The sequence below is a fragment of the Centruroides vittatus genome, unplaced genomic scaffold (genome assembly GCF_030686945.1).
Source record: "Centruroides vittatus isolate TY-2023 unplaced genomic scaffold, ASM3068694v2 contig_1175, whole genome shotgun sequence".
Taxonomy (NCBI): domain Eukaryota; kingdom Metazoa; phylum Arthropoda; class Arachnida; order Scorpiones; family Buthidae; genus Centruroides; species Centruroides vittatus.
The window spans coordinates 318,438-390,526 of NW_027120753.1; the positions used below are offsets into that span (position 1 = coordinate 318,438).

Below are 72,089 nucleotides of genomic sequence, written 5' to 3' on the forward strand. Positions count from 1 at the left end.
TTTGTTAGAAGAGTTTGTGATGGTCAACTACAAGCCACTTGCGGAAAATTCATGCGGGAATCTGAAGAAAAAATGTATATAAATATACTAAATTCCTAGGGAAATATAGAGAAAAATCGTGAAGGATTTTACACATAGATAGGTTTTTTTTATATATAAAAAAATATATATATTTTTTCCCAAAAATATTCCCGCACCTCTTCATCGTATTCAAAGATTATGGGTGTATCGAACATGTTCGAGTCTCTTTTAGTGCTTCTAGGTCAAGTGGTGTATTGATACATCCGGAAAATGTCGTATTTACTAAAAGAATAGAAAATTTTTCGACATTTAACGACATTATTTAATAATTTACAGACTTTGTACTGTTTTATTTAACATCAACTTAATGGTAATTAAGTAAATTTGCCCGTTTAATACACCAGAACAATGGCACGCATCTATACCAATATCACTTAAAATAACCGTAATATTTAATTGTAATTTATACATAATGTCGTTTAATGCAGTCGTTATCTTAGTATAAACATAAACAAATTAAAATTTCAGTCAATTTATTATAAAATACCGGGCAAAGTTGTAAGTTAATCAAGCGAACGTATTGATATTCTAAATAACCCGGAGATATTCGTTGAAGAGTTCATTAATTAAGAATTGGTAAAATATGTAAAAGTCGTGACCAGAAGATATATTTAATCACCTCGAAATAGAGAATTTTTGATTGGCAAAAGGAAGTTGCAACGATAAAAATTTTGTTAGGTAATTAAGTTTAATTATAGAAGGGGGGAAGGAAAGCTTTTCAATTCGTTTTTAACGTTCATAAAGGAAGAGAATTGAAGAGTATTCAATTTGTTATCGGGAGTTTAAGGTGATTCTCTCATTAAAAATACGTCAAGTGTGCCTTTTTCTGTAGGTGAAAATCACAAAAAAGGAGCAGTTCTATGGAGTTATCAATATCTATAATCGATAAGGAGTGCTCCTGTTCTTCAAGAAGCAATACTTCTTCATCAAAATCGTGTCTGACGAAAACATTAAACTCCTAGCAATTTTCACCCCCTCGCTAATTAATCATTGAGTAAAAAGAAGAGTTCGTACTAAATTAAATCCATTTTAATATTATTATTATTATGGTTTTTCTAAAGGTTAATTATTGAAGTGGACAACGTTATACATCTTCATTTTACTCGTTCAATTAGAAAAGAACAAATTACACTTTAGGAACTCATTAATAAACATTCGAATCTCTTAAAATTTTCAAATTAATGAGTAATTCGTTATACTAATTTTATCATAAGACAATTGTAAAGTGAGGTTTATGATAAGGGACGGCGGGAGAAGGCAATTTTAGTTTGAAGTTCGTTTTGAAATTGCTTCCTCCTGCTCTTCCTTAAATTGAGGTTTATATCAAGAAGAGCAGGAGAAACAATTTTAAAGTGAGGTTGAATTCAAGGAAGAGCAGGAGAAACAATTTTAAAGTGAGGTTGAATTCAAGGAAGAGCAGGAGAAACAATTTTAAAGTGAGGTTGAATTCAAGGAAGAGCAGGAGAAACAATTTTAAAGTGAGGTTGAATTCAAGGAAGAGCAGGAGAAACAATTTTAAAGTGAGGTTGAATTCAAGGAAGAGCAGGAGAAACAATTTTAAAGTGAGGAAAAACATTAAGGAAGAGCAGAAGGAGGAAGAAATTTTTTTCTTGTTTACTCTAGTACCAAACTGTTAAGATTAAGGCAGGAAAGCTTCTACAAAGAAGGGGGCTAAAGTTTTCTTTTCTAGAAGATGTGGGAATTCCTTATCTCGAACATTTTTATTTCTTTCTATCCGTGGATTAAGCCTAGTCTCCATCTATCCCCGTTAACAAAAACTATGCTAATGTTTCTATTGAACGAACGAGATGCATCTTTTCCGAGGGATTTTTCCATGTAAATGCTGAGCTTGTTGACCTGCGGGAGAGACGATGGTGAGAATGTCCAGGTGTATTCATGAAAAAACATCATACACGGCTCGGTTTTCGTGTAAACACGGTCCTTTTCTATTGGCCAATAATTTATCCAGTCGACGCCTCAAGCCAACTATGATGATGATGATGATTCTTGTCCTGTTTGTCTTCAATATTATATAATAATATTCAATTTTTCGCGTTTTTATTTAATTATTTAACCTTCTACACTAATTTTCAGTGTTTAAAAATTAATAAGTTTGCGTTAATAAGCCAAAATTTAATTAAATTTTAAGCGATTTTTATGCTAAATTTATATATATATATAAATTTTATATTTTTCTGCTGAATAATCGCTTTGGATCGGTGACTTGACGGATTTTTGTGGTTAGAAGGGCGATGGATGTCATCTAGAAGACAGCTTTCCCGAGGATCAAAGTCGGTAAACAGAAGTTTGCCAACACTTCAAGCATAAACAACGTTATTGACCATTAAAGAAAGGGGAAAAAAGGAATGTGGGAACAAGAAAGATGCCTTGTTAATGTATAAGATGCAAAATTTAATTTATCCGATAGCTTTTTTTAATATTTTAGGGAGGCCCAAAAGTCGAATTCTCGTACAAATCAGGCATCCTTTTGGCTAACTGTTCTACCCACTTTCGCAAACTGCCGGGTCGATTATAAACGGTTACCGAACTATGGGCTACCCCGTGGAGTCCGTGAATTAAAGAAGGAGGAGGGGGAAAAACGTGTTAGAGGTGTTATTAAATAGAAATTGGCAAGGAAAGAAAATTGGAGAAAGAAATCCTTTTGGAAATAGCCCCGATGACAATCAAGAATCAAGAGAAATACTTATTGAATTGTATTGTCTCTATAGTAATTCGCCATTTTCGTGGGCTTCTAGCGCAGCTACGGGGCTGAAAATAAAAACCACTGTATTGTCCTTCAACCCACGTGATTCGAATACAACTTGTATTGTTTTATATATATATAGAAAGTTTTTCCTGGCGCTAATTCGCGAAACATTCCTCTTTCCCATCTTCTTTCTAACCTAACAAAGTATGGCTGTGGGCCATTTCTAATGCATCTCTTCGGGGAATTGTTACTGTTTAAGAATTTTCTTATAAAACTTTTGACGTCTGTCTAAAGTAATTTCCGTTTCGGAAATATAAACCGGCAACAAATTTATATTCTTCTTCTTCTTCTTCCTCCTCCTCCCCCTCCTCTTCTTCTTCCTTTATTTTTTTCCGAAAATAAATCCTTAAAAAATTAAAGAACTTCTTTCCGATTATATCCATTACTCGTTCGACTGTGAAATCCGGCAGTAAATCCGGTGCGGCGCTAAACCGAGGTGCTTATAACAATAAGGATTATGCGCGTATTAACGAGGTCCACACGAAATTTCAGCTTGGGAGTATGGAAGTCGTGTAAAACACTAAATCGTACAGTTTTTTGCTATTATTCGTAGATATTTTGGCACTTTATAAGTACGAGAGGACGCTATATCGAGGTTCGAAGGTACAGTACAGTACAGTACAGTACATTCTGCTTCATGTAATGTTTTTTTGAATAAAATGTTAATAATTGTTCGAGTACTCGTGTATTCAAAGTATTTGTAATATTCGTCGCCTCTCTACTACGATGTCGTTATTTAGGAGGGCGTTATATCGAATTTAATTTACGAATATAAGAATGTACGGGTAATTAGATACTGTATTGAAGCATTGATCAGAGATCTGTGAAGCTAGCACTATTTAAGGGTTGCGCTATATCGAGACTTGGCTTTGTATTTTACTTATTATAGAATAATCGTTCGGGTATTCACGACATTTAAGAATATCAGGTTAATCGAGTACTGTATTTAAGTATTGGTTGGAAATTTACGAATGTAGCGCTATGTCGGGGTCGCGCTATATCGAGGTTCGACATTATATTTATTTAAAAAGTTATTCTACAGAAAAGTATAAAGTGCTCGCTTGTAAAAAGACGTTAAGAACCGCATAACGCGGCCATTTTATATGATTATTATTGGAGCGAATGCCCTATATTTAAAAAAAAAGAAATTGCTATTTTTTCGATGTGTTTAATGGGTTTCTATCCCCGTCTTGACCCAAAAATTTTCCATGTTTACGCTTTAGAAATTCATGAATATATTTACATGAAAATTGCTCTCGAATGACTACGTCCTTTATATATATATATTCATCGAACTTAGCGTTATTATTTTAGAAATTAAACAAGGAAAACAGAGAGATTTATTCGTTAATTAAAATAAAATATATGTGTATTTTTTTCCCCTTATAATTATCGTTCTTTCTCACCAGCTCTTTGATAGAAAAGTTGTTTTAAAATTCAGTTAAACGGAATGAGTTTTATATCGATTTAAATTAAGGTTTATTCAAATAATACATATGCTCCCCCCCTCATTTATGCATTTTTTTAAAATGTAATTTTTGCTGGGAATTTGCATATCCGTATGCGCCTAGCGAAGAAATTCTAGAAGTTGGAGAGGGAGAAAGGGAGAGGAAGAGGGGGAGAAAGTCTCACATCGATTTAGTAGTTGCAGAAAAACGAAATGGTTTTGTTGTAAGAAGGAATGCAACTCTCGTGTTTTGACATCGACCTGACTTAGTTGCTTCGATGACCTTAGCTGATTCCTCAGTTTGGTTAAAGATTGTCGACAATATCTCTTAGGAGGAATTCTTATCTTTAACGTTAACCCCCTAAAGATGCTTTACAAATTATTATCTTTTACTGAATTTAAAGAATTCTTAATTTTTAGAATTCGATTTATATTCAAAACAGAACTGTTAAAACATGTAAATTCTAATTAATTTACAGAAAAATAATTATCTTTAGAGATTGATAAGCTTTAAGAACTTCTAAAGGTGGTTGTAAAATTATCATCATTATTATATTTCCTAAAATTATCTCTCCAAAAAATGCATTTAAACATGTTGAGAGGTCTGAAAATTACTCTTAAATTTAATTCTTAATTAATTTATAGGAAAATAATTCAATGAGTTATCTTTCATACTAAAAGTGAGGAAAAAATTAATATTTTCCTCTTAAAAAATATGTCTAATCATCTTTAGAGAACCCAAACTTTGACTTATACTTACAAAAATATCCATATATACAAATTTTAAACTAAATTTTTAATTAGTTTATATAAAATATTTCAAAATTCTCTTCTATTCCAACTTCTAAAGGCAATTTTTCCTAAAATAATCGCTTTTAAAAATGCATTTAAGCATCCTGAGAAATTCCAAAATTTAAATTACCTTTATTTATTTCAAAAAATTGCTTCTGTATACAAAACTCTAAGCCGGATTCTTAATTAATTTATAGTAAAAAATATTTAAAATTTATCGTTCTTAAATTTGTATATAAATTTTATAAATATTTTTAAAATAAATTTTTAAAAATTTATCATCTCTTTTCTAACCTGTAGAAATAGCTCTTAAATGCAATTATAATTAATCCTACAAATTATAATAATGTAAATAAATAATAAAAAAAGTTACTACTTATTTAAAATAAATATATTTTTTAATATAAAAATAAAAATAAACATATTAAATAATAATTTTTATTATAAAACTTTACTGCTTCAGATAGTAAGTTCAATAATGTATATATATATATATATATAAAAATAAACAGTATAACAGTATATAATGTGTATATATATTTGAATCATATATATATAAATTTGATGTATAATTTTAAATATAAAATAGAAGAATTAAATTTTAAATTTTAGAGGAGAATTTTAAAGCTGGAGGAGTATTGAAAGATGCAAGTCTTTCAGAATACACATCTTTTTAAAATAAGTTTAGAAAATAAAAGCTTAAATTTGTACAGGGATTTTTGAAATTTGAAATTTTATAATCCTTTTAAGCTCTTGATAAAGTTTAAAAGTAAATTTAAATGTAATAAACCATCAAAAAATTCCGTGGATAATTTCTATAAACTCGAGTAATGCGGTGAAGTGTCATTTACAGGGGGTAAAACTATTTTAAATGTTTGTATAAAAATACGCATTTATCTTTTAAATAATCTTTAAATTTTCGAAAGTAAATTCAAAAATATATAATTTTTCTTGATGACTATAAAGGAATTGTTAGCTTTAAATTGTTTTAAAATATATTTTTTATTCAAATTATTCGTGGACTGGTGAGTATAGTTTGATTTCTTTTTTTTTTTTTTTTGTTCTTGTGGCTAAGAAATATAATTTTATTTTAAAAAATATTATGAATGTTTTCATAAAATGTTCTAAAATATTATTTTTAAATAATTATTAATAAAATTATTTAAATAAAATTCCTAAAAATAGAGTCGAAACAGTGCAGAAAATGTTTTAAAAATTGACTTTATAACACAATTTTCGAGACGTTTAAGGGGGAAAAAAGCGTTATAAATTAGATTAAACACGAAATTTCCCTTTAGAAAAATGAAAATAAAATACTTTTTCTCAAAAATTTTTAAAATTTTTTCGTGTTTTTTTGTATAAACCACCATTTAAATCGATACGACAATAAAAATAAGGGAAAAAAATTACAGTGTAAAGATTCAAATTACATAGATATAATAAGATATTTGATATTATTTTGTGTATAAAAATTAGCATATAAATGCATATGAAAGTAGAATGTAAGCAACATTATGCATTCGGTTTAAGAATGTGGATATTGCACTTTACTTCCAAACTGTCAGGCATGTTAGAGTTAAGAATAAAGCCAAACTCCCAGAACAAAAGGTGAAAAAATGTTAGAAATTCTAATTAAATTTGATGAAATAACGTGTTTAAATTTATGCAAAGAACAATAATAACAGCTGAAAATAATTTTTCAAAATTAATTCACCACCATCACCACCACCACCATCATCATCATCACTTTATTCTCCAAGTTATCAATCTCCTATTTGATTGTAGTAAAATTTCGTTTTTTAAAGGAAAAAAAGCCGTCATTTTTGGATAATTTTTATTTAATATCAAAGATTTTTAAGTGTATAATTTAAAAAATATAAAATATTAACTTTTCTAATTAGCAAATTTAATTAAAAAATTGTTATTAAATGAGAGGTATCATCTATAAAGTCGATCAAGGTTTGAAGTTGGGATTATGAGATGCAGTTCATTATAGATCGATCCGGTGATTGATGATCGACAACGATCATCAATCCTCATTTCGAAGGTAAAATTCGTCAAATAATAGATTATGAAGGGTCATTGTGGCAGCATCCATTTTTATTTATTCCTTATTTTTGATGATAACCAAAAAACCATTAAGTACTTTGAAGAAGAATTTTACGATTTTATTCTATTTTTTTCAGTTAAAAAATAATAATATATATATTTTTTAAATCTATATTTTAAAAAATTATCAGTATAACTACTTCTTTTTTTATTAAAGAAAGAGAAATTTCTTATCTTCCTGATAAGGAATTTCCTGTTTTTGTAGCAAATATTCACTTTCTACGTAAAAGGAAACTCAGAAATTATTAAGGAAAATTTATTTAAGCTAAATTTATTCATATCCTTTCTAGAATGTATAGTTTCCTGCATATTTGGAGAAAGATTTTACTTTAAAAAAAAAAAGAAAGAAGAATTAATCACAGAAGAATAAATAACGTTAAATTGAATTCGGCTTTTCGAGTAAATCAATAAATTCCAACTAAAGCGTACCATTTTAGTTTATTTTTAATATATACATTTACATTTTAAGACAATTTATTTATTAATTATTTAATTTTTAGCTTTATTCTTTAAATCCTGATGGAATGAGCAATATTAGAAAACAAAGGGGAAGAGATGAGTTAGACTAGGAGAGATGAAGAGAAGCTGGAAGAGTCTGGAGAACCCTTTATCCAGCAGTGCACTGAAGGTTGAAAAGAAGAAGACTTCTAAAAGGGTCCTTCATCCAGAAATGGTGTGAAGATGAAGAAAATCAGTTTTGGAAGAGTCCTTCATTCAGCATTGCACTGAAGATTCAGAAGATCTGTGGAAGATTCTGGTGAAACCCTTCATCCGACAGCAAACTTGAAGGTCGAAGAGAAGAATTCTTAAATCCACGAAGGATTCTTTAAATCCATATTTACAGAATGAATGTATTTGAATAATATAAAGGATAGAGAATTATGATATAACTCAGTTGGAGAAGAAATCTTCGATGAAAAATCTCTCTGATGATAAATTCTCTCAAGAAAAACATAATATATATATATTTATATGCGAGAGAATCTCATTAATTCGAAAGCATAAATTCATAGCGATGAAGTTATTCCAAAAATGTATTCTAAGAATTAATCACAAGCGAAAAAAATAAGACAAATAAACTTCTCCGACTCGTTTCTTAAATCTCAAGTAAAGATTTTCCACTTGGTCCATTAATAAACTCGGCAAACGATATAATTACATAATCTATTTAATCTTCATTCTGTTTAAAAAATGATGTTAAAAATTCAAATAAGAAGGAAGAAAATCGTCTTTTGCTTTATGCATTTAACATTTTAAGTCCGTTGATGGAAAGTTGCAAAGGCAAGAACATTGACTATAATTTATTAGGCAGCAATAAGTGTCAGGTCTTCTTTGATGGGAATTTATGAGAAAAGATGCCTAATCTGAAACACTAGCAACACAGACGATTGTTGCAAAGCTGACAAGTCAGACGGGATTTACAGCGATAAGTCAATAAGATCGACTCGGCTTTTTACAATACCCGAGAGAAAGTAGAGATTTGTATTTTTAGAATCAATCTTCTCTTTTATTTAATGACAGAGAAAATTCGTGGTCCATCTACTATTCATCTTTCTTCTCAAAACATTCCTTGATCTTCCAATTGATTCTTCTTATTCCAAAATCGTTGAGAAATTCACCAATCGAATACACGCATAAACCTTAAGTATACGAGAAGAGGCGGAAAAGGGGAGAAGATAATCCTAAATTTATCTCTAAGTAACTTTGTTCCTTTACATTTTCTCATTTTACGAGTTTTACTTCTGTTTAAATGTATGCTCTCTTAATGATATTTAAGGATATTTAAGGTTGTAGGAAGAGGAAGAGGAAGAGGAAGAGGAAGGGGAAAATCCTAAATTTATGTTAATAAATTTTTCTTTGTTGTTTTTTGTTATACAAATGCTATTTATGCTTAAAGACAGTCTAAACATCTTATTCTCTCTTAAGGATACTCAAGGATACAAGAGATTTTATCTATAAGTAAATTTATTTCTTCCTATTGTATAAATGTTAATTATGTTTAAAGAAATCGACGTTTTATTTTCTCTCAAGGATACTTAAGAATACAAGAAGGGAGGGAGGAGAAGAAGGTCCTAAATTTGGCAGTAAATAAATTTGCTTACTCGTTGTACAAATGTTAATTATGTTTAAAGGTAATTTAAACATTTTATTCTCTCTTAAGGATACTTAATAAAATTTATATTTAGGGATGCGAAGAGGAGGACATAATCCTAAATTTTATTTATAAATAAATATTTTTCTTTCGCATTAAACAAATGATAATTGTGTTTAAAGGCAATCGAAGTACTTTATTCTCTCTGCATCTCTAGTGAATATTCATCTATATTTCAAAAGGGAAAGTTTCATTTGGCAAAAGAGAAAATTCCTTCAAATTCTGTAAATAGAAAGGTTTATATAATGATTATTCTCATCCTCGTTAAAATTCCAAGTAGGCATTTAAAGTTTTAATTGGTTCAATCTTCTTTATTTATACATGTTTCGTCAATACTTTTGCATACTGATCATTGATTTACATTCGTTAATTAAATAAGCCGCTCTTTTACGTCATTTCTACTTAAATAATTACTATATATTACTATTTAATATATTCAACTTGACCTTTTCATATCGAAAATTTTAATTATTTCACATAATGATAGCAATAATAATTACTAGGATGAAGTTGGTTCAAGGATGAAGAACGGATTGAAGATGCAGTATCGGGTTAAGACTAAAGCGTAAATGAAGAAGGAAGAGGTAAATTTAAGGATGAAGATAGGTTAAGGATGAAGATAGGTTAAGACTGAAGAATAGGTTAAAGATGAAGAATGGGTTAAGGATGAAGAATAGGTTAAGGATGAAGAATGGGTTAAGGATGAAGAATAGGTTAAGGATGAATAATGGGTTAAGGATGAAGAATGGGTTAAGGATGAAGAATGGGTTAAGGATGAAGAATGGGTTAAGGACGAAGAATAAGTTAAGGATAAAGAATAGGTTAAGAATGCAGAATTAAGTTAGGAATGAAGCTTGAGTTAAGAAAGAAGAATTAAGTTTAAGGATGAAGAGTCGATTAATGATGGAGAATTAGGATGAGGATAAAAATTTATTTAATATGTACTCTTCATTCTTATTTTGCCCAAATTTTACGTATTTTAAACACGTTTTTTACTTATTACACACAACAATTTATGTACTTTCTGTGTGTTTTATTCAACATAGCTTATTTTATATAGAAACGTAATGATTTTATAAATTCCAAGATGTGAATTTTCACTAAAGCATTCCTCTCTTAAAATGCTAAACAAGAGTTTAGTTTATAAATATTTTTTACGAGTGTTTGTCTGCCCGTAATCTTTAAACTTAAACAAGTAGTCAAATTAAAGTAGAAAAATATTTCTGAATATTTTTCTGAATTATTTTGAGGAAAGATTTTAATTAATTTATAACATAATTTGACTTAATGGTAGGCAACGTCATCATCTCATGAATGCTTTAATAATTAGAATTAATTTAACTCATTAATAATTTATAAATATCTGGAGGAAAAGATCAACTTGGAGCTGTATTTGAACTCTGAAATCCTATAAATTTCTTATTAGTCTGTCTGTCTGTTCAACAATTTAATATATTTATCGCACTTAGAAAATGCATTTAGAGATAATTACGTATTATTATACAAAATTATTCTTTTATTTTTAGGAGAATATGTAACTTAAAACATGAATAATTAAGTAGTAATAACTTTAGTCGCATCGCTTCGCGTTTATCGCACGTCGTAGCGCTTAGAAGATGAGATAAACCATATTCTGATACCTACTTTAACAAGAATTTAAATTATTAAATCGCTTCATACTTTTATGCGAATTAAAGTAACACATTTTAAGCTAATCTAGCAAAAAATTGCTGTAATTATATTAATTTTTATGGATTTAAACTAACTGATCCGAAGAGCATCAGGATGAAGGGAAGATCACGCGCAACATCCGAGCTCGAAATTTTCAATTGCGTGACTAAATTATAGTTATATTCATATATAGTGTAGCCCAAAGGTCAGTTAAACATTGTAAGCACTAAAATTCTAGTTCGTTAGTTACACACTGCAAAAATCGTCGAATTAACAGCTCTTAGATACGCTCACGACTTTCTCGCAAGAGACGTTCTTTTGGGCCACCCAGTATATGCATACATGTATCCGGATTAATTTTATTTAGTAATAGTAATTAAATGAGATGTATTAAAATTTAAATGTTGGTTATAATCAATTTATTACACTCCCCGAACGTTGATAGAGAAAAATTTAATGACAAAGCTGTAAAGTAAAGCTGCCATTTGCATGATTATCTTTTGATAAAAAAGAAAAAAATAGTGGAAAATTATTTAAATAAGCTAGTAATTATATGCAATATTAATTTTCGTGTTAATAACAGATTAAACACCGCAGAAAAAATTTTTATTACATCCTAAGAAGTCCTAAAACCCTTGGTAATTATGCACGTGTTTAGTCGTTATTTTAGTTGAACTACTTAGAAAATATTCTCATTAAATAGAAAATAATAAGTAGATTGTTAAATTCTCGAATATCTTTATTTAAAATTTCTGAAATTAATATTATGAAAACTTCTAATGGAAAGCTTTTAATTTTGAATTAAGGACGGAAACTAATGAAAAGTCACACCTCGTTACCTCTAAGTACACAAATTGGGCATGTTTTATTTTGACATCTTCATGTTGTAGTGTTGATTATAGCTAGTTAATTTGGTAGCCAAGCTGTGTTTCCGCTTAATTATCCCTTATCTCTTCTCCTATATTCGGAGGATAAATTAATTAGGCCCACTATAAACCAAAACTAAACCATTGTCAAGCGGGGGGTAGGAATTTCTTTCACTAAATCTTTGCATTAGCACAAAAGTTTTCTGTTTGGCAAAGTCTTACCAGCTAATCCTCTAATCAATAATTGAAATTCTTGTCATTAATGGTTGTAAAAGTCGTTACAAATCCCCTCAAAAAAGACTTTTCTGCAGCTTCTACAGATTAACATCCTCTCACACACCTGTGCAGCATCCATAATCTAGAGCACTTGTACGCATAAATATAATTTTTTTAGACGAATTTTGTGTTAATTAGTTAATTTTTACGCGAATTATATATATATATATATATATATATATATATTTTCTTTTTGTTTCGACATAAAAAATCATATTCGAGAGATAATTATAGGTGACGATATCGATTTTCGGCGCCAAGGACTTACAAAGAATCACGAAATCCCCTCGGCTCTATATTAAAAGCAACAGAAATGATGAAAATCCGGAGACTAAAGTTTCAATTGGTTGACTTAGCGTGTAATTTAAGAAACTAAACTCGACCTTTAATCGAATTTCACACCTTATTGTTTTCATCCCACAAAACTCTTCTTTATTTATAGCCCAGGAAGTGACATTGATTACGTTGGAGTAAATGCCAAGTTTAAATTCGACCCTTTTATATATATCTAGACTGTAGAAGTTAAAAAAAAAATAAAGGTAGGAAGGAATGGTCTTTCACCTTTGTTGTCTGGGGATTTTCTTGTCTTTTCTAACACAGTGTACAGGATAATTCAATTTTAGTGATCATTAGCACTAAGTAGGCGTACTCATTGTGACGTCCGATGCTATTTTCTTTCACAATCCCTTCTGTTGAGATTAATGGAGTTTCGTCGCTCCAACTGAATCGGTTAGTCGATGTTGCCGATTGTAAAAAGCAAATCCCTGTTCTATATAATTTATAGTACTCCTAGCACAAAATATTCCGAGACATACCGACGATTTGTCAAGTTAATAAATAGTTTTGAATATAATAAGGGCCACTACAAATGTGAATGGCTTCCGTGTTGCCGTGGTCTCACCACTTGGGAAATTAATACTAGTTCCGTTAATATTACCTCTTCAATCTCTCGCCACCGATTCGATAAAGCTAAGTTGGCTTCAGTTATGATTTGGCCACAGAATGTGCCTACAGAAGGGATTTGGGTCTTGCAATTTATTCAAGCTCGACCCGTTTCCAACGTTTGTAATTCGTAATACGCGAGATACGATCGTGATTCACGCTACTCCCGAGCATTATCGCGTAAGGATTGTCGCGGAAACGAAGAGAAATCGTTCTGGAAAGGTGATAGAATCTTTAATTCCACTCAGAGAACAATGCAGCATGTGGATAAACAACAGGAATTACAGTATGCGCGCATACAACATCTCTTTACAAGTATATAAAAACACATCGAATGATATACAGTTGTTACAGTCTCTTGTTTATCTTTATTTATTTATTTTCTTTGTTTTTCAATCTTCATGATTATGTATGTATTGCTAAAACACGTGGATTGATTGGTTGTCGTATACGTCGCTTACGTAACGAACCTGTATACGGTGACGATGATTATGACGATGTGAGGCATCACACTATTGGCCGATGATGCGCAAATTAGGTGTTCGTGGGGCACGTCACGTATCGAGACACGTTTGAGTTTTTTTGGCGTGGCACATCTGGTCTCTCTTGGCATGTTTACCACGTTGCTCCCTCGATCCAGCATCCATTCTTTCAATAAAACTAAACGGCAATCGCAATGGAATGGGTTGTCTATCAAAGAGAAAACAGGGGAGGGAGAAAAGTACACACGTGACATTAAATCTGTGTATTCTACAACAGAATTAAAGTAGTATAAAGAGAAAAAAAAGACGGTAGGAGAAGTATATCGATATCAATATTTGAAAGTACGTAACGAAGAGATCAATTCAACTTCCGTTTCGTCCTTCAAACTACTTCCGGCGCGGGTAATATAACGACAAATCGCATGCCACAACCACATAATATCTTATAAATCACGAATAAAAACCAGAATTAATAGGGAAAATAAATAAATAAATAAGGAACGTTAAAGAGTAGTTTTGGAAGGTTTTCAAAGAACATAAGTAATTTAAAAGGGAAAAAAAGAAGGGTGACGACTTACCATGAATATCTAAAACTTGTAGGGTGTCCAAAACAGGTCCCAAGGTCTCGAAAGATAGAAAAGTGAGGCGGTTGGAATGAAGGTATAGCCACTCCAGGGAGTCGAGAATGTCGAATGCCGTACGATCGATATACCTCACACTATGGGGAACAGGTCGGTCAACGGTAAGGAAAGGAGGGAAATCAAGATCAACCCCTGGAAGGTGAAAATCCTCTTGGTTTGGATGTCATTAACAACATCTACTTTCACCCTTAACAAATTAGGGGTCAATTAACTGTTCGACATTAAAATAAACGGGCTAATATTGTTACTACTCATTAAACTTTCCCTCTTTAAACACACATACAACAATAGCTCTTATTTATTTCTTTTTTTAAAAAATATAGAAAACCAGCTAAACATATATTTAAATAGTGATTTTTTTTTTTAATTTTAAAATTTGAAGTCACCTGTTATTTTGTAGGTAAACGAATTTCAACGAAGATCCGTAAGGTGTAAACGCATCCTCTCCTATGTATGATATGTTGTTACTACGTAGATCGAGTTGTCTCAGTTTAGTCAGGTTCTGTAATGCCGGAAGAGGAATGGCGTTGAGACGGTTCCTTCCTAGTTTCAGCCATTCTAAAGAATCTAAAAAAGTAGAAAAAAAACGTTCTTTTTTTATTAAGAAAGATAAAAACGTCACAGATTTTGTTGCCATTTTAAAGATGGAGTCGTTTCAGAAATGTCCACTTTAGTCACTTAAATCCATTGGTAAATGCTCTCTAGTTAACTTTCTCTTTCTATGGCTATTATATATATATATATATATATTTCTTTTTTATGGCTTTTTCTTGGTCTAGAAAGAGAGAAAAGACGTTATTTCTATAGGAGAAACTCGTTCCTGTGACGTGTTCACCTTTAGTAAACTTAATTAGTGTCACGTAGGATGGAGGAACACGAGGAGTAATTGCAGGAATCTCGTATATCAATGGTTGAAAAGGGAAGATTTCGTTGCAAATTGTTAGAAACCAATACTCGAAACTTTGTATTATTTTACCACATTGTTAAATTTTAATGATATTTGGATGCAAAGCAAACACTCCAGTGATTATTGTGCAGGAAATACTTTAGTCATAGTAAATGTGGCGGTAATTTTCATTATCGTAACGTTAAATTACTCGAGAAATCTGATCCGGAAGGAAAGGAAATACCCAAAATTTTCCTCATTTCGAGATTTAAATTGTTCAAAACTCGTTATAAATTATATGTTCTAACGCTATATGGAGGTAAGGTAAGTATATATATATATATATATACAAGCAAATTTCCTCCAATGTTTTGAATTCTCATTCATCAAAATATCTCTTATCTGTCAGGTATTTTTGCAGGAATTTTCTTATTGAAAAATAATTAAATCGTTAAAGCAAACCGGATAAGTTACATTATAATAATAACATTGAACACCCCCCTCTCTCGCGCTCTCTCTTTACTTTTTGTGACGCACCCAGATGATTTATGAGAAGAATAAATCATATAACCTACGAAAAAACTAAGAAAAATATTTTAAAAAATTCGATATTTTCTGATTTAATTTGATTTTCATAAGAATTTTTAGGATGCAAAAAGAAAAAAGAAAAAAGAAAAATCTGCATCCAGAGATGGAGATGGGTGACTTTTTCCCCTTATACAGAGGCAAATACAATATTCAAAAGCAGAGAAAAGTTTGATTATGCAAAGTAGTCATTTTACTCCGAAAAAATAGCAAATATTAAAAGGTTTTACATAAAATTCCAATGCAAAATTGGCAAAAATAAACGAAGAAAATTTACTAGACGTCATTTAAATTATCAAATGATCAATTGGAAGAGATAAAGATTGTATGGTCATTTTAAAAGAATAATTCATTACATTAATAAAGTTTTGTATAATTAATTTAATTGTAAAGCACGGGATTTTAATAAAATAATGCCATTTTAGTTAATCATCTCTCGTCAATTTACATCACTCACCGTTCGATTTAATCCTATCACAATTTTCCAAATTTCGAGACTTCTCTGACTTAATCTCGTAGGTAAATTTACACGTTAAAAGCTATAAATTTCCAAGAAAAAACTATAAATCAAGGATTATAAAAATTTTTTTAATTAAGTAATTTATAGTTTACAATAGGATTTTTCCACGATTTCAGCGTGATTTTCGATAAAAATCTTAAAGCTCTTGTAACTCGATAGAATCGACTTAATTCATTGAAAAATATGCGGAACAAGACGATTTTAATGTGTAAAGAATTCTTTAGATTGTTACCGTAAATGATGAAGAGCAATTTTAATCTGATTATTCTTTCAATTCGTCATCAAAGATGAAAGAGCTTTTGTTAGATCCCGATAACTACTTCGTTATCTTAAACAGTAAAGAATATTAAAACTTTCTATACTTTATCTAGAAAAATCTCTTGAGTATCGAATACCGATTGCACTTTCCTAACTTTTTTCCCTGATTTTTTAACCCGATCGAAATGAATTTTACAAGTAAACATCAATATTTGATTAGAAACAACGATATGAAAGGATGGAGAAGTTATCCACTAAACTCGTGTTTTCTTGGTGAGATGCCAAAATTAATTTGTCTTAAGATTAAAGAAAGGTAAAGAAAATCGAGAAAAAAATAAAATAAAATTTAAATATTCTCGATAGGATAGTTTCTGCCTGTGTAAAATGGTTCCATTTTATGATTTTCGAATCATCAATTGAAGTAAATACAATTCAGATCATTCCAAAAGTTGAAATCAAATAAGATTTACTCTCTTCCTATTCAATAAAACTATGATTTGATATGCAGCCGCAGGAAAATCGTTTCCGAAGTTGAATCTAAACCCCGAAGCCATATTTTAACTTCAATTTTTAAAGATAAAAAGAACGTTCCATAAGAGAATTATCCAGTTGGAAAGATGCGGATGCTTCATCTACAACATCCCAAATCATTCGCACGGATAATCTTTTGTGGGTTTACATATATGACACCAAACAATTTCTCTTTAACCTTAAAAATAAACTAAGAATTCACAAAAAAAATAATTTTTAAAAATATATATTTATATATTTCAGAACTTTTCAAATTATTAAGGAAGAAATTTGATAAAAAATCCACTTTTTGAATATATTAAAAATAGTAAATTAAGTTTTTCTTTTTTAAAAAAAAAATAAATAATAAAAGAAAATTAAATGTAGAAAATTATAAAATTTAATTTTGTTTTTTGTCTATCCTTTATAAAGAAATCCTTAATTCAAATTAAGGAAATCTTGCCATTAAAGTGATTGTACTGAATTAATTTATAGGAGGAGATAAAAGTCGAGAAGATTAAAACAAAACTCCTCTTCCTCTTCTTCTTTTTTTAAAATAAAAAAAAGAGGAAATTAAACAGATAATTAGTTGCCTGGCAAGAGAATATTATGCAAGAGAAATTCTACAAATTCTTCTTCTTTCTAAATGAAAAATTATAAGTAAAAATGATAAAATAATCCACGAAAATGATCGTTAAAAATCGGTTATTTTAACTTTAAAGCAATTACTATGCATTAATTTCTATTCTTAGTCGGTTTTTAAATAGTTACAGATAATATTTTTACATTTATTTATATATAATTAAAGAAAGTAAACACATTAAAAGAGATTTTAAAATTTTACTGCTCGCAAATTCTTTAATTGGATATTAAAGGAGTTGAAGCAAAATGATGCGGATCGAAATCCTTGAATTTCTTTATATTTTTTCATTCAGGTTGTAAACTATGAAGACATTAACTGATTAAATACTAAATTTTCGCATTAAATTATAGAAAATAGGAAAGGCAATAAGTATAACGTTGCTTATATTTTAATATCTTCTATGTAATTCTCATACGTTCTGTCGAGATTTAGTGATTTATAAGAAAGAAGAGGTTGTAGTTTGGACGTTTCTAACGTCTTTCATTTAAATATTAATAATAGTTGCTAGCTTCTAGCAATTTTTTCTTCTTTTTTATTGTATTTTATTCTTATTTCTTTTGCTTCGAAGTCTTATTCTGATATACCCTGAGGAAGAGAAGGGGATGAAGACGTTCTTGATGTAAAATCTCCAGTAATCCTTTTATTACACTTCTGAAACGTTATTCATAAAAGTAGAAAAGACGCCTCTCTCTCCCTCTTTCTTCCTTCTTTATCAATAATAATTAAAAAATCTTCACACCAATATTTTTAGCTATAAATTTTCTACTTTATAATAGTCAACAGTTTCTTCTACATTTTTTAAATTTACAGTCTACATAAATATATAAACATACTTTGACATATTAATTCTTTAACGTCTTACATATATGTCGTCCATTCTTCTTCTTCTTCTTTTCCTTCTTGCTTAGAAGATCGATAGATAAAAGAAATAATTAAGTGAATTTAATACACCGTTAGGTAAATTATTTATAGAGAAGAATACAATTAAAGCTGGAATTTTTTTTCACTCGTAACTGAAGTTTTTAGATTTAAGTTCGAGAAAAATTGAAATTTTTAAAGCGAATGAATTCCTTTCGGAGTGAGAATTAATATGTGAAGTACATTAAAAAAAAGGAATTGGTATGTAGAAAAATTCCATAGCTCGACAGCTAATTGAAACGATTACAAAGAAAACGCTAATTCGCTCAAGGATTTCGGAATTCCATTTCGACGAAGAAGGGAAAAAAAAGAAAAAAAAACCGTCCGTTACGAAGTATAAAGAATTGGTAAAAGTAGAAGGAGAGTGGGGGGAAAAGGCAATGTCTTCTTTAGAGAACACGCTCCTTGTTCCCACAACATAGCATTAAACGTTCTTTATAGTTAAATGAAGCAAAAAACTGTCCGTTAAAAGTGATGATGTTGACACACACTAAGTTGGCTTTGAAACAAGTTTTCTTTGTCTCCTTAGTGTCATAACTGTCAGAAAGAAAATGAATCTTGGTCTATGTTATTTATATCCAAAAGGAAAACTTAAAAAAAAAGAAGAAAAAAGAGGAGAAAGAAGAAAAAATACCTTTGCTCGTTTTAAATTGTTTCTATCTTTTCTCTAAAGAATTCTATTAAAGCAAAACAAATGTATTCATTTTTGATAAAAGAAAAAACATATACATTGGTATGCAAATTAATTGGCACGATTGTTGTTTTATAAAGAAAGGGTAACAAAGCGTTTGTTTGAAAGCTTACGTCAGTCTTCGTCGCCCCTTTAACGCCGACTTCCTCTCAGTACAGATTATTATTTATCTTAGTTTCTTTTAAATTAAATTACTTAAATTTTTCTGTTTTTAAATCAATTGTGACATTATACAAGATGATACAGAAGCCAATTAACCGAGTTAAAAAACGTTTATATCTCGGGCCACATTGTATCCATTCTAGTAAATTCTTACAGAAAATTTGTTAATAGATAGACAATTAAAAAATATATATCCTAGCGTATACAAGCTAAATTTCCAATCAAAGAAGAAAACAGATTCAGACAGACTAAATTTGAATTTTTCTGTAACGTTAACTGTTCTTGGGATAAATTAAGAATCTGATAAAAGAGAAGGTAAATCTATTCCTTATCGTATTTATCTGCACGTGAACAGACTAAATGTCGGTTCGCATCCAGATCTAAAGGATGCGGAGGATGATGCAGATGGATATTTCTTCCATTATTTTTCGGATCCTAAATAGGATCAAAATATTTTTCCTTGTCAAAGTTTTTTCTTTGGTTTATCTCCGTGGACCAAATACATAATTTATGCACTAAAGTTTACTCTTCATTTAATACTTATTATAACGATGATGGAGTTGTGTTGGAAAATCCAATATTTCTGTAATAAATAAATAGGGAATGATACTTTTAGAACAGTGTAGTTATGAATTTAATAATTATAATCATTATCGTGTAATGATAATTATTAAAATATAGAAGAAAGTTCTGATGACGATGATTAAAAATAGCTTTAGTGTAATTTTCAATACTTTAAATTTAAAAAAAAAACTTGAGGAGAGAGCAAGAAAGTCTTTAAGAAAGTCGAGAGAATTGGAGAAAAGAACAAAAATCTAAAAAATTAACTAATCTGCTAGGAAAATTATGCATATTTTTAGACGAAATTCAAGGATAGATCACACATATTAATTAATTAAATATAAATTACCCAAAAATTTTATTTTAAAATCAATAGTGTATTCATGCAAATCAATGCTTATAATAAGCTGATGCGCTTATAAAAGTTGAGATAATAATTTTCTAGCTCTAAGTTTATTTTATTAAAATGAAATGCTAGCGTTAAATGTTGACTCTTTTTTCAGAGACTTTTCGCCATTCTTTTCTTGAAAATAGTTAACAAAATATCTTAGAGATAACCGAGTAAATGTGGTCAAATAGTCTGGCAATTCCCTTGACGTTAACTCCATCGAGAAATTTGTTGGCTATAATTAAAGCTAGGCTTTGAAAGATGAATTCTACAATTAAAGAAAGCTTCGTTTCCGTTGGTAAGGTTTGCTTTCGTCTTAATTATTTATTTAAAATATGGAAGAAAAAACATTGTTTGCATTATATTCTTGGAGAGCAGAGCGCATTACTTCTTGGAGATATTTATTTTACAAATAAATAAGATATCATTTCTCTTAAAGATATTATTTGTCTTAATTAATTTGCACAACACCGCATATAAAAGAGGGATGCGGCAGTGATTTAATTGTTAATTAAAATAAATGTTAGTTTGATTAAGAGACTTTCCTTCAATTAGATCAGGAATCGTCTTTGGAGTTTACCAAAGCGACAGGAATTGCTAAAGGCGAGATAATTTTAATTTAGAAACTTACCTTCAATGCCTTCGAATGCTTGAGGATGAATGGAATAAATAGAGTTATTCTCCAAATCTAAAGAACTGAGGCGGTGAAGATTACTGAAAGCTCGACTTGGTAGTATTTCCATGAAATTCGAACCCAAATCCAATATCTCCAATCGGCTCCCGATATCAAGAAATTCCTGAGGCAAGATGGCCGTTATTTTGTTCTCATGCACTTGTAAACGTTGGAGAACTTGGAGATTTTTAAGAGGTCGTGAGGGCACGGCGGTTAAAGTGTTACCACCCAAATTGATCCTCGTCAGACTAGCACCAACTCCAGAAAACGCGAGATTATCTATAAACTTGATCCTGTTACCGTATAAGGACAACCATAGCAAAGAAACGAGGCCGTGAAAAGCGGCAGCGTGAAGGATTTCAATATGATTGTTATTTAAATTAAGGGATACCAAAGTATCTAAGATTTCTAATGGTTTACTGGGCACTTGCTTCAAATGATTATGCGATAAATCTAAGGATTCGATAGTATCTTGTATATCCACGAAACTGTCGTCGTCCACGTTTGTTACGTTGCTTCTTTTAATTATCAAATGAATTACGTGAAGTCCGTGTACTAAATAATATGGCAAACTGGAAAGAGGGTTATGTTTGAGTCTCAGGTGCCATATGGGCTGTCTGCTGTGTCCTAAATTATCGAAAACGTGACGCAACACTTCCACCGACGTATTTTCGCAGCTGACGTCTAAACCCCGGGCTCTTTCTACGCACGTGCATGGAGTTATCAATGGTTTCATGGGACAGTCGTAACGACCGCTCGGGTCCAAGTAACTGGATATTACTATAGTTAATAAATAAACTAGCCATATTGTCCCGAGTACTATCTTCTGTGCTTCCATGGTGTAAGGATCATCATGTTGTTTGAGGAGACCACCTGAAAATATAAGTTTAAACTGTAAATGATTCGTTTTAATTCAAAATAATAATTATTATTATTCTTATCCGTTTAAATTTATGGATTACTATAATATTTTTCCATATACCGCTCGTAAATTTTACTAATTATTTCACTAATGCAACTTTACACTTAAAATTAAGCTTATGAAAATAATGTAAATTTACTCGAATTAATTTTACAAGGCACATAACTGTCAAGAAAGTAAGATAATGGTGTTTATACGCAGGGATATTTGTCACGGTCCGTTTCTAAAAATCACTTTCACTATCACGCAAATTCGTGACGATTTTTTTTATTATTTTTATTTTTCTCCTCGAATAAAAATAATAATAATAAATGGGGAGCGATTATAATTTCGAGTGGAAACAAATTCAAAGAGTTGGCGTGCAAATAAAGCTCTCTCTCGATAATCCGGCACCCCCTCGAGATTCCCTTTCTACGGAAATGTTACGCATCCTGTTTTCCTGGTCACTCGTGTTTAATTTCTATGTACAGTACTGCATAAATTACGAATAAAGAATTAAACTTACTACTTGATTGATTTTTATTCTGTGCTTAATTCCAAAGAATTAAACTTACAATTACTGTATCACTGTTACAATAACAAAACAATACAGTATCAAAGAACGACAGGTCAAGTCATTCGTTGCTTCTAGGTAGGCTTTTACACTCTCGGTAATGGCCGAGTTAGCAAGAGTAGCGCGTAGTAATGCCCGATAAATACTGTATATGTAACGCTTATTTTCTACACACAAAAATTTATATATAAATTGAACAGGTACGGGCACTTCTTCCATACAATTTGCCACGTTGAAGAGGGATTTTTTTTTTTTTTTTTCTTTTGGCGCGAATGTGTATTTTGAAACCGGAGCCACTACTCTATTTATTCGAACTTCTGGTAGATTCGTGCTTTTCTCCATGTCCAGCCTAACAATAAGTCAATCTTAGATGTTTACAACTGCCGGTTTTTGTTCGGTCGTTTACACAACTTTTGTGGACTTTAGCAGGCCACAAAGTACACGAAGATCGATAACAAGTTACAATGGAGAGTACTTCTTTCATCTTTTATCAGCGGGAGAAAGTTTTTGCATCGATTTCGTAGAAGGAAAGTCTGTTAGCAAATATACACTTCAATCACTGCACTGTGTGACTCCAATTTAGGATAGAAAGCCATCATCCTCTCCAATTCTTTGTTTTCTACTAGTTAATATACTAGCAAACACCAGTAAAAATCCAATTTGACATTCGCCGAAAATTGATGGGGTAATCGCTACAATTTACTAGCAACAGCAGGTTTAGAATTTAATTTGGATCTTGTAATGCAATCCTACTGCTTGCATCTCCATTTTTTTTCCCCTCTCTCTTCTTTTCTTCGACTCTTTCGCATCATTTTCTTCTTCTTCTTCTCTTCTTTTATATAAATTTTCAACAATAGAATACAAAATCAAACCGATAAATCCTAACAGTTTATAAATATAATGGATATATCAAGTATCTGATTTTTTTTCCTGCAAAAAAAAGAGCAAAAAATTCTTCTTTATTCACGCCGTTTGTCTTCGAAACGACTGTTATAAGCAAAAGAAAAAATATTATATTTTCTCAGGTTTTTCATTTTAATGTTACTCGCTTACCAAATGACAATATTTCTTACAGAAGTTTATACTAGAAAGTCTCATTCTTTCAATGCAGGGAAACACGAGCAAGAAGTGTGTTCACTGTTTTCTGTCAAACAAGGCCCTAAGGTGACATATTACAGTCCAAAATAACACGATACAAAACGTCAAAAAATCCCTGAGTGAGGAAGATAACTTCAAAAAAAAGTAAAGAAGAAGGGGAGGAAACCGATTTATGAACTTACAAAACTCTTCTACTAAAGATTTACTTAAATATTTCAGTGGATAGATCGATGCTAGGAAAACTTCCATTAACCGGAGTTCGATCAACCGTGGCATTCGATTAAAAAACAATATGTAGATTGTGTACTTTATTCTTAAACAATATAAGAAAATTCAATCATTATGAGGTCTGTTTTTATGGAATGAGAATATTTTCTTCTCTCTTCGAAGAAGCTCATGAGAAATTGGCACTAAATCGGGTGTGCAGGTAAATCGAGGTACCTTAAACAATAAGAAGCGTATTTATATAGTAATATCACGTGGTTTTGGTGCCATTTGCAATGCAAGATCGTACACTTGGTTATTCACAGATACTAAAGACTACTATTTAATATTTATGAAGGATCCACTCTGATACTTTAAGGTGGCACTATGGCTATATATTGTATTTCAGCATACTTTTTTTAAATGAAATATATTAATTATTCACAGCATTTTGGCGTTATATAAAAGGGTGCTGTATCGAGGTTTTTGAGCAGAAACTTTTTATATATAATTACTTTATTACGTGAGCTGTCAAACAAACGAAAGTTACCGTACTGTATAAAATGCGAATTCTATTATCCGTGACTTTTCGACTATCCGGAAACATCCACACTATACTAACCGACTAATAGAGCTTCAATTCCACTTAAAAACATTTTAAAAAACGCCTGTAAATAAGTAAATAAATTCACAACAACCCACGAAAGAAGCTAGAGAATACATTAAAAATTTACTTATTTCCACCTGTAATTATCGAATAAACTCTTTAAATAGTTATTACTAAAAAGTATATTGTGTATGTACAATTTAACTGAAGAATTATACATTTAAGGATTTGACTTTGAAAAATTTTATAAATTAGAAGAAGAAATTCCCTTGAGCAATAAGAGAATTTAGGAATTTATATAATGAAACATTGCGGAATTAGAAGAATCAAAAGATAGCTTATTTGATTTTCTATCCAAAATAAATAATAGATAGAGACTATGTATGAAGGACATTTCTAACTTGATTTAGAATCGATCGCGTGGTCAATTCTAGTCCCAACATCAACTTGCTATAAGATTGCAATGTAATCTTCTCTTTGCTAAAGTTTTTATGCTTTGTTATTCTTTAATAATCAATAAATCAACACTCGATTATATTAGCTAAAAAGGGAAGATAATGCCCCAAAATTACTTGTTAAAATTACATTTAAAAATAAAACAATATATATACATTTTTAAAGAAGCTTTTATCGTCTTCTACCTATAAATATTTTAAAACTAAATAGAATTTGTGCTTAGCTAAACCGTAAAAATCATCATCGTCTTCATGATTTATGGAGAAATGTAAGAAATTAACTATATTAATTCTGGAGAAAATATCCTCATCGTGATTTATTTGCAAGTAAAGAAGAAGAAAATGGCTCCTAGATATGAAAGAATTTTAATTCTTAATTCTTTTTCTTTTAATTCATAGAAAAGACAAATTTAAATAAATATATATATTAAAATTATATTAAAATATTGATATAATATATATTAAATAATTGCTTTTTAATCTGTATTTTGTTATTATCTATTATAGAGGAGTGAAAAGGAAATTAAGAATAGAAAGTGAAGAGGGGAAAAATAAATAAATATCTTATTTAAATATTAATAATGTAATTTTATTTTTATGACGTGCACTTATGTTTTTTATTTTATTTATAAGGCTTTTAAAATGTTTATGCATAAACGTGCGTGCGTGTTGGCTGCACGTTGAAAATTACCATCTTCTATATTAAATAAATCACTACATGTAATTAATTAATAATCGAACATTTTAATCAGATTATTTCCTTAAATATTTACAGATTTATTAATAATGATTGGAGAATTGTCTGTAGAGAAGTTTGGAGAAGAATTAAAGTATTCATATCGATATCAACATTAATTTAATTATTCTAGATCTGAATTGGATGCGCTTCATTTGTATAATTGAATGAAAGTCTCGCACAGATGGATCGTTAAGAAGCTTTCCTTCTTTATTTTAACAATTGATAAATCGTTTTGGATTGTAATTATAAGCATTAAAATGATATTTATCGAATATGCCCTCTTGGCAATTTAATTAAAACTCAGAAAACTAAAATCGAAGTTTAGAAATTATGAATTCTTTTTTTTAAAAAATATTTTTAAAGAAATTTAAATTAATTTTATTGCTAATCTGTAGGACGTAAACGAAACAATAAAGGGGATAAATTGAGTGGATAGATTTAGAGTAATCCATTGATCAATTAGAGGTGATTGTAAAGAGGAAGCGATTCATATCAGCAAGCTCCATTGTGAGCAGCAGATGGTTACAATCGAACAAACAAACTCGACTTCAATAGTTGTAACTCCTTTCAAAACACATTTCCCATTGTTTTAGCGAGAAGAGGATGCATCTGCGACATTACCTAACTTGAAATATTTACATGACAAATAGTTGAAATGAGTTCAAATGACTCTTGCTTCCAATTCTCATTAGTATCAACGAAGATAAAGTCTATTATCGTTAAGTTTGTTATTGCTCTTTTCTATCGATGATAGGAATTTCCATCTTTCCGTTCGTTTCTTGTCATTTTTATACATCTTTGGGCAACTCTTTTCATGTGTATCGACGACGTTTCCTTCTTTGCAATGTTCACTGTTGTGTATGATAACTTTTGCTATCGAAAACTGTGGAAAAGAATAGTTTTCTGCATTGGAAATACGTAGAATAAGCTGTCGTTTCTTAACTTTTATTTCTGCTAGACAAGCAGAAATGGCATAAATGCAATTTTTTAAAGTAAAAATCTTTCAAAAGTTGGTTAACGTTTACTTCCTTTAGTATTTTTAGATATATATATATATATATATATTTCTCCATTCTACCTTTCTTTTCATTCGATTCAATTCAAGAAAAGATTTATACTTCGGGGCGACTTTTGGCTGGCATTAAAATAAAAAGCATTTTCTAAAGTTGACTTTAAATAGATTTTGAAACTATATTTTAAAAGATTATCGAGTAATTTTACGGTTTCTACGATTTTTCTTACGATAAGAAGCTAAGAAAATCGGGAAAAAGCATATATCTCGTAGAGGAATTGTTACATTTTTTGCGGTTAATACATTTATCATTAGACAATGATATGGTGAATGGAGGTCGAAGCACTCTATAGACGACGTCACGCAGAAAGGAAAAAGTGTGTATCCAGAGAAATCAAATTAACAGAAGACCACCTGGCAGTATAAGACAATCTTGATTGTAACGTTTGACCTAGGGGACGTCTAGAGTCACGTAACTGCAATTCTCCAGAGACTAAGAGTGTCCAGGTGAAATTCCAGCCATTTTAATCTTGTTTCCAACATCTATGTCAACAGAATATGGCCATTCGACTATTTGTAGGATGACCAGGCCGGCTTACTCGCTTTTCCTATCACTTTACTGTTGCAAAGGGAATAGAACAATGCATTGCGGAAAAGAATGGCACTCTAAAGAATCTTATGTTTAGTTTCAACTCTAATTGGTTAGTTTCCATCAGAAAAATTGAGAATTTTTATTCGATTTAAAGCTTACACTCTATTTTCCAGTTGTGATTTCTCGTTAACTTTGACTAATGCATCGAAAGAGACGATAACACTCGAATGGGCTGTCTACATTAATAAAGATTTTGATTTTTCACTAGAAAATTCTTCCTAAAAGGTCTTAAAATGGTGGAAAAACGTTCGAAATATATTTAAATTAAGTAAATGTGATTCTATTTTAACTAGAAAACACTCAATTTATAATAGATACAAGAAAATTATCTTAACCTTTAATTATCCATAAAAATCGGAATGCGAATAATAAATAGCTTTATATTAACTCACGTATTATAGACGTTAATAATTAATATCAAGCTGTCCTTATGGATCATCAGCATTCCGAGTAAATTAGTTATATCTCTTATAAATTTAGTTACATTGATTAAATGCTACGGGATATGCATTCGTCCGATACCTTGCGTTTAATGACACTTGTAATTTCCTACCAGACTATTAGAATTAAGTGAAAAATAAAGCATTAAAAAACCTACCGAATTAAATTTTATTAAGTAAACCATTTGTATATTATACTATAAATAACCTCGTGTGATATTTATGCATTCTACAGACTTGTTAGTCGTGTAAATCGACATAAAATGCGTGTGTGTATATATATGTATATAATGCATCTTACCTACTAAACTACCGGAATTAATGAGGCATAAACGGAATTTTACAACAGAAAAATCTTCACGATCGAATTATTTTTATGACAGTCAAGATTTCTTTATACAAACTTTATAGATAAAATTTCTCCCACCCTCGTTCTATCTCAGTTTTTCTAGAAGATGGAGCAACTATAAATACTATAAAATCAATTTCTGCTATGCTAGTACATAATATATCAGAAAACGGGTGTAGATAGTTTACGGCATTACACATTTCCAGGAAGATCAATGAAGATTGCCATCGTTAGAGGACACACCCCATTAGCATTTGTTTATTTGTAAATCTATAAAGGGTATATATCTTTTAAATCCTTGACGTTATTCCCTAAAGATGTAGGATCTTCCGGTGAAGGAAACTATTTTGTATGATCCTATTTTGATACAAAATGCTGTAAAATCTTTGCGGGTGTACATTCTGCCACGTAAAAGATATAAACAATATAAATATTCGTGAAAACAACGTCGAATTTTAATATTAAAGTACGGTAGTATTTTAATACTTTATATACACTATTCTATGGTCAAAATGTAAAGAATAAATTCTACTTTCTACTAAATTATAATTTATATATTTAATTCAACTTTAAAATATTAAAAAAAAAGTTTTTTAAAAAAATGCTTTCGAGATTGAGGGGAGGGAAGATCGTGAGTTCCAAGATTTGAGGACGACAGAAAGGCTTGATAATAATAAAATTGTCGAAATTATTTAAAGAATTACATCTTTATAAGCTAATTTTTAAATTAGTCGAAGTATAAATGCTTAAATTGGGTAAAAAAGTTATGAATATTTTTATAGAATTCAGCGTAAATTCAAGAGGTGTACTCGAGTAAAAGACGTATAGAGTGGGGTAAGTAAATCGGCAAGAAATTGGAAATTTTCGATGAAGAAGAAGAGTTTAATTGAAGCCAATAATTCAAAGAGTGTATTGCTACTGGTAAACATTAACGGTCATTCTACACACGTATACAATGCAACGAGTTAATTGGTAAAAGCGTAATTGAACAAGCGAAGAAATGACCCGAGCTGTAATTACAGACTTTATAACGACGTCCCTTCTTTGCTATTATCGATCGAGAATGTGAAGTTGTATCCGTTAAATTTCTCTTCCAGATTCTTCTCACCTGAGTTCTTCACCTGAGAGACCCTCTTGATTGACTGTAGCTTCCGTTCAAATGATACAATAGGATAGTCGAGGGTCTCTCATTTTTTACCATCAGAGATTTTAAGAATGTAAGTGGAAAGTTCGGTAGTACAAGTAAATCGTCTGAAGCATTCTCCCAAGTAGTTTGTGGAGTGTTTTTCAATAGAAAAAAAGGATAGATAATGCTAGCAGGTGTCTTTGGAATGGCAGCAGGTAGTTAGGTTGATATTGGTATTATGTTGTTTACTCTCATTCGAGACTGGGGTCTTACTTTATCAATGACTTACTGGTATTTTTGCAGAAATCCCATAATGTTTATTTTGTTCTTTTGAAAAATGACTTTGCTGGATGAAAGAGTGAAAATTGATATAAATTATAGCAACCACCGAGGAACCGTTGAACAAAAACTGATACAGTAAACAGTGTTAAAGCTCTCCCCCTCCCTTTCCTTTTCTTATTCTTAAGCACCCTTAGCTTCAATACGGATATTAAATTTATCCAGTATAAATTTAGATTAATTTTATCCAAATACTTGCATATTTTTGCGAGGAGTAAGTTAATTTAACTGCTTTAAACATTCCACGAACTTTATTAACGTTAATAATTAGATTTACATACATTTTTTTAAAAGTTTAATATATAAATAAAATTGAAAATTGAAAAAAAAGGAACGAAATTGGCAAAAAATCAAATTTCATAATCATTCATTCGAATTTTAATAATGAAATTTATGAAAAATACAAAACTATTCATTACCTCCTCCTTCAAAAATTGATTTATTTATACAGTGCATACGACGAGTAATTCCTTTATAATGATTATGTAGCTGAACGTGTTTGCTCAGCACCTTTATTAAACTATGTGCCACTTGTATAAAGTCATAAATCAACGTAATCCACAAGCAAGAAACTCGATCACAAACTACATTTCATTAAGATAAAAAAAATAATAATAAATAAATGAATTTTACAAGAAGATGGAGGGAATGGAAGAAGGGTTAGAGATGATATCACAAAAATACTAATCAAGCCATTGATGAATAGCGTTAGCGATGGTATAGTAGCTATAAACATTGGGAATTGGTACAGTTAACAGCATCAACTTCGAATTGACACAGTTCAGTTGGTGGAATGGACTTTTACCAAGATGAAGAGAAGCAGCTGCTTCGCTTCTGACACGTTTTCCTTTCATAAATAATCGAGTTGCCATTTTTTTCCTCGCTAAGTTCAGAATTCTTAATGACTTTTTCACTCTAAATACTTGATGGAAGATTTGTGTTAGAAGCACCGAATTTCTCTTAACAAGCATCTTTAAATATAAAATAATTATCCGGTGGATCGATATTGAATTAATTTCTTATCGTTCCAGATCGTATCGATTAACAAAATACACGTTTAGCGTCTGTTTACTCACTTAAATCTGATTAAAATTTCATAATTAATGCTAGAATATCCATAATTATTTTCTAAATTAACATATAAATGTATGTATTATTATTGTTGTTGTTTATCTTGGGTTAAAGAAGTTTTAAAAATGAATGGGTTTTTTTCTTCTTCAAGAGAATCAATCGAAGAAAGAGATTTTCCTTCACATAATTTTCAACAATGTCAACTTTAATGTAATAAATTTTTAAATGAAAAGAACTTCTTGTATTTTCTATTATTCGTTTCTTATAGTCGTAGTCATCATTTGTAGCAGAGTAGAGCAGAACTAGCATCTGTGATCAGCGAAAGACGATAATACAAGATCTGGTAATGGATCATTGAAGATGATAGAAGTTCTATTTTCTTTTCCTCAACTGATGGAATCTCTTTCAGATATATTTTAAGATTTAATAGGTGAAACGGAATTGTTTTTTCCCTTTCTTTCTTAATTGTGTCGGAATTTTAAATTAAATCCGTTTAAACAGTTTTCTTTCGTTTTCACCCCCAACTTCCTCGACTTAATGTACATATTTTCAATTCATTAAAATGATAATATTTGCCAAAAAGGTAGAAAACTAGAAATATTTCATTTATCTAGAATATTTTTTGTATTGGAATTCATGAATTGTTTTAATTTCGTTTCCTCTACGTTGAAAAAATGGGAATAAAAAGCAATCAAACTCTTCGTGTGTTTTTCTTTATATATAAAAAAGGAAAACAAAATTCCTTTATAAATTTGATTTTATATATATATATATATAAAATCCCGGTCGAATGATCTATAACTGTTTTTGAAACTTGGATCGATAGATTGTTTGATAAAACAGATATCAATCTCGACTCTAACATGATATTCAATAGTACATATTTACTGTTATATACAGGAAGAAATTTCTATCAACATGGATCACAGTACAATATCCGACAGAGTTTATATAAGTTAATGCCGAAATTTCCAACATCCAATTACCTTGTATAATAATTAAACAACAGTTAAATCTATTTTACGCAGAATAACTTATGGATAAATTATGCAAAATGATTGTCAATAATCTAACTAGATGTTTGTATAGTAAGCTATCTCGTTGGTTTCTGATTGCATAAATTTAATAATTATTATTAAATTTAATTAATTTAAAGTATTTTAGAGTTTATTGCGTTCTAATTTCGTAAGTTTTTAACAGTAAAAATATCAATTTTTAGCTTCGTAAAGTGGTTAGAAAGATACTCCGCATCCAAGATTTGAGTATAAATTGGAAATGTGGAGGCCCCAATTAACTGTATACGAAATTCCAGTTTGGACCGAAAGTCACATCATTTCAGTTGAAAAATACCTCCTAAACGGAGTTAGATAGATGATGGGCATGACACTATTGTTAACAGGAGAAGTATGATGTACAGGGGCATGACACTACTAAAATCGAGAGCATTGTGACGAAAAATTACAGCCCGACATTACACAATAAATAATTGCTCATTTATCATGTATATTTATTAGAATTACGTGAGATTAACAAGTAATTTTAATCTATAAATACATATTAAGGCTCAGAATTTAATAAATTAGAGAAGGGAATAGAATAAAATATTCCATTAATGGCATGTTGCTGGTAATTAAATGTTAGCTGATTGAATAGAAAAGGCAATTTTTCCAGTTGGGAAGAATAAAGCTTTACACTTGGCAAGAGATTTTAATCTAGATCTGATAATCCAATTATAACATCTTCTATAAATAAGAAGCTGTCTTTACTTCTTATTGCGAGAATCTCATACGTTGCATCTGGATAAAGATGAAGCTTCTTGTCTCCAGATAGTCGATATATTAGTCTTGTTAGCACAAGACGTCAGGAGTTTTAGATTAAGAACAATCTGCTTGTGATAGATAGTAAAAGAAAGATAGAAACATTGTTATGTGTTTGAACAGCTGGCCATTTTCCCATTCCGTTATTATTGCTTTAAAATCATCTTTTATTTTATTCCGAGCAATAGTCCAAAAGCCACTAAGTTTAGAAAATTGAGTTTAATAAAATACACCACCAACAAAAAAGAAAAAAGAGAAGGAAATTAAAACTTTTCGTAGCAAACTCGATTTCTTATAATTTTTAGAAAGGATAAAACAATTTATTTTAAATACGGAATGGGCCAAAAGCCGGTTTACGGAGTGTGTTTCTGGCATTACACTAGTGAATATGAACGAAAGAGTTCGTTAAGAGTATCGAGCGACAACTTTTGAAAATTTATAAGTAAATGTTGAGGCAAAAATTTAGTCAAAAATATGTTTAACTAACTTTTGGTCCACCCTAAAAGAGAAAAAAATAGTGTTTTCCGATAAAAATTATCAAATATTCTTTTCTAATTTAAATTTTTTTCTTATTATTTCGCTAGTAAATAATACCATTTGCCGTTTTACAATAAGAATAATTTCCAATTTACGTGTATTATTGAGAATGGCGAAACTCATTATCTGAAAATGATGCATTTTTAGGGGAATAATCAAAGTATTTCCGAACCGATAACATCTTTACTAATCTTCACAAAAATTCCTTTATAAGTAACAAAAGTTTAATTATCTGTCTCCATCCAAATTGCATTGGAAATCCTATTAAGGTAAGCAAATCGGATGATTCGCTTCCATTGTCTGTGATTGGGGGATTGCAAAGCGTAAAAATCAATATGAATCGCCAGTCTGCCCCCGTCTTAATGAATCACTGGCGACGATTAATGGATTGTTGACAAAAATTCTCTAACCATAAACCATAAAACCTCACAAAATAACTAATTAAACCTTAATATTATTGGCACTCCTACTTCATCATCGTTGTCAATCATCCATTAAAAGACTAAGATAACAATCGTCCATTCAAAAATAAACCAAGAAAATCATCACTCTGGAAGGCGAAAATGAAGACGATGATGATCACAAACAATCAATATATCTCTGCGTTTTCGAATAATTCGATCAAAAGAGTTTTAAATTAAATATTCATCCGCAACTTTATTAATTAGAAATTCATTTGTTGAACTAAAGCTAGACATTTTCATTATTAGATTTGAGTTCAGTTTCGAAGGGGGATCTTCATTTGAATAAAGAATATTTAATCTGAAAACTTGATATTTAATGGTTAAACATCAACATGTTCGCATCAGCTGCACTTGTCAACAAAATGATGAGACTCTGCAATAAATGCATTTGTTTATTTGACTAGAACATGGTTTGCTTTATTCATTAACCACCTTAATGTATGCAATTTTTAAATAAAATTATTCTTTTATTTATATTTTGATTCGTTCTACAAGTCGTTTTGAATGTAAACAGAATGTCGAAAACTCTTATTTTAATATTCCTAATTGAAAAATAAAAAATATTTAGTCCCCAATATCTTATTTTTTCATTCTAGAATCCATTCCCCCTTCTTTCCTCACTAAGAGGGCCTTTCGTGAGCTCGTGCAGGCCCACGATAGGAGGAAATTGAGTGGTAATGGATGGGGCCTGAACCCATAAAAATTCTTTTGCCCCTGGATTCAATCCCGGATTCCCCTGAACGGTACATTAACCCATTAACTTCTATTAAAGAATGTAAACATTTCTTGGTAATTTAGAACACGAAGAGCGCATAAAGCACATTTCAATCAATAGAAATTATATATTTATGATTAAAAAATATATAATTTTTAAATATTTTTTATCGTTAATTTAAGAAATTAAGGACAGAAAATAATCTTTAATTCTTTAGATCCATTCTAGAAGCATTTTCGAGTGTATACACTAACAATTTAGTGCATTAAGAGCAATAAATATATATTTCATTGAAGAGAATTTATAATATAGACCAATCTGAATAAAATAAATATTATTTTTTGTAGAAAGATAAAGAATACTTTAATTTTTAATATCTATACTTTGTCCTTAACTATTTAAATCCAATCTAAAAAGCCATTTTTAGCGTAAACATTACCCAGTGATTTAACAAATTGAGAGAACATAAAAATATATTTCATTTAGAGGAAATTAAAGTAATTTCTCTTATTGAAAAAATAAAGAATATATTTTTAATTCTTAATATTCTTCTTCGTCACACTACCAGGCTGCAATTTTTCGTCACAATGCTCTCAATTTTAATAGTATTTTGCCCCTGTAAATCATACTTTCCCTCTTAACAACGGTGTCGTGCTGGTCGTCTAACGACAGTGAGAATTTGTAGGTCTATAATTTTTGAAAAATTGCAGCCAATACAGTCCCTGAAATGTGGCCGCCGTTTAAAGGTGTCCGTTGTTGAGAGGTTTCTGACTGATTTCTAAAAAAACCTAAATATTCTTTATTAAATGAAAGAATATTTTTAGTTACTGTCATTATTATTATTTATTCTATGAATTATTTTTAGAGTAAAGATTCGTTAGTAACTTAGAATATTGAAAGAATATAAAAATATATTTTTAATGAGAATAAATCAGACATTTTTATTAAAAAGTTAAGGTTAGTTTTTAGTTTTTTCGAATTTTTAATTTATAGTTTCAATAAAATATTCTTTTAATTTCTTCTCCAAACGTTCAATCAGCTTAAAAATATTGTAAAGGAGCTTAAATTTCACTAAAAATTTCCACCGATTAAGTAAAAATAAGCTCATTTTTAATTAAAAAATCAAAAATATTATTCTTTAAGAATATTTATTACAAAAAAATTAATATTTTCAACCAATAAAATCACATTTTCTATATCGGAAAGAATCTGATTCTGCATCAAAAAGCGAATAAAGAAAATGAAAAATCGCCTTTGTTGAAACAACAACAAGCAATTTAATACAGAAACTATTCAAATATAAATTATCTATAAATAAATATTTAATATTCGACAGAATAAATTTGTTATCAGGTTTTAAAACTGTTATTGTTCCATTGGAATTGTTGAATAGAAAAACCAATAATGAGAAAATCTCTACCTTCAATTTGATAATGATTCAATGGAAGCGTATGATAATTTCTACAAAAATAAACAAAAGAATCATCATAATTTCGAATTAAAATCATTTCTTAAGCAGATATTTTCTTTAAAAAATATAAATTTTCCTCATCAGATCGATAGTTCTTACTATTCAAAGCCTGGCGCCATATTCATCATTATCTCTTATTAATTCACTAATTTGTAAATTTAAATACAATTTTTTTTTAATTCTAGAAACTTAAAAAAAGAGCATTAAGAACTGCATGGAAAATAATAAGAAAATAATTATTTACATTTATTTTTTTAAATTTTAATTCGAAATTTTTATCTTCTTTTGGAATGTTTTTAATGGTTTTTTATTACTTTCCGTGGAAAAAACATGATAAAAAGACGAGTCGGACATAAATGTCTGTAATTTGTTTTTATATAAAGTTTTATTTCGTCTTTTATTAGGTGCAGAGTTTTCTAAGGAACTATTCTTTCTCGGTTGGAGAGAGAGTAAATAATTAGAGAGAAACAGATTGTTGTGGTATGCCTCGGGTTATTTTTTCTTGGAAAAATTCCTTATTTTTCCTTTATTGATACATCTATATAACCTTATATATATATATTATATTCTACCTACTTTTTTGACTTCTCAACTTTATATAATTTATTAAATTTCCTATAAAAGTCAGTTTTAAATATCGATAAAATCGACGTAAGCAACAACGATGTGACGGGGTAACAAACATTGAGATTGGTTTCATTAATAATCCTTTATTGCTGATACCTTTAAGCTGATTATCTTGATTACCGAGGAGGATGGAGAACCTCTTCTGGATTTCTAATCTTTCCTGCATCGAATCCCTCAACACCTTGCAACTCTCTAAGGATTTCTCATCTTCCAACCTATCATTGCTCCCTGACACGATTTCGACAAGCCATTTCCAACGTGTAGAGACGTACCTCTTAAAGATTAAATGACGTAGTTTTTTACTGTTAAACATTTTCTTTTATTGCCATTTGATCGTATTAGAAGTCTGTTATAAAATTTTCCAAAATTATTACCGATTTTACTCGCGAGTGGTCTACTTAAATTCGCAAAATTGACTCGCATCACGCTCCTAAAACGTCTCTTCTTTTCACCTTCTTCCGGACAAAAATAATAAAAAAAAACCTCGATATATAGTTTAACTTCGTATAAAAACATTAAAAAATAAATATTCTCCATTAGAAAATCTAAATAATTCGAATTTTTTCCGTCTACTTTGCAAACAAACTAGGAGGAGCGAGCATAAGAAAATGTTTACACGAACCTTAATCTTGCGAACTCCGGATCCCAATTACTAAGATATTAAAAAAAGCATTTAAATATTTATAATATTACCTTATCAGACAGTAATAATTTTTACAATTTCGTTTATTTTTAGTATTGTTTATCCACATCGAGAAGGGGGTGCCTTAATTAAATGGTTATTCAATCGAAACATGTCGTTTCGTACGTAAAAAATGTCTAAAAAAGAAGACCAAAGAGGTTTTTTTAATGAAGAAGATCCTGATCTGTGCAAACAATAAGCTTTTATGCAGCTTGTTTTGTTTTCTTATGTTTTTTTATGTCTATAAAAAATGTATACTGTTTTTCTTCGATTCCAGTGGAAAAAAACAGAAAAAGGAGATATTTTTCTATTAAGTATATATATATATATATATATATATATAAGAATGTTTTTTAAGTTATATAAAAGCATTTCGAATTGCCTTTTTTGAGATTTATAATCTTAAATCTGTTTTTTAAAACTCCAAAAGAGAGAGAGAGAGAGAGAGAGAGAGAGAGAGAGAGAGAGAGAGCGATCGCTTGAGAAATTCAAGTTTTACTTTAATATTTAATCAAATAATACATCTTACCACACTAAAACCTCTTTAGAAGCAATTAAAATCATAATTTCTGTCATATTCCTTCTCCATTTTTAAATAAAAACCCAACCCTTAGAAGTAGAATTCAAGGAAAGAAAAAGGGAGAAAAACAACATATTTTTAATAATCTCTTAATTAAATTTCTCTATTATAAATCTTTTAAAAAAATCAAATTTTATAGATAAGTCTTCGAGAAAATTGTCTCCAGAGACGGAGAAGAGGAAGAGGAAATAAAGAAAAAATAAAATAAAAAAATAAAAAAATGCGTTTTGATCTTTTGATATTGACCAACTCTAAAAATCGATATTCATTAACACTGGAAGTGACGCATAGACCGGAAGCGTGGACTTCCTCTCTTTCACGTCATTTCCGGTCGGTGATCAGATGGAGAAAGCGAAAGTCGGAAAAGGTCTGTAGTGTGTTCCAGATGCTGCCGAAACACAGGTGGGGGGCAAGTGGCATTGTTGCAATAACCGGTTACTATAGATACCATGCGTGCTAGAATCTAGCATTAATTATTCCAGGGTTTTGACTAGAATCGAGTCACGCTTGTTTGATCAAGAAGCGAACCTCTAAATGGAGTCGTTGCTAGTGTTCTCGATCGTCACCCTTAAATATGAAAATAAACTTAATGGCTTTTCTAGTAATCCTCTTTAGACCGAATCAGACTTTAAACTACTTACTAACATCCATTTTGGTTATAATCAAAAGGATTATACAATACTAGAACTATTCTTATATAACTTAAGTTTCCATTATCTCTAAACTACTCATACAATTCTACATGTTTATAGTACTTAAATACTTTTATAATCGGTGGGAGACATATTGTGTCGCATCTCTCCTATTGAATTTCGCCGTTTGTACGAGAAATTAACGAAGAATGCGCTTTAAAATATACAATTCTATCATTTTAAATACTTAAGAATAGTAAATTATCATTAAATCGCCCTTAAAATTGTATAAAAAAATATATAATTTAACATTATGTAAATCACGTCTAGTTAGCCATACAAATTAAACGATTTAATTGAATTTTCTAGCAATTCTTACAGTTTAAATTTAATAAAAGCTTGGTTTAATTTCTAAAAAATTATCAAATTATTAACGAATTAGCCTTAAAATTGCATAGAATGCAATTTATGTCGTTTAACCTTACGTAAGTCGCCTAGTTAACCTTACAAACTAGACGATTTTACTATTTAGATCAATAAAAGAAATGATTTTTTTACTAGTAGAAAATAGGAAAAAATCGTCATCAAAATTAGCCTTAAAATGGCTTAGAATGTAAATTTATTAGGTCGAGTTAACCTTATAAACTAAACTGATTTTACTACATCAAACTATCATTACCACTAAAGGATTTATTATGTCGTAAGTCGACTTCAACAAGCCAAAGAATTTATATTTACAGCAAACTCTTCTTAACAACTAAATTAAGCTTAAATGGTTTTGTCAAATCAAATTTACTTTTTATATATTATTAAATCCCCACCGGAAGAGAATTTACAACTAAATTAAGACAGAAAGCGTGCGCCGAACGAGTGTTAATTCGTTAAAAAAGGAAAGAAATATTAGAAAATAAGGAAAAGAATCCTCTCACTTAATATTTACAAAAGAAAAAATAAATAAAATCGATCTCTACCCCCGATTTCACCTTATCGAACGGAGTCAATGCTTCATCCTTACTCATAATAGGTTCCCGGTTGTAACGTTGCATTCGGATCTCTTACTTTTAGGGATATATATTTAGTTAAATTATATATAAAATGTATTATAAAAGGTATATTGAATTATAGAAATCGATAGGAAGCGGCCATACCTGAAAGAGAAAACCAATATTGAAACTTCCATGTCCGTATACACTGACACGTTCTCGAGCGAAGAACAGTCCTTAAAGGGAACGAGTTAGCTCATGTACTGACTGAAACCACTTCGTTCCTTCTCTACTTGTAAAGCTCTCACTCCTCTATTGGTCGATTCGTTCATGCTACGCGCTTCCCTATTGGACGTTGGCATCGTTATATCATCTACTTCCCCCCTAGCTTTCCGGAAGTGAATGTCGAGCTTCTATGGCCAATCAAGCTTACCATAGGTAATTATAGGTTCCACTAGTCCCTGTTAACAGTGTCATTATTGAGTGTAACGGGAAGAAAGCTTCCTTTTGTTAAAACAAGTCTGATACTTCAGAGTTCGACGGCGCGATTAATCGCTTCTCTACTAAAGTATCAGCTGTTGGATTCATCCCGAAGACAATAGAATTAAAATAATAACAAATTTTACATCTACAAACGTCGTCGGTTGAACGTATTGACTAATTTTGCATCAACTCGACTCATTAATTCACTAAGTACCGAATGACCAACTGCTACTAATACCAGGGCAATGTGTTTAGCGCATTGTTCCTCTAGCAGCACAAACAAAAGGTTTGCTCGTCTATACATTGTACCGTTGTCAGAACAATAATGGAATAAGGCGGAGCTCTTATAGTCAATTAGCACAACTGCTATAGTTTGGGTGTGTTCCGATAATAATCGAGTGCATGCTCTGACTACATTTGTCGTTTAACCCCGATCCGCGATGTCAAAGTTGACGAGGGACGTCAACAAAAAAAAATGGGCATACAAATTTGCGGTTTGGAGAATAATAATCCCCGTCCAATTGCTAAAAAGGCGACATAAATCTCAATAGAACTATACACGAAAGTCAGCAGTGGAGGAATTTCTCTGATTAGATGGATGATACACACGCTTCAGGTGTATTCTAGAAGCATAGTAAACAGATAAAAATAAAAAGAAGGAGAAGAAGAAGAAGAAGAAAACAGAAGACTTTATTATGACGAAAGTAATTTTTCCCTAGGAGAGATTCGAACATTTATCATGGAGAGAGAAAGAGATTCGTTAGTTAACCTCGTTAATTAGTCCCCCAACTGTTTAAACGTTAATTTAAACAGAGGAAAAATAATTAATGTCTATCACCTTGTTTATAGTTAAGTTAAATTTAATAACAAAATTACATTATTAAATTTTCTCCATTTTAAAATTAATATTTTAAAATTTAAGCTATTCAAATTGTTTAAAAATCATTTATGTCTCTCTCTCTGATTGTTAATGGAATTCTCTCGAGAAAATTAATTACCTTTCTTAAATATGTTTAAAGTTATTAACATTTCTTTTATTTTTTAAAATAAATTCTTATTTCTGAGAAAGAAAAATCCTATAGAACTGGGATATTTTTCTAAATTGTTCCCTTTTTTCCCCCCTAAGTACAGGAAAATATTCCTCCTCTAACAACACTGGTCATAACTCCCCCTACAGAATGTTAATGGAATTCGGAAAATCTCTACATTGGCTTCAGATTAAGGATAAAATCTCTTAATTCTATATTAAAGATGATAAAATGAATGTTTTAGCGAATGAATCGAGCATTTTCAGCTGCAACTAACCAATAACAATGCCATTATTAAAGCTAAGTTTATACCTTTAAACTTTAAATAATAATACGTTCGAACGGAATAATTAAGATTTATCATCTTTTCCTATGATAATAAATTAGTTTTATGGGTTTAACTTTACCATAATTCGAGAGTCATTAAGATACTCTTCATAAAGTTACACGTATGTTTGTATTAAAGAGCGTTAATCTTATCTCCTCACTCACCTGTTTTTTCCCTTTTTTCTCCATTTATCTGACGTATCAAATATCTGGATGGATGATGTTGTGATGATAATAACCGTATCTCATCATGATTATTATTATATTATGACGATGCTGGGTATATTTTACAAACAACAATCGAAATTATAAAGGATGATAGTCACTTAAGTTGTAATTTTCTTAGTGATTTATGAAGTTAATTATTCCTGTTTAACAATAAAAAAAATAGGAGAGGATATGTGTGTGTGTGTGTGTGTCTGTCTGTTCGTGTAGGATACTAAATAAAAGGGGGAGTAGGAAAAAAAGGGAAATTGTTACGTAAAGAAAGCGAAAGTTGTCAGAGAGTTTTCTCTTCCCTCTTCTCCCCCCTAACGAAATGAAAATGTTAATTAAAATACGAAGTAACAGAGGAAATTTTCTTGTGATGAACATACATCATTTCCCTTAATGATTCTCATTCCCAGTTGGGTTAAGAAGATAAAAATAAAAAAAAGAATTAAAGAAATAAATAAATAAAAATATTTTCCGAAAACCCAAAATTGTTACTTTTTAAATTATTTTTTTCTTTTTTTAAATGACAAAACTTTTATTTTTTCAACTTTAAAAAATTCAGTTTTGTTAGTTACTTTCTGTAAAGTGTTTTTTTTTATGTTTTAATTTATGAAATTTCATTTTTTTCGGTTTATTTTGGGTTTGTTAAGATTGAAAATATGAGATTAAATGGCTTTTAAATTAAAAAATAATCACTAAAAATTTTACTTAATGTTTTGGATTTTTCTGGTTAAAAAGCAATTAAATTTCTTTGTAAAAATTCAATACATTTTTTTAAAATAAAAAAATAAAAAATTGCAATTGGTAAATTAAAATAATTTGCAATATTTTAATTTTTTTTTAATTTGAGGAATTCAATTATTTATTTAAATTTATTTCTAAAATTCTTCATAAAAATTCAATATGTTTTTTTAAATTTAAAAAAAAATGCAATTTCTACACGAAAATATTTTATTTTTATTAAAAAAATTAAATTTCTTTGTAAAAATACAATAATTTTTTAAAAAATGCAATAATGTGTTTTTTAATTTAAAAAATAAATCGTTTACGTTTAAAAAAATTCAATTTGAAAGGGTTTTTTAGTTAAAAAATTAAAATAAAATTTCTTTAATTTTTAAATGTAATAAATTAAAATTAACGTATAATTTAAATGTAAACACTCGAATAAAATTAAAAAGAAATAATAAATAAATTGCAAACAAACATTTTTTTGTAAAGAAAAAAATTAAATATTTAAGTAAATAAAAATTTCAATTATTTTCATCTGAATGGATTTGTTTTTTACTTTAATTTTTATTCCCTATTTTTTTCTTAAATTTATATTTAAAATAAATTTAAATCTTTATATAAAGATATTTAAAAAATATTTTATATTTTATTTAGAAGAAACTTGACTACTACAGAGTGTTATGGATGATGCATACGTTCATCTTTTACTTTTTTATCTGTATATACTTTTTTATTTTTATATGCAACAGCGGCTATAAAATTAGACATTTATTAACATTAACTGTTTATTTTATATATATATATATATATATATATATATTAAAAAAATACAAATTTGCATTTCCTCCGTATATTTATACTTAATTTTTATGATTTTATATCGACTTTTATACGCATTACACCACTATAAAATAACTGGTTTAATGGGTAATTCCCATCAAATTTTCAAGGATTATTAATTAAATATGATAAAAAATAATTATTTAAAATTAATTTTATCGAACATACAAGCAAATATATGCTCTCCACCTCAAATTAGTGTCTTGCCTCTGTAAATCATACTTTTTCTGATAACAACAGAGTCGTGCAGGTTATTTATGTAACTCCATTTTGGAAAAAATGTTTAAATTAATATCACGTGACTTCCGGTACAAACCGGAAGTTCGTATATACCTAATTGGGGCCTCCTACCGCTAAGGTTTTCATGTCTGGTCTTGGCCTTCATTTATCTAACACTTTTCTAGAGATTAAGGAAGAGCAGACGAACAGACAAATGAAGAACAATGGAAATTTATAGGTCTACAATATTTTCAAATTGCGGCTCAATTTAATTTTTTTAATGTATAAAGTGGCAAAAGTTTAGGAAGAAGTTAGCCACTGAACCGTTATAAGTTCACTAATTTTAAAGCATAAACTAAAGAATTAATCTTTATTTTATATAATTTATTAATTAAATATTTTAAAAATTTTCGCTTAAAATATTATTTAATACAGAAAAAATATGATTTTTTAGCCTTAAAATTAGCAAAATTTTACATAGAAGGTGTCCATTCAAGCAGGTGGAAATTTAATAATTAAAAAAATACTAATCCTAATTTTATAAAGATTTTTTAGTAAAATTATTTAAGTATAAAATAAGCGTAATTCTATATGGAAGAAATCTTTTGAGTAGCTAAAAATTACTAATTTAATGAAGAAATAAAATATTAATCTTTATTTTATGAAATTTATTAATGAAATACTTTTAAAATAATTATATAAAACGTAATTTTATACAAAAAATTGATTTTTTTATTTTTTATTTTTTAAGCATAAAATTAATAAAATTATTCGATAATAATCATTTAAATGGGTGCAAATTTACTAGTTTTACAAAACAAAACAAAAGTTTAGCCTTGTTTTCTGTATTTTACTAATAAAAAAAATTTTAAAATGTTTAGTTAAATTGTAATTTTATAGAAAATATTTAATTTTTTAGTAAGCAAGAAGCATAAAGTAAGCAAATATTTACATAGAAGGTCGGAAATTTATTAATTTAAGAATAAAAACAAAACATGAATCCTTATTTGTAGAGGTTTTTTGGCAAAATAATTTAAAATATTTAAAGAAAATGTAATTTTACGTGAAAAAAATTGATTTTTTGAAGCATAAAATAAGCCGAAATCTATGTAGAAACTACATTTTGAAGTGTTTAGAAATTACAAATTTAAGAGAGAAATAAAATATTAATCTTTGCTCTGTACAATTTACTAATAAAACACGTTAAGGTAATTAATAAAAAATGTGTAATTTTATAGCAAAAAATTTAAGTTTTAAGCATAAAATAATCCAAATTTTAAATTTACTAATTTAACAGCTAACTAACAAAATATCAAGCTTTATTTAGTAAAATAACTTTAAAATAATTACTTAAAACATTATTTTATAGAAAAAATAAAAAATAATAAAAATTTTGAATCATCTTTTTAATTTTTTTAATTTAAAATATATACTCTCCACCTCAAATTTGTGTTTTGCCCCTGTAAATCATACTTTTCCTTATAACAACAGAGTCTTGCCAGTTATGTATGTGACTTTATTTTGAAAAAATGTATGAATTAAAAACACGTGTCTTCCGATACAGACTGGAAGTTTATATATAGTTAATCGGGGCCACCTGCTCCTAAAAAGTTTCCATATCTGGCCTCGACTTTCATCTATCTAACACCTTTCTCGAGATTAAAGAAGCACAGATGAACTGACAAACGGAGAGTAAATGTTTATAGGTCTACAATTTTTTTCAAATTGCATCCCAAATAACATTTTTAATTAGGGAATAATCAGAATTTTTATATAGAAATCGTACGTTGTAGCGGTTCGAGATTTACTAATTTAAATGCGAAAACAAAATTTATTAAAATTATAATTAATCTAATTATAAATAACTTAATTATTTTTGGTATATTTTAAACTTCTCAGTAGTTTAATTAAGGAAAATTGCATGCATCGGATGAATTCGATCATATTTTTGCTATACTCATCAGCTGCTCTTGTATATTCCATTATCTATCTTCCTGTCTTTTAATGGGCTGTGCTGAGTTTAGAAAAATCGATTTTTCACTTTTTTTCTTCTATTCGATTATTTTTACTCCTTTTTTTTCTTCTTCTTTCAACGTTACACAATCTCTATCCTTAGACTTTTTGGTAATGAAGACTTAATATGCCGAGAACCAACAAGAAAAATCAGAACAATGGCGATACATAACTTTTTTACTTAGTCGCAGTCGTATGTAAAAGCTGAACACGCTATCAATCGATTCTTTTGTTTCTAATTTATCAAAAAAGGAAGAAAATTTGATGGCATTAAAAGAGAAATTTGAATATTATATATAACCTATCCCCCATAGAATGCATTTAAACGAGAGAGGAGGATGGAGAGGAGAGGAGGAGGGGGAAAAACTAAGTTTTCGCTCGATTGTAACAACAAAAATGTACAAAATAAAGATAAAAGAGAAGAAAAACATGTGTTAAATTTCTTTATTAATTAATTTATGTCTGTAATTAATTACGCGCAGGGTAAAATGAGAGTTATTTAAGGGGTAAGTGTATAGTCTCTACGACTTTTCTATGTATAAACAGTGTAGAATTGAATATAAACTGTTTATGTATATAAAATTAATTTCTTAATAAGTTTAATTAATTTTGGACAGATTGTTTGTTTATATGTGGGATAAAGTGAGACTTATTGGAGGGATAAGTGTCTGGTTGATACGACTTTGCCATTTATGACTCGACTCTGCACACTTTTCGATATGACAGCGAAATATACGACGCAATAAAACTAACAATTTTGAGCTATTTTGTCCGTATAAGTGGTAGAAAATTTATAAATATATATATATAAATTGCATGACTTCCTGTAAGTTAAATTAATAATGAATCCTCACGTAAAGTAACTATTTCTATATTTAAAGCCACATTTTAACTATTAATGTGTCCATATTTTCTATGTTATTCACCCCTGTCTGCTTTTTAAAAAATGCTTTAAAAAATATAAATACGGCCGCATAAGATTATAAATATTAAAATTTAGAATTTATATTAGATTAAAATAAGATAATTTATCATAAAATCAAACTTGGCTTACATTTTTCTTTCTTTTAGATTGCTAGAAATCGTTGAAGCGCATTCATCTGATTCGGTGTGAGAGAGAAATAAAGATAATTCGTGACTTTAAAAGTCTAGAAAACACGTAAATTCCCGAGGAAGTGGCGTTTGTAATAATGCTTCACGTTGTCACGCAATTGTGATTTGTCTCCAGTTGAAAATTGGTGAACACGACGATGGAACTTTGAATTATTAGTTGGTGTCTGCTGTAAATCTTACATCCTTATAACAAGTGAGAGAATATTTTGATGGAAATATTCGTGTTCAAAGCTATAACCACACGCCTTTTACGAATTTCACGTATATTTATTGTTGTTAAACAAAGAAAAGCGCGTGTGATCCCCCTCTTCCTACTCCTTCCTCTTCCTCCCTCTCTCTCCTTTCTCTCTCTCTCTACTCCCACTTGAAAATATATTTTAAAAAAATAGCAATTAAATTTAACTTTTAAACTAGAATATAATAAAAATTGTATAAGCCAATACATAAAATCTCAAGAAAATTAGCATAAAATTCAATTAATATTCTTATACAAACTTCATAAAAAAACTTCATTAAACCTAATTAAAACTTAATTTAAAACTCAATAAAAAATCAATAAAAATTTAACATAAATTCTAAAGAAAATATATCATAAAGTTCGAAGTAAAAAACACAAAACCCAATTAAAACTTTAAATATATACATATAAAAAAAACATAAAACGAAAATTACGTAACATAAATACGAAAAAAAAACGATTTTTTCTTCACATAAAATTCATTTAATAGTCTTTAAAAAAACACGACGAAATCATAATATATAACACAATAAAGACATAAAAGCTATTAAAATTTAATTAAAATGATCATAAACAACAATAACAATAATATAACTAATTTAAAACGGATGATTTTTTAAAAGAAAAAAACACGAAAAATAATGAATAAAATATTATAAAATTCTTCTTTAGTTGCAGTAAAGATTATAAATTAGATTAATTATTAAGGAAACTAATTGAAATTCGCTAATTTATCCAGACTAATGTTAAAATTTCCTTTATTGATTTGACTTCTTGCATTAGTGATCTTCAGCATCCTTTCTTTTAAATGCATCTTTCTTTAAGTAAGCGTGACATGGAAAATTATACGACTCCATTTAGACTAGATATAGTTTTCAATTAAAATATTTCATTTTTAACGGTATAAGCATTTTTCATTCCATAATTGCTACATTACTGAAAAATATATCCCCCCTCCTCCTCTCTCTCCGTTCGCCCATTACTTCCAAAATACTAATTTGTATTAGTGAAGTGAGGGAGGAAAACACAAATTGGATGAATTGTCGAAATCTCTGTACAGTAATTTATTTAATCAAAAGGACATGTTTGCTATTTTTCTTTCCTTGCTTTTAAGAATAAAATAAGTGAAGTATGAGAAAAATTAAGTACTGTGAAGGTTGACCAAACATATCCTCACTCAGCCTCCTCCTCCTCCACCTCCTCTTCTTCCTCTTCTTTTTCTGCTTGCAAATATATTTTTCTACCCCTTTTTTCCTTCTTATAAAAATATGTAAATAGAAAATAATTGGATAACGATGTTTTAATATTATAATTCTTCTAAAATCTATCATCATTTCTTGAGTAAATAAATTATTTATAAATAAAATTGTACGGTTTTTTCCCTTCTCCTTCTTCGAATTTCGGTTGCTGTATTAATAAAGTAATTAAGATTTTGTTTTGATTTAATAAGGAGAAGTTCAAGACTCTAAATTGCATGAGAAATAATTAAAAAGTATGATGAAGTTTTTGTAATTTTTTTTTCATAAATAAGTTGATCTCTGGGTAGGAAGATTGTAAGCTTTATATTAACGTTCTCTTGTGTATAATGCTGAATTACGTGGTTTCTTATTTAATTAACTTTAACAGAAGTGTACAAATGGAAATTAAAGCTAAATATCGGCGAATATTTTAATTTTAATCACTTTTTAGTGTATAAAATGCATATTTACACGGCTAATTCTTATAAAAGCCCATGCTAAATTTATGATAGTACGAGCAGCTCTTCCCAAACTTTGACCTCTTCTTAAATTTTCATAAGAGCGGAGTAACCCTAGTCAAAAAATATCTTATAAATCATCCAAATTCGGCCCTTGAGCAGGAGAATTTATACAAAATAGACAATTTACGGGAAATAATAACACGTAAAGTAATTCGTTACTACAGTTTTTCTTAATAATTCATCATTACTAGGCTACTAGTCGAAAATTACCACATATCCCCGGGGATACGCGTACCACACGTTGGAAAACGTAGATATACCGAACCAAAAACAACAAAAAAAATCAAATTTAAGAAGTATGAAATATAAAATTCCCTGGAGAAAGATCAAATTTTTAACATTTTACCTTAGAAATACATCAATTAATTTTCCTGCATTATATATATATATATATATAAGAATATATTTTACATAATAATAAAAAAATAGTATAGAAGACAGTTTTATAAGCTAAAAATATAAAATTTCCAATCGAATTCTGCATAATAATTCCCATAAACTCGAGTCATAGTCATGCATAAGCTATAGCCAGCAATAACATGGAATATTACAGTAGATCCGTAAAGGATCGACAACGTCCTCTTCATTCAATATTAAGGAGAGGGAGACTAAAAATACCCTTTAAGGATATTTGTATCGCATTCTTTAATCCGTATTTTCAGAAATAAATGCATCGAAAACCATAAAAATGCATTCTATCTAGTGGCCACTTGCTATCAGATATGAAATGGCACAGTAAACTGAATAATGCTTACATAAACGTTGAATACGAAGAAAACGACTTTGCTTTCGTATTATTCTCGAATTAAATTGCAAATATTCGACAATTCCGAAGAGATTAATAAAAAATTTTTCCCCAGTTTTCCCCCATTCAACGGCCATTTTTAACGTATAATCGGCATATGTCACCCCCCACAGAAGATAACTTCGATTTAACAAATTAATTTAGCTTTATAAATTCTTCCTTTCGTGATTATTATCATTATAATAAAGGTGTAAAACCTTTTAATAAATTACTTTCTGATAATTGAAATTAATTAACCGGATAAGTTGGGGGGAGATGTCACCTTAAACAGGAGAGTCACGTTAGAATTTTAATACACAACTTTAATTGGACAATAGGAAACTTTTCGAATTTTACGTGTATAAATTCACGAATTTAATTATCAAATGTTGTTAATGACGAGTAAAATAAAATTTTAAAAAAATGAGTATAAACACGTTTAGAAGAGGGTTTCTATGAGCTACTTGATAAATGCTTACCATTTAGCTCGAGAGATAATATTTAACAGGTCATTATTTTTGGAATTTTTTTTCGTCAAAAACATGGTAAAATTCCTTAATTTCCTATAAAAATAATTAGCAAATTAATTAGAATTTGTAGTAATTTTATAGCTAAGATGTTAAAGAACGTTTTCTCTCCTTTTTTTCCTTCTCTCTCTCTCTGTCTCCATCCTCCTCTTTAATCTTTAGAATTCAATAAGATGAATAAAATTTATTTTAAAGTTCACAAGTTTATAAAAGAAACACTTCAATAGTTAATGATGTTGGAGGAAATATTGACAGTTTCTTACACACGACGACAACAAAGTCTAGTCACAGCATGGTCACTCCACACGGCCTAATTGGTGGAGAAAGTCACACGACAACGAAAATTACCTTTACTTATACACGTATAAAGTTTTTGACGTCATAAAAAAATCCCTCCCTCACGCTGATTACCGAGAAAAAAGGCAAAAATAAATAATATAAAGCTAAAACATTCGAAATTAATCACCACTAGAAAATAATAAGCGCATAATCAAAGTAAAAACTGAGATATTATCCTTTAAAATATTTTAAACGAGTATTATTTTAATAATTTTTTATTACTTCATCCACATTTTTTTAATTAATTAAAGCAGAAGAAGATGATAGAAAAAATTCTCGTGTCATCCTCCTCTGAGGTTACTTGAAAACTGAAGAAAAAACAAGAGAAAAGAAATATATATATACATTAAAAATTGTATATATTTAAGATTACAATAAAATAAAAATTCTTCATCTCTGAAGAGGAAAAACATATAATAAAAAAACAAAAAATTCATTAATTCTTAAGCTGTGTAGAGAGCTTGTTGCTTCAGGTATTCAGAACAAGAAACTCGTATGTAATTGGCTGCACGCTTGATATAATGAATTGCAACCCCGCCGAAGGTTATTCTAGAACAGGAATTCAATTCACTATAAAGTTACACTAATCGAATATTCACAAAATTACAATATTTCTACTTTCCATTTATTTTTCTCCAATTGTTAAAGTTTCTCAGATAAAAGCAATATATAAAAAGGAAGCCAAGAATAAAACTTACCATTCAGCAATCTTGGCTTTTTCTTCACATATCTATGGTGGCATACCCAAACAAATCGATGAGGATCTTGCTTTAAATTTCTCACAAAACACAACAAATTTCAAATTCTGTCTTCTTTCTTTTTTTTCTCTCTCTCTCTCTATTATTCCTTTATCTTTATATTCACTTCCCATTTTAAGGAGTGGAAGAGACGTTGTCAAGCTTTTTTTTCTATATTTTATTTTATTTTACTCCTCTCGCTCTCTCCTTTCTTCCTCTGTAAAGATTTAAGAAGTAAAAGGGATTTCTCATAATTGAAGTGTATCTTTTGATCACTTTGGGTCGTAAAATTCTATTAACGAGTGGAAAGTTGACTTATTTTGATTCGAAAAATCGAATTTTTTAACATTTTTTTGTGCGGTGAAGAGTAAGAATTTCCATGGTAATCGCCATTTAATTGGCTCTAAAAATGCGAATTGTGCTCTTAAATAGAACATTATCTTGTCGTTATTCGTGAAAATTATGTCGTTAATTATAGAATAAATAATAATAATAACGGTAAATAAGATTAATTTGAGCTTATATCGGGTAAAATTGTTAAGTGATAACCATTAGTTTATGCGTGAAGGGATGGTAACTTTTATGTGACGTTATAACGTCATTGGTACCTTAAGTAGATTGTATATGATCAAATCAAGTTATTTCGAATCGATAAATCTTTGTGTTAAAGTGTAGATCATTAGCGAGAGGCCTTTATCCTTTCACTTTGGCCTTTCATTCATCCGTGACAATTACCAGTTACCATAGAAACATTCATTCAAAACGATGTTGCGAGAGGGATCAAGCTCTTAACCCATCGTTTTATAAGCAACTATTGCAAGATGTAGTAATTAGTTGAGAAAGAAAATTTGCTCAAGATCAGCAGAAATGAAGTGCAGAGTTGCTACAACCCAACCCATTAACATTACACCAGTTTACAAATTGTAATGTCAGTCATTAGCTGACATCTGCAAACCGTGCGAGCATTTCTTCTCTCTTTTCTTTTTTATTTCTTAATTAAATTTCCTCCTAAAAACTAAAAAATTCTTCCATTTGGGTACGAGTTTCGATGGTAGACCATGATAATTTCCCAAAATAATTCCGTTATTTCGACTCCTTCGTTGCTTATTTTAACAGATTTATCACAATATATTGATTATTCTTAAAGCAATGTAAGTTCTAAATTACTTTAAAATTAAAATTAATGAATCTCTTTACCATTTTTTCTTATTATTTAACTCGGAAATTCGCGGCGAAATTAACCTAAGTGATTTATTATCAGATGATCAATCGATCATTAGAAACAATCGGATAAGTTTCAGATAAATTTAATAAATATACATAAAATTTAGGGGGAAAAAATTGAAATTTTAGGAGACGGAACGAATTTATCTATAGAAAAAAAGGCTAAGAAATCGAATTAACAGAGTGCAATTGTATTTTTTAAAAAAGAATCTAGGGTTATTTTAGTAAAGGAGAGTGTTTTTTCCATTCTGTTTCGAAGATATAAAAGGGCAAGAGTCGTAAATACAAAGCAGTTACTGATGGCAAACTTATCTTTTTCACATCACATCATCCGCATCCCACCTCTTCACACAGTTTGCCATCTCGCTTTAATATCGTTCTATACGAAACCAATCGAAGTCGAAAAACTTTCTAACTGAAAACTCAATGATCTATAATTAGAAAGTGAAGGAAGAAACAAAAAAAATGGAGGATAAAAAAATTTCTTCGGTAGGAAAACACGAAAAACTTATTAAGCCAATGGCACGACACGCGCATGATTTGCTTCTATAAAACCATGAAGAAAATGGCCGTTGGAGAAGGATCGAAAAAGATTTCTTTCTCTTCGATCTAACGATCGATTCAGCGAACACATTTTTCTTTTAGATTGATAAAGAATACTTTACTCCACTCTCCGGAAACAAGTTGTTGACTCTCCATTTTCAACAGACCTGTAGATTGCTAGGAATAGCTTAAACGATTTAAAATAGCCCATTACATAGTTTTTTTGCTAAATTGCGGTCGGTAAAAAAAACCGCCAGCATTTACCAGAATAACAAAAAAAGAAATAGTCTATCCCTCGATCAATATTCCATTAAAGTTCATCATGATAGTTTAAGCCTTAAAGCCTATTAACTGGAGATACTATTAGTAAAATTGTTAATAGCGATTAATCTGTATAAAGCTTAACTTAAGAGATGAAAAATTCAATAATTAGCCGGTCTTTCGGCTATTTTGTGCGATTCTCTGTGGGAAATGTTGAAATTTTATCGGTTAGAAAACCAAAAAACGAGGAATTAGCCGTAATTCTTTTAGGAGTGTCAACACAGTGAGAAAGCCAAAATAATGGAAGAATTGATTACAGTTTTTAAGGGCATTTCTTGGGGAAGTTAATACAATGACAAACCCAAAAAATGGAAGAATTATCAACAATTTTTAAGGCATTTCCAGGAGCGTCAACACAACGAGTACCTCTGTAAAAACCCGATAAATAAACGTAAAGACACGAGTCGCTCAAATAGAAAACCATTAAAATATTCGCGATGGTGAAGTTATAACAAAACTAAGCCATTACCATTTTTTGATAACATAAAGGATAAGGGGAGTTTCAATTACTAGGCACACACATACACACGGTATACTAGTATAATAGAAGTTGGAAGAGGACAAAAAGTATCTCTAACACCACGCCTTCTAACACTGGCAACAATAAATAATGTATGGTGTGACAAGGGCACACCCTGTCTCTAAGAAGCTGTATTAAGTTTTACGGGCCACTCACTCCATTCATTATCACTTTCAATATTGTATGCAAACTTGTCATCCATTGTATATTACACGAATGATACTTCTTTGGTTAAAGTGCTCCCGTCTCTTCTCACCCAAAGAAAAATCAAAGATCTCCAGGGAGAATTTTTACAGCAACCGGTATTACATCGATTAAAGAAGATAATGGGAGAAAACAACCTAAAGTACTTATATATAGTTTTATACAAGTTTATCTCAAAAACTATCGACAGATTAAATAGATGCTTTGTGACGTTCTTGTCTTGTTCGCTTGTTGGATGGATCCGATCGATGAGTCATTCCTACTCAGCAAACCAATAAAATTCGATAAGATCCATCAAAATTAATTTTTTCCCCTTCTCCTTGTTATATTCGCTCATTTTTTCTCCACTTTCGTTTTAAAATATTAGCTTGGAAAGTTTAATTCGTGTAGAAATAAAAAGAATGGTGCGTTTTACACTACGAGTTCGATTTTTAATCAAAATATCGCTGTGGTGAAATGCTAGGGTGGACCAAAATTGTCTTTCGAGTAAATTTGTGAGTACGAATCGTGAATTGAACTTAGAAAATTGATAAAAACGAATGTTTACTCCTTAAACTGAATTTGGGGTTACCCTCTATTTACTCCACATTTTAAAATCTTTACCAAGATAAAATAATTTAATTCGATTCTTTCGCGATAGAATACAATAAAAATATTTGAAAAATTAAATTATTTTAAACTCGTAAGTATTTTAATTGTAAACACAAGATGACCCGGAAGTCAGTAAAGACAGAAATCGCTACCTTATTCAAATACTTAAACACTTAATCACGTTTCCATCAATTTCCTAGACACCGTTTATGATTTATATTCCTAAATATACTGGAAACTCGTGGCTAATTGATTTTTAGGCCACCCTTTATTTACATCAATTAGAATCTTTACAGATATAAAATAATTTAAGTTGACACTTTTGTGGAAGAATATAATAAAGTAAAATTAAGGAAATTCAATTATTTTGAAAGTGAAATGGCTTCAATTCTCTCTCAGATACACATAAGAACAATGTAAAATTCTTTACATACTTCGGCGCATTATAGCGTTAATTAGATCAAATTAAATAGAATTTATTAATTAATTTCCAGTGAAATTATTAATTAATTAATTATAATTAATACTTTTCAAGTAAGTAATTATTTTATAGACTATATACAAACTGCAAGTACGCATAAATATTAATTGATAGAACAACATCCTTGATGTTTCCAGCATCCGGACAGCATCCTCGAGGATTAGCATCACCAGAAAACATTCGACATTTAAAATGTTGATACGAATGGAGAAATAATTAAACGATTACAATAAAATCCGTGGTAATATTTGCAGTAAAGTAAATGTTAACTAGGCATAATATTGATTAAAGTAAACATCACGAGACTTAACACAAACTAAACATATTGAAACAAAGTTTGATGTTGACGAAGTGAAGTCAGGCAAACTCACATTAAAGGTTCAAGGTAATGGCACGGGAGACTCTATCCATCATTCAATGTCCAAACACCAATGTTGGCAGTGTTAAAACCTTGTTATCAGCTACTTTTTCCCCCTCATCTTCCTTTTTTTATTCCCTAACCGAGTATAAAAGTTAGATTAATGCCTCAACACTATCTTCTACTTATTCAAATTTGAGCAAATGATCTAGAAGAAACTCTTCGAATTAATTTGCCATTCAGTAAACCTATGAAAATGATGCTGCTTAATCCTTAATCAGCGTCGACCATTGTTTTTTCTCATGTTTTTCCTTGCATTATCATCATTCTCTTCGTGTTTCTCTTCTCTCTCTCTTATGCCACACTTTCGTTTTTTTATTTTATTTAAATGAAAGCTCTCCACCGAATTTACGCATCGTACACCGCCCGAAATCATTGAAATATATCAAATTCTTAAATAAAATATAACGCTTTCCTATATATTTAAGCATTTCTTAAGTGATAGGCGACAATGCATCGCCTGTAGGTATAGATTTTGCAGTCGAGTCACTCGCGGAATTAACATTTTCCACCGGAGATTCTACTTCATCCCGCGCATCACTAGAAGCAAGGAGGATGTATTCATCTTACACACATCGAGCAGCAGGTAAATAGAATAATTTTACTATCTTTAATACATTCAGATAAGGGAAGGGGAAAATAAAGGCTTATTTTTTAAGCGTTAAAAATAAAATTTACATCGGAGTGTGTGTGGAATTGCTTCTTTTCATGCTTTATTTTGTGCACGAAGTGACATGTTTTATTGACCAAGTTAGAGATTATTCGGTATACTGCAGGGTGGATATCAAATCTCGTTATTACACGTCACGCAGGATAGAAACTTCATACAAACAGATAAGGATTCACTTTATCATCCGAAAATAATACTTGTAAAGATTGAGAAACGTTGCTAGAAATGTCCGTTACGTTTTCGATTATATCTTCCAGATTAATTTTATTTTTTATATTTATTTATTTACTGTGAGATAGAAAATTTATTTTTTAATATTCTAACTTTAAGTGAAAATAGGGGAGAGTTGACGAAAATAAAATTATTAAGGCATCAAAAGAGACGTAATATTAATATTAAGATGGAATGGGGAGTTTTATAAATCGAGTTCTTTTCGAATTGAAATTTTTTTGTGTGTGTGTGTTGTTAGGAATATGTCTGGTCACGAAAACCAAAAATCTATCCCGAATAAAACTGATAATAAAATAATATTTCGGGTATTTCTCGCCAAAATATTTCTTAAAATTAAGCGATTTTTAAAGAAAAATTACTTTAAATTAATTTATATAACTGTTATAATTAATAGTCATATTCTTAGTCTTTCCCGCTTATTGTAGGATTTGTTTAAATGAAATTAGAGTCATCATCATCATCATCATCATCATGTCATCATACTCACTACCTTTCCTCACTTAGTTAAGGTAATATATGCATTTATTGTATGCCACGTAGTGTTGTTCTACGTGTGTGTGTGCTTGAAAGAATTAGAATCATCGTCATCATCTCCTCTACCTTTCCTCACTTATTAGAATCGTTATCATCATCGTGTTCTTGAATTTTTCTTATTTCTTCTGAAGATTTCTTTGGAAGAAATTAAAATTATCATCATTATTATTATATTCTAGTATTTTCCCATTTTACTGTAGGGCCAACAAATTGTTTCAATTAAAATTAAGCAATATCTCATGTGAATATTTCTTTAATTTTTAAAATAATTTAGGGAAAATTACCTAATTTTAACGAAATATTTACGTGAAAATTAAATAAATAAATATATATATATATATATTTTAAGTTTAAGGGATTGAATTTAAATACATTTTAAAAATTATTTAAAGAAATATTTACATAAGACGTGCACACTAGAACATCTGAGATACCCGAGAGAAAATAAAAATAACGATTTCATTCACAATTAATGAGAGAAATTCTTCAAATATCAAAACGTGGGAGTAGAAAAGTAGGAGGAAAAAAACTTATAAATAATTAAATTTATATAAATTTTACATAATTAAGAGAGAAAAACAATTAAAAATATCATCGCATATATTTAATGAATATTTAATTAATTAAAATATATATTTTTTAATTAAATTAATTGATGTATTTAATAAAAACATATTTTTAAAACATTTAAGTTTAATATAAAGTAGTATAAAGTTTTACTTATCAAATAATTATTATAATTTTTAAATACATTTATATTTTAAATTAGTAAATTTAGAGGAAAAAATAAAATATATTATAATATATAATAAATTTATAATTTTAACTTTGTTTCTACAACGTTTATCCTTTATTATAAACAATTTTCTTAAATAAATTCGTAAGATATTAAGAAGAAATCCAGGAAAAATTATGATAATCACAAGGAGAGAATGTGGTGTATTTTAATGTAACTCGGATTAAAAATCAAATAAAATATTTTATAATCTATAATAAATTTCTTCGAATTTAATTTTTTGTTTCTATAATATTTAACCTTTATTACAAGCATTAAAAAATAAATAAATTCGTAGAATATTAAGAAAAAATCCAGGAACAATCATGTTGACTATAAGAGGAGAATGTATCGTATCCTAATGAAAATCGGATATAAATTGAAATAAAAAATATTTTATATTTTAATGTATGTTTCTACAACAGTTATCCTTTATTATAAACAATTTTAAAACAATAAATCTGTAAGATACTGGCTAATAATCCAGGAATGATCATGATTAGTCAACAGAAGAGAATGTTGTGTATCTCAATATAACTCAGATTAAAATTCGAATAAAATATTTTATAACCTATAATAAATTTCTTCGAATTTAATTTTTGTTTCTACAATATTTAACCTTTATTACAAGCAATTTTTAAAAAATAAATTGAAAACATATCAAGAAGAAATCCAGGAACAATCATAAGAGAAGGATATAGTGTATATTAACGTAATTTAAAAATTAGAAAATAGAAAAAATATATTATAATATAAAATAAACATTTTTGAGTTAAATATTTTGTTTCTACGTTTTTTAAAAAATTTATAAACAATATTTTAAAGGAGAAACCTCGAAGATATCAAGAATGAATCCAAGAAAAATCATGATAATTTATACTACGATTTACTATTGCGTATTCTACTAGAATATCAGATACATGATCTTCCTTTTCACAAAAAACAATAAGAAAAAAAGGAAAAGAAATGGTGTCAAATGGATTTTGGGTGCAAACTACTACTCAAATTACTAACATCGAAGTAGAATTCTCTTTACTTTTCTACATTTTTTTTCAGCCTTAAGTTCAAGTAGCAAAATTCTTCGAAAAATTCTCTCATTAAATGGAATACAAGGCATTAAAACGTTGAAGATTTCACATAAATATTTAACAATAATAAAAAAGGGAACATTCTTTTTATAATAGCCATGTAAATTTTTATAACTATTATTATTATTTTAAAAAAAATATCATTAAAGTTCTGATATTAAAATTTTCATTTAGTCATTAATTCCCGTTGGGGACTAATAAAAAGCACTTTTTATAACCTATAAAAAAATGAAAGTAATCAAGAATTATATATTAAAATCATTTATTTATAAGTTCTTTAAAGAAGAATTTAGTTAATGAGGTAAAGAACTTAGTTATAAAGTATACCTGTTATACAATTAATTAGGGCATTAAACGTTGTTAAAGGATGTTGGAGAAGGATAAATGTAATAGTAGATGCAATATATTCTTGTTGAAGGGCAAAATATTCCCGGTTGTAATGAGATATTGATTTTTATTCTGTATTTATTCGGATGGATGCATTTTTCACAGCAAATCCAAAATATATGCGTTTCGGATCAATGTTTCATATATCGTTCTATTTCCATTCACCATCATAACCTATCTATTTCCATTTTCACTTTGATAACTAACGTCTTATTCATTATTAAAAATCATAAACATAATTTATAATATATAACACCTTTCTAAATTATGAATAATTCAATATTCCACTTATTTTCTAACGTTAATTGGTTTTCAAGTTGGGATTCCGATGTTAAGATCGATAGGTTTGTAAGTACAAAAAACACGTTGGTCCCCCCCAAAAAATATCGATTATAATTTATAAAAATTCAAAATTTAAAGGTAGGAAATTGTTTTATTTTGATATTTCCCATTAAATTTTGTTAGATGACGGTAATAACGTAAAGGATAAGGAAGAGACGATTGATGGTTTTAAGCTTGTGCGTAGTATAATGTAGAGAATTAGTGAAGTTGGGGAGAATAATATATATATATATTTTTCTCTTTTAATTTAAAAAATAATAAAAGAAATAATTTGATGATTTAAATAAAGAAAAAAAACTATATATATATATAATTTTGAAAGATTAAGAAAGATCTAACGTAGGGGAGGATGAGTAAAACCAGTGGATTAAGTAAATCTCACAAAAGGGACGATAATAGTTCGCTTAAAGTTGTATACCGTCGGATGGGATCATTAGTACCATTATCAGTATTACAGATCCCATTATTTTTTCCAGCTGATCATTTCCTCGTCATTATAGCCAATACCATTAGGGAAGAAAAACATCTTTGTCAGCTATTCTCGATCCGTGTTATTTGTTCTACTTAGTATATTCAGCGGGATACAACTTTGTCTATTGTAAGGGATGATGCGCGTGTTGCTAGTTTTAATCCCCCCTATCAAACGTTTGTCGAATGCGAATCTGTATTATAACGGGACTTATATCGTCTCTCGTACTATACGTATCGATAATATTAGCTTGTATGGTTAGTAAAACCGCATCGTCTCCTCCGCCATAGTTGTATTACGGACATGATAGATGGACTGCGGGATGGCATCATCATCGTTTCTATAGCAACTACTGTCAAGATGTGATTACGAGCGAGAAAAGTCCATCGGAGGAAACAAGCCAGCTGAGTGAACGATTGACGATGGCATTTCTACTCCATGTTCTGCTCTTAATATCTTTTGCCAAATGCGTTCGGGTCAGTTCGGAAAAGTCAGTGGGTGGCCCCTGATACTTCTCGACTCGACAAACCATACAACTCGACGATTGTAAAATCCATTTCGGAATTCTCCACATCGTTAACTCGATTGTTGTAGGACTCGCACGATATTCAATGGAATCGAAGGATTGCCAGACATAACTGAAGATAATCCTGGCTACAGATGATGGAGGATTATGGTTTTGCATTCCAGATAACGATTTTCAAAGAAAATTCCAATTTATATGCCGTTGAACTCATTGATTGCCTTTATACATTTGATGACTTTTTTGTTTTAGATATTCGTGGAGATAACAAATTTTTCTTTTATAAAACTATGATTAAACTTCCATAAATATAGAAAAAATATTCTCTAAGAGAGAGAGAGAGAGAAAGGAAAGAAATTAATTTTTTCTTAAAATATTTTATTCAGATATTAAACAAGATTACAATTTCTTAAACGTAGAATCTATATTTACCCTTTCTGAATAGATTCTTGATTGAAAGGATTTAAAAATTTGTTTAAATTAAACTGGAAACTAGTAGTATCTAATAATGTTATATTGTTTTTAAATGCAGTCATTCAAGAGAATAAAAAAGATCTAGAAATTTATTTTCTAGTCGAAAACAGTCAAAAAATATCAAATCAAACTGCCAATAGTTGTCAAAAATAAACGTAGTCATCATAAAATATCCAGAATTGCATTCGCTCCGAAAAACTTGTTATATTTAGAAGTAAGTCGAGTAAATAAAATGACGTGACTATTATAAAGCGAAGTTGAGAGAATAAATTAGAAACATCCCTTTTTTCATTTTTCTCATTTATCAAACGAAGACGGAGAAACGTCATACAATATTCCCCTTTTAATGTTTTCTCTTTATAAATTTATGATATTCAATTACGATATTAATTTTTTTTCTCTTCTATACATAACAGGAGAGGAGTAAATTTAGTAAACGATAGAATATTCCATGTTATATTCCCACGATTAATGAATTTAATATTTATCTTTATTTGAATTATATCTCTTACACAATAAACACTCGTCGTTGCCGAATATTATCCAGTAAACACTCGAACTGAGCAAATATTTCAAGAACTTTACTTTGTGGTTAAATTTAACTGTTTATGTAAACATCATTTGTAGATTCTTTATGATAGCTTCTCTTTCCATTCTCTGTACATATAACATTTCATTTTTGTTTCCACATCGAGAAAGAATAAATAAATATATAAAATATTTATTGTTTATTACTTCATTATTTTTAAATAATGTTTAAAAGAGAGAACGTATTTAATTATTCATTTTAAAAATGTAATTGTGTTGAAGATTTAATGATGATTCCAAATATTATTATGTTTAAATGATGAATGTTATTTCCTAAATAAGGATAAACAAATGTAATTAAACCTAAATAACAATAAACATTTTAAAAAGTTTAAAGTAAATTCAGTATTTGAAATGGAATCAATATTCTAATGTAAACATTGGCTTCTTTATTCTTGTGTAACTTATCTGATTCAATTTTAAATATTAAAATAAGAAAATATTTAGTGTAAGGTTGATATTTTCTAATATTTGGTTAAAGTATCACAAAAGATAGAATTTAAAATATGAAAAAATAATAATTTTATCCCTTCTCAAATGTAGTTTTCTAGTATAAATATTTAAAAGAAATTGTTATTATTATTATTGTTTATTTTAAATAAGAATTAATAAGAAAATCAAGATTTTCAAATTAATTTGCGTAATAACATATAAATAAATTATTCTAAATTTTATTATTTTCTAAAATTAATTAAGTTTTTTTTATTCATTATTCGAATTTAAATGATTTTTGAATACATGTACAAACCAATAATTAATTCAGAAAAATGTATTTTAAATAGTTTATTAATAGAATTTTATAATATATTTTGCATATAAATATATTCTAAGTTGTTTCAAATAATGATTAGAGGCAGAAAATGGCAAGATGCCATTGCTTTGCCTGTCCACGATATGCTACCATCAATCAATCAATGCAGTTGTTGGAGAAAAAGCTAATGCCCCTTGCAAGGTCTCTTTTCCTACTAACTACTAAGCCGTACAGGAAAACAAACAATTCGCGAAATCATTAAAAAACAGCCAATTCTTTACTTAAATCATTAAATTTAATTAATTTATATACATAAAAGTAACATTTATTTAATTTGGAATTAATATAATATTTATACGTATTGTATTTTTAGAGTAAAACTCATTAATATATGAAACGAAGATGAAAGTTAACTAACTAATTAGTATATTTTTAAAGAAAAAAGAAATGGGTCGCAAGTTTTAATCTTAGTTCAATAACTGTCAAGTATCAGCCGTACCGAGTACAAACGATGATTTAATTACTATCTTTCTAAAGGAAATTGGAGATGTTGTGTTCCTTAATATATAGTATATTCAAGCATCCGTTTTTTTATTGTCACGCTATTAGAGTTAGAATGTCAACGGTAAATCTAAAACTGAGCTCAATTAAAACTTCTTTTTCTTAAGATACGCTCAGTGACAGACCACCAACCTTAAATTGACCATCTTTGTAACTTTCACTGCAAGAATAAGCTGCTAATGAGACGTTGGGCATGAGGTTACAGACAGCTCATGTGGCCAACGCTAATAAGACTGTCAGAATAACAGAATGGGGAATAAGTTAGCAATTTAGAAAGGCATTAATTGCTACACATCAAAATATCTTACATTTATATTACTTTGGAGTCGGTTAATTACCTAACAAAATTCGCTTTCAATCAACTCTTCTTTGGTACCGAGAATGTATCCATCAATATTTTTACTGTTTTAAAAATTAGAAAGGGTATTACAAGATAAACAAGAATTTTAATATAATAATCTTCTTATAAATAATAATTTTCTACACCCTTTATTCTTTTGAACTGGTTTCTAAATATTTTTCTTAAGGTTTATTGCCTATCTCTTATGTAAAATAGAAGTAAAATTGATTTATTTATATAGTATATGTAAATATTTAGATACGAGAATGCGTTACTTTGAATTTAAAAGCTTTACTTATGTCCATTTTTCCAATATATGTTTTCTTTTCTAGGAAAAAAAGTAAAGCAAAAGATAATTTTTCAAGACGGATTCAAGCGATTAATCTCCTAAGAAAGGATGCAAATTGAATAACACTGGCTTTATATGCACATTTAAGAAGAAGAAATAATGGTTTTCAATTTATTTTGATATTTTTTCCTCTTTTGTTAGTTAAATTAATGGAAAAAGAATCGTCAAATTTATTCTTAAACAACTTGAAATGTTCTTAAATATGTTTTGATACCATATTCATATCTATTCGTATTTTAAATTCCATTAAGATAAAAGCTGTACGAAGTAAAACTTATCCCAAACGTCTGCCATTCTATATTATTTTTTAATCGATGTTGCTAATCGAATTTTTCAGTTCTAAGTACATTAAAATCTTTCAAGTTTATCCTTATTTAAGGATAAATTAAATTAAGTAGAATCTCTTACACTTAAACAAAAGGAAAAAAGGGATAAACTTTATTTCTTTCGTGGCCAAAATTTCGTATTTTCAACTGCAGAAGCTTTAATAATATGATAAAAGTTGCAAATTAATTTCCCAAAAGCCATTCAATCAAAATTATCTATAGGCAAGCATTCAAGTACTAAGTTTATCCGGAGTAGATTATCTGTTGTGTTGAATAATAAATGATTCAACAAAGCATCAAAATGGACAGTATGGAATTTACTGAAGGTTAATGTTGTAATATGGTAATTATTGATGTAACAAATGTTAACATAAATGTATAGTTAATATCCTCCACAAACTGGTATACTGTTTGTACAGTATACAGATTTTAATACCCTTAATTAAAAGATAACATAGAAATTTTATTTGTAACGAAAAACATTTTAAAATTATTTATTTAATTTGAAATATATGCTCTCGATTTTAATAGTATCGTTCCCCTGTAAATCATTCTTTTCTTGTTAACATTGGAGTCATGCCGATCATCTATCTAACTTTGTTCTGGGGAAAATTTATGAATTAAAATCACTTGTTTTCCAGTCAAAACCGAAAGTTCAGGCCCTCCTACCCGTAAACTTTCAGGTCTCGACTTTCATCTATCTAACACCGTTGTTGAGATTAAGGAAGGACAGACGGACGGACGGAATTTATAGGTCTACATTTTTTTTTCAAATTGAAGCCCAATAAAAATTACATTTTAAAGCACGGATAATCGTAGATTATTTTCGGAATTTTTCCACTCGAAACAATTCTAGTTGTCTCTCTTCCGGAGGAAATTATGCTAATCGATATTTTGTCATTTTTACTCATTTATCTCTCTGCGAAAGCCGACTATTCTTCTCGACATTTAGTCAATTATCCTTGGAAATTTGATGATGCCATCGCCCTCATCCTAAAATAGTGTTCCACTTCTTTTTTTTTCTCTTCTTTCTTAAAGACTTAAGTGAATAAAATACTTTTTTTCCTCTCTCTCTTACGTTTTATAACGTAACCTACCTACGAAGAATGGATGAAAAGAAACGGTTTAAAAATTTATCTCTATAAAAAAAAGGATAAATAATAAAAAAAATTATTCCTACTTTTATTTTCTGTTTTCTTTTATATTCAGGGATTATTAATATTTTATTTAATCCTAGTTTTTTCCGATACATTTCACTGATACGTCCTCCATTTTCTGTAAATTTTTTCTATAGATACGTTTAAACGTCGCTCCCATTTATCTATTTCCCTTATCCTTCTAAATATATTCTGCAATTCTAAGCTTTAAAAAACGCTATTTATCTCACCGAATATTAAGCAAATTCCACTCAAAACTTGCACGTAATATCGGGAAAGTGTATCTCTTTCAACACGGTTTACAATATATTAAATGCAATAAAACTATATTCTAGTTGATAAATTTTAAATTTAACAACAGAACAAACTTTAAATTCGTACAGAGAACACTTCATTTTAATAATTAAGCTTATCCTCCGGAAGAATAATAAATTACGGGTTGATTAATTTCATATTAACAACTGAAGTAGGAAGAATTCTGGAGATGTATCGATCATAAAATATACAAATTATCAAATAAACAATGAATTTCCTCGCAGAAATTTCATACTTTTTTTTAATAAATAAAGACAAGAAAACTCGAATTTTATTAATTTAACGGCTGTTACCGAGAATTTTTTCTGTAAATTTACTAAACAGAGCTTAATTTCTACAGCTTCTTCTGTAAGAAAAAAAAAAATACAGAACGAGATCAGTGAATGGTTAAAGATTATGTAATTTCATTAATAAATAAGTAAAATTTGTTATATATTATTTAAATAAAATTTTATGATTAAAATTTTAAAATATTTTAAAATGAAAGTAGATGAAAGTTGAATTAAATATTAAAGAAAGACATTCACCTGACACTATTATTCAGGGTGTAATTTTGCTAAACTTGATTCTCTTCTCGTCTTTTAATTCGTGTTGTTTTATAAATTCTTTTTCTGATTCTTGATTATTTAATGAGTTTTAATTTTGGATATTTTAAAAATTTCAATGAATTTTTTAAAATTTTTAAAATTTCAAACGAACAAATGTAATTCTACACTTTATAATCACTTTATACCTTTTTTTGTAAGGAAACAGGCACAAAAGTTATTTAAGTGTAAGAAGACATTGTTAAACCTTGTAAGGAAACTGTATAAAGGTCTATTAAGTGTAAGGAAAAACAAGTGTAAAAAAGAACGAAAAAACCCCCCTTAAATTTACACGTAACTCTGCACTTCATAGCTCCTTAGACCTTATGAAACCTTATTTTTTAAGGTAACCGGTACGAAACTTGATTACTTGTTAGGAAACAAACCTTATTAAGTATAAGAAAAACAAAAAAACTACATATTAACTCATAACGCTACACTTTACAGTTACTTTAAACCTTATAAAACCTTATTTTTTATTCATAAAATATATATATTACAGTACATAATTAAAATAGTAAAATATATACCACTTGTAAATGTAGAGACACCATTAAAAAATTATAATATTTTGAAATTTACATTAAAAGAATTTTAAAAATTTAGTCAGAAATAATAATTTTTTGAGTAAAGAAACATCAAAAGAGAAATAATTCGTCAAATAACATCAGAAATTCTTTCTTGTTTCCAGGCAATAACGCATTAAATATAAGAAATCATAAAATAATTAATATCATAAACAAAATATAATAAAGATAAATCATTAATTTATATAAAAATTAATAATTTAATGGGTTTATTCTTCATCTCAATGAGATTTTCTTTGGGAGAATTGGAAAAGTTTGGAAGTGCATCACTCTAAGAAATGACTTTCTTCAACTATAAATAAGGGACGTGATTAGATCCTTGCATAGATTTAAGCGATAAAAAGATATAATTCTTAATTTATTTCTGATTATATAAATTCCTAATTAATTCTACCAAAATTATTAATGATTAAAGCGTGTAAAATACTCAACTGTACAAAGTTATCTACCTATTGTCAATTGAATATATTAATATCTAACGAGTCAATGCAATTTTCTCTCCAGGAAAAGACATGTTAAGCTTATTTATTTTATAAATTTTTATTCACGAATGATTATGAACTGAAAATAAAATGATAAATGAAAAATGGAGAAAAATAATCAAGAAAATTAAACGAAAAAATTTAAAGACGATAACATTCACGAAGATAAAAGGCTTCTGTTTAAAAATATTAACGTTATAATACAATTAATAAACAGGAAAATTGATTTTTTTTAAGGAGAAAAAGTCAAGAAAATAAATTGTTAAAGGAAAAGATGCTTTGGAAAACATCAAAGGATGCGGTGGATAACACTGAAGAAACATTTCAGCATCCCAGAAATCAAAAACATGGTCAATCTCAATAAACATAAATCTGTAAAGTCATTTAATAAAAATAAATATATTCTTGAAAATCAATATATTATAATAGAAAAATAAGTCCTTTCTACAGATAATTCTATAAATGGAAACAGATTTTTCTGATAGAAGATCGAATGTTTGGAAAACAAACTTTGCTTTGTATAGTACAGTTTAAGTATAAAAATAAATATAATTTATCAATACTAAAATTCAATTTTGAAGTTTATAAATGTTGGAAAAATATTTTTAAAGTGAAAGGTTTTTTTCCCCCTTCTTCGAGTTTATGATTTATAAGTTTAAATTCTCTGAATGCATTAAGATGATTCCGAATGCGAATGGAATAAGATTTTTATTCAGATAATGCGAAAAATATTTTAAAATTTCTTTCTCTATTTCTCCTTTTCATCAGGTTTCCGATAAAACAATTAACTGTTAACTGTTTAATTTCAAATTGTATTTATTTAATGATAATTACTATACAGGGTCACGCTCTCTGACTGTGCAGGGTCGTGCTTTCTGACTAAGAAGGGTCACGTACCTTAACTATACAGGATAATGTCTTCTAACTATACAGTGTCATGTCCTCTCTCTATACAGGGTCATATGACAATACAGAACCCTCTGATAGTTCCCTGTATTCATGAAATCAAAGGGCAGTGACTCAATTTTTATTATAGAATAGTGTCTATTATAATGCAACGATCTTACATGTAAAATTACTATATATCTAAACAACGTTACAAGACAAGATCATGCCCTGTAAATTTGCATGTATATAGGAATTTTTTAGACATTGATTAGTCCTGTTCTCTGGATAATTGCTATGTAGGACTATGCTCTGTAGTAAGATCATTTCTTCAGTAATTTTACATTACAGGGTTATTAATTACTGTATATTCATATAAAATTACAAAAGAAACTTTATACCGTGATTTTTTATGGTATACAATATGTGAATCTTTTATAATTGGAAGTGTAACGTTACAGACATATTCTGAAAATCTCATACTACGACCACAACACAAATAGTGCTATCAGATAATGATGTTTACTAGAAAAAGAGATAATAACTTAACAGCAATAAGGAAAATTCAGCTTAAATGGCTTGGAAATTGATAAACAAACAGATGGTATCCTGAAGAAAGTCTTAGAAAAATCTTCCATCTGGTTCTAAGCAAAAGGATTAGATTGATGGGATGAAGCAACGAAACACGAGTACAATCTACCAAGTGGGATGCCCCAAAGGACTTTCCATGGAAAGTCCTTTGGGTTATCCCACTTGGTAGATTGTTTATCGCACTTTCAACACCTGTTTAAGTGTTAAAAAAAAGAAGAAACCCCGGAAAACTCCACGTTCCAGTCATTAGTAAGGCGCGAATCCGCGATCAACAACCAGTTTTCAGTGGTTTTATCTATTTAACTACTCACCAGTAACCACTGGTGAGTAGTTAAATATATATAAAAAGGAAATATCTACAATTAGGTGCAGTTACAGAAAAGCCTTTTCGAAAACAATCAGCTGTGAGTGTCCTTCTTTCCTTCATCTCAGGGAGATTCTGGGGAAAAAACAAGACATATATATTTGTACATTATTGTATATATAATTTGCTCTGTTTTCCATGCAAACTATATAGAAACTAAATATATAAACAAGCAATAATTTTAAAAATATAAAATAGAATTTAATTACAGAATAATACAAACGTACAGTACAGTACAGTACAACGAATATGCTAAAATCTGAGAAAATAACTCATAATATTGATTTCTATAATCGAAAAACGTCAATAGATATTAATTATAGAATAGAAATTTAAATAAATTAATTTTAAAAAACCTGACAACGCTGTTGCTGGACTTTCCACATATCTTTATTTGTCTTAATAATTGCTATCATTATCTTTGCCTTCAGATTGTTTCGGGCCATATTTCTTGAACCAATGGTCCGATTTTCCTGAAAATTTCTAGAGAAATTTCTCTCTAATACACGAATCTTCTTTTAAAATTTCAGAAAATTTCGACAAAATTTAAAACAGTTATTAAGTTTCAAAGTGGGTAAACAAAGTCGTGCCCCCTCACATACACACTAACATGCATACATACAGAAAAAACAAGCCCCCAAATTTTTGCAATGTTCTCCGTATTCAAAAATATAAACATCATGAGAGGGATAATTTTTTGATCGATCGCCATACTAACAACCAGGAAAGTAGTTTAAAAATTCACTATCAAATTTAACAAATAAATTCAATTTAATAATAAAATTAACGCTAAAACTTTAAAAAATAAAGTACTTTTATATAAAATAAACTCTCCCGAATATAAAATTTTAATAATAATAATAATTATTATTATTACTAAATTTTTAAAAGGTTTTAATAGGAAAAAATATTTTAAAAATTGATGAAGAATTAATGGGTCTATAACTCAAGGGAAAAAGTGATATAATTCTTGTTATCTGAATAAATACTTCGATAATATTGATAAAATTGTAATCTAAAATGTGTGCCCACCAATGGAATTTGATAGGAATCAGTGTGTTTAGATAAGTTCCAGTTCATTTACAGCTTTATAACAACTCGCAAATTCGCCAGAAAGCAATTTGTGAGAAGCAGAATGTCACTTTATGTCGACTGAGAAAACTTCATTATAAATAAATCGCTAACAGTTTTTTTTATAGCGAGTAATATTGAAGATTGTGATGTCCGTCCGACTGTCGATTCTATCAAATTTGATTTAAAAAAAAATTATTAATGAAAATTTTCTTTCTTTCCTGTCGATTTAACTAGAAACAACTTTATAACTATTATATATATATATATATATATAATTTAAAAAAAATAAAAAAACAAATTAAATTTTAGAAAATAGAAAATTAATGATGCTACAAATAATTTTTTCTTTCTTTAAAAGAAAATTTTTGAATTTTCTACCGAAAAATTCTAGATAATAGCTATAATTAGATAATGATTCAATAGAATTATTAACTACTTCGATAATTTTGTAATTTCTTCTTTTCTGTTCGATGATAATTTGCTGATACAAACCTATCTCATATCAGCAATTGCTTGTTTTTTGTATCCACTTCTCCTCCTCCTCCTCCTCCTCTTCCTCCTCTTCCTCCTCATCTTCCCTTCAAACCAATGCAATTTCTAGCTTCGAATGAGATCTGGAGTTATTCACACGAGCTTTAACGAAAATTAAAGGGAATTTTTGTACGAAATTTTCATTAATTCTCGTACACGAATTGATTTTATTTAAGTATTTTTTCTGTCGTACACGAATTGATTTTATTTAAGCTTTTTTTTCCGTGTTTTCCCGAGCCACTTTTAAATGATGATATAATAAACACGAATTGATTTTTATCAGTTTGGAGAAAATATAATCCGCTTTTTCGGCTTATTAATCTAATAAAGATAAATCGATGTACTTTTTGTTATATTTTTTAGAAAATATTATTTATTTTTTTGGCTATAATAAACAATTTTTTAACGTTGTCTCGTGACACCGTTCGTTATAACGCATAACACTTAGAAAAAATATATCTCATTTTCTTTGACGTATAATTACTCGATAATTCACCATTATAGATTTTTTTTAAATATATTTCTAAAAACTAATTTATTGATTTATTAAGCTAAATTGATTTTTCTGATATAAATGTACAGAAAACACTTCATTTAAATGCGGGCTGAGTAGCAATTTTAGCAATTTTGTGTGTTTTCGGGGCTGAATTTCGGGTAAAATAAATAAACTGCAGCTTGGGGCCTCGCATTATGGGTCTATAACTTAGGGCCTTACATGTTTACATGTATTTGGTGGTGGAGAAGGGCCTGTTCCATGTTATGGCTTAAGTCCAGCTCTGTGTTATAGAATATTTACTAAAATTAATATTTTTTATCTTAATTTTCTTTGATTTTGATTGAAAAATTGATTCTCTTTGCTTAAAAATTAACTTAAAACTTAATATAATATGAAATCCGGGATGGAATCTGGGCGAGAAACTCTCCAGGAACTTTTTGATGCCCATTGTGAGCCTAGCCTAACCTGTAACAGGTATAAAAAGATTCTCTAAGGCATAAAAAGCATTTAGAAAATCTTGTTTTAATTATAGTAAAAATTAATTAAATTTAGTTAAATTTCTGATAAACATCCTTTTTTTTAATTTGTATTTTGTTAGATTTTTATGAAAATTTTAACAAGAATGCAATTTTTCTAATGAAACATCACTGACAAGAGTAAATAACGAATTAATTAAAATAATAAAAGAAAAATCGATAAGAATATCGTCCCAGTTGGAATAAATAGGAATTTCAATATAAAATCTATTGAAAGAAAGAGATTTAAATAGGTTCACATAGTATTTATCTTGTTCAAATTTCGATTCGGATTCGACTTTGTCAAATAGAAAAAGAGGAAAATGTGTTTAGAATTAATAAAAAGGCCGATATCTAATTAAAATTCTGTTGTTGCCCTTTACAGGAGAGCGGAAAGACCGCCGAAAAAAAGGAAAAAATAAAATAAAATAAAAAGAGAACAACATTTAATGAATTCCGTAAATACGTAACTTGTTCTTAATATTTAAATTTCATGCGCTTAGAATGTTAAGTATCTAAATATCTATTGTGTCTTCTTAAATTTAAATTATTCTTGCAGAAATTCTTATAACAGCAATTTAATTTTGTTTTCCTCATACCTTTGTGGCGTTCGGACATTTTGATGAAATTTTTCTCTCAAGGTAAGAGGAGTAGGAGCAAGAGGGAGAGGAGGAGGAGGATAAAGAGGAGTTCTCCCTCTTCTCCGCTCGTTACAAGAATTAATACAAAAAATGTTAAAATTTATTTAAATAATTAATAAATAAAAAGAAATTTTATCGCTTTCTCAAAAGGATTGTCGAATTTTAAAAGAAATCAAAGTTGATTCTAATGTAGAGTTGATTATCGGAGGATGGGATAAGAGAACAAAGATATAACTCCGATTTAACGGCATCTGTCGGTAAGTATTGCAAATAAAGTATGAATGAAGGGAGGAGAAGCCACTATCGAAACATTATGATGAGAGCAGCAGCTATTGTGTGTCTTTTTCCGTCTGATGGCATCGCAGTGTTGACAGCCAACACTCCAGTGTAAGATACAACCCAGAATAGGTTTAGCTATAAAAAAGTCTCGTCGTAAAACTGTCTGTGACACCCTTTTATTCGCTAACACATCCATGTTCTCTCGAGCATCCAAGATAAACTTTGTCTTAAGTCAATAAAAGATAATCATCGAATCCATAAACAAAAAGAAAAATAAATAAATAAATAAATAAAGGCCAAAGCGAATAGGCAAAAGTTTGATTGAGATAGTGGCAGATAACTGGAATGATTACGTGTAAATTTATCACTTTAAATTCAAAGTACATACAGGAACATTACGGGTGCCAGATGCTCTTTGAAACTTAATAAGTAA

At 29.0% G+C, this 72,089-nt stretch overlaps 1 protein-coding gene across 3 annotated transcripts; it reads right to left on the reverse strand.

Annotated features, from left to right (window-relative positions):
- Positions 1–13,315: 13,315 nt before the first annotated feature.
- On the reverse strand, positions 13,316–39,346 carry LOC136982812 (leucine-rich repeat-containing protein let-4-like). Of its 3 annotated transcripts, XM_067279340.1 has the most exons (5): positions 39,262–39,346; positions 20,980–21,894; positions 14,613–14,793; positions 14,164–14,303; positions 13,316–13,793 (listed from the first exon to the last, which is right to left on the reverse strand). In XM_067279340.1, the coding sequence occupies exons 2-5, from the start codon at positions 21,857–21,859 to the stop codon at positions 13,561–13,563; spliced, it is 1,434 nt and encodes a 477-aa protein (XP_067135441.1). In that variant the 5' UTR covers positions 21,860–21,894; positions 39,262–39,346; the 3' UTR covers positions 13,316–13,560. The 3 variants fall into 3 exon arrangements, with proteins under 3 accessions (XP_067135441.1, XP_067135448.1, XP_067135457.1); XM_067279347.1 differs by lacking the exon at positions 14,164–14,303; XM_067279356.1 differs by lacking the exon at positions 13,316–13,793 and having other exon boundaries at positions 14,170–14,413.
- Between the last annotated feature and the right edge of the window lie 32,743 nt (positions 39,347–72,089).

Bases quoted from the DNA above. Each gene is read 5' to 3' on its own strand.
- LOC136982812 (XM_067279340.1), bottom strand. From the start codon at position 21,859: ATGGAAGCACAGAAGATAGTACTCGGGACAATATGGCTAGTTTATTTA. The intron at 14,794-20,979 runs GTAAGTTTCTAA...CTACTTTTTTAG, and splicing joins AGCATTCGAAGGCATTGAAG to ATTCTTTAGAATGGCTGAAA. The intron at 14,304-14,612 runs GTGACTTCAAAT...TGTTCCCCATAG, and splicing joins GTTTACCTACAAAATAACAG to TGTGAGGTATATCGATCGTA.